This window comes from Medicago truncatula, chromosome 8 (assembly GCF_003473485.1).
Source record: "Medicago truncatula cultivar Jemalong A17 chromosome 8, MtrunA17r5.0-ANR, whole genome shotgun sequence".
Lineage (NCBI taxonomy): Eukaryota > Viridiplantae > Streptophyta > Magnoliopsida > Fabales > Fabaceae > Medicago > Medicago truncatula.
Genome location: NC_053049.1, coordinates 4,273,357 through 4,345,056, shown reverse-complemented (window position 1 = coordinate 4,345,056; position 71,700 = coordinate 4,273,357). Strand labels below are relative to the sequence as shown.

General features: G+C 32.3%; 6 protein-coding genes and 1 long non-coding RNA gene across 9 annotated transcripts; 2 read left to right on the top strand and 5 right to left on the bottom strand.

Annotated features, from left to right (window-relative positions):
* Nucleotides 1-5,752: 5,752 nt before the first annotated feature.
* On the bottom strand, nucleotides 5,753-8,964 carry LOC120577410 (F-box/FBD/LRR-repeat protein At4g26340). The gene is made up of 4 exons (XM_039828748.1): nucleotides 8,486-8,964; nucleotides 6,502-6,952; nucleotides 6,191-6,340; nucleotides 5,753-6,028 (listed from the first exon to the last, which is right to left on the bottom strand). The coding sequence occupies exons 1-4, from the start codon at nucleotides 8,962-8,964 to the stop codon at nucleotides 5,753-5,755; spliced, it is 1,356 nt and encodes a 451-aa protein (XP_039684682.1).
* An 11,411-nt stretch (nucleotides 8,965-20,375) lies between these two features.
* LOC120577357 (F-box/FBD/LRR-repeat protein At4g26340-like) lies at nucleotides 20,376-21,519 on the top strand. The gene is made up of 3 exons (XM_039828593.1): nucleotides 20,376-20,801; nucleotides 20,952-21,104; nucleotides 21,256-21,519. The coding sequence occupies exons 1-3, from the start codon at nucleotides 20,523-20,525 to the stop codon at nucleotides 21,517-21,519; spliced, it is 696 nt and encodes a 231-aa protein (XP_039684527.1). The 5' UTR covers nucleotides 20,376-20,522.
* A 4,649-nt stretch (nucleotides 21,520-26,168) lies between these two features.
* LOC112417112 (uncharacterized) lies at nucleotides 26,169-29,038 on the bottom strand. 2 transcript variants are annotated; one of them, XR_003007635.2, is made up of 5 exons: nucleotides 28,886-29,038; nucleotides 27,852-27,979; nucleotides 26,671-26,714; nucleotides 26,526-26,591; nucleotides 26,169-26,432 (listed from the first exon to the last, which is right to left on the bottom strand). It is a non-coding gene; the product is annotated as an uncharacterized lncRNA (long non-coding RNA). The 2 variants fall into 2 exon arrangements; XR_003007634.2 differs by having other exon boundaries at nucleotides 27,852-27,987; nucleotides 28,886-29,037.
* Nucleotides 29,039-30,654: 1,616 nt separating this feature from the next.
* On the bottom strand, nucleotides 30,655-32,908 carry LOC11429445 (70 kDa peptidyl-prolyl isomerase). The gene is made up of 6 exons (XM_039828747.1): nucleotides 32,779-32,908; nucleotides 32,287-32,409; nucleotides 31,144-31,287; nucleotides 30,993-31,030; nucleotides 30,852-30,904; nucleotides 30,655-30,704 (listed from the first exon to the last, which is right to left on the bottom strand). The coding sequence occupies exons 1-6, from the start codon at nucleotides 32,833-32,835 to the stop codon at nucleotides 30,655-30,657; spliced, it is 465 nt and encodes a 154-aa protein (XP_039684681.1). The 5' UTR covers nucleotides 32,836-32,908.
* A 5,265-nt stretch (nucleotides 32,909-38,173) lies between these two features.
* On the bottom strand, nucleotides 38,174-40,996 carry LOC11434033 (FBD-associated F-box protein At3g52670). Its single transcript, XM_003626970.2, has 3 exons — nucleotides 40,437-40,996; nucleotides 38,922-39,375; nucleotides 38,174-38,437 (listed from the first exon to the last, which is right to left on the bottom strand). The coding sequence occupies exons 1-3, from the start codon at nucleotides 40,994-40,996 to the stop codon at nucleotides 38,174-38,176; spliced, it is 1,278 nt and encodes a 425-aa protein (XP_003627018.2).
* A 5,609-nt stretch (nucleotides 40,997-46,605) lies between these two features.
* Nucleotides 46,606-52,681, bottom strand: LOC11421232 (WD repeat-containing protein PCN). Of its 2 annotated transcripts, none has more exons than XM_024773894.2 (10): nucleotides 52,230-52,681; nucleotides 51,328-51,619; nucleotides 51,149-51,212; nucleotides 50,931-51,023; nucleotides 50,682-50,844; nucleotides 49,516-49,654; nucleotides 48,564-49,147; nucleotides 48,271-48,452; nucleotides 47,866-48,126; nucleotides 46,606-47,123 (listed from the first exon to the last, which is right to left on the bottom strand). In XM_024773894.2, exons 1-10 carry the CDS (start codon nucleotides 52,551-52,553, stop codon nucleotides 46,886-46,888), a joined length of 2,340 nt encoding a protein of 779 aa, XP_024629662.1. In that variant the 5' UTR covers nucleotides 52,554-52,681; the 3' UTR covers nucleotides 46,606-46,885. The 2 variants fall into 2 exon arrangements, with proteins under 2 accessions (XP_024629662.1, XP_003627015.2); XM_003626967.4 differs by having other exon boundaries at nucleotides 46,886-47,123; nucleotides 48,564-49,144; nucleotides 52,230-52,680.
* A 5,001-nt stretch (nucleotides 52,682-57,682) lies between these two features.
* LOC25500348 (protein SAWADEE HOMEODOMAIN HOMOLOG 1) lies at nucleotides 57,683-63,376 on the top strand. The gene is made up of 9 exons (XM_013588732.3): nucleotides 57,683-57,831; nucleotides 57,930-58,015; nucleotides 58,656-58,701; nucleotides 58,797-58,935; nucleotides 61,028-61,091; nucleotides 61,403-61,454; nucleotides 62,263-62,406; nucleotides 62,736-62,855; nucleotides 62,990-63,376. The coding sequence occupies exons 1-9, from the start codon at nucleotides 57,778-57,780 to the stop codon at nucleotides 63,095-63,097; spliced, it is 813 nt and encodes a 270-aa protein (XP_013444186.1). The 5' UTR covers nucleotides 57,683-57,777; the 3' UTR covers nucleotides 63,098-63,376.
* Nucleotides 63,377-71,700: the final 8,324 nt, after the last annotated feature.

Genomic DNA, 71,700 nt, shown 5'->3' with positions numbered 1-71,700 from the left:
TGAAATGAACAACATATTTTCTTCGGAACAGTCAACTGAGGAACAAATATCAAATTGCAACTCAATTTTGGCACATAAAGCACATTCTCAATTTGCAATCTTGTGTCAAGGATCACTTGCCCTTATTTAGTGGCAAACACTTATTTTCCAACTGGGAGACCAATTGGGCATCATGTTATTTCCCTCACCTCGTGCAAGAGTTTTATGTTACTTGTCATGTGATTGGAAGTACCCGTGTCAATAATCCATCCATAATCTTTACCCGTCATCTTGTTATTTTTGTTGCCTTTATGACTATTCAGAAAATTCTGTAGGGCCTGCCATTGGTCATTGCTTTGTCCAGGCAATGTATTATTGTTATGAAGGTTCATTGTGGCACCAATTTCTCCATTGATGTGTGTTGCATTGGCTGAAACGTTCCCATTTCGTCCTTTGCCCAAAGTGCATCCTCCTTGTTGTAGTCCTCTCCCATGTCCACCAAATTTTTCTTCACCTCGTGGTTGTTCTCCCAACCATTTGGGATACCTTACCATTTCGATAGCAGTTTGAACATACCACATTTTTTCCTTCATCTCAGCGAGCCCCTTGAATCTTCCACTTACTTGTGCAGAGAACCCAACTAACTTAGGCTGTTGCTCCTTTCCTTTAAATATGGCCCTCACTCTTACTTCTTGCACAATAGTGGGATACAATATATGTAGTTTAGGCTAGGGATCAAAAACAAAAAGGTTAGAGCTCATTGTAACATTATGTATCAATGATCTCTTTTTGTCTCAAATTTCCCCCCCCCTATGTTTTCCTCCCTCTTAGTTCACCAAAGAAAAGTTAATGTTACAAGATATTATTACAAACTACTTATGTTTATACAAATAATATAATATTGGTTTTTTCTAAATTACCTTTGAAAAATGGTGGGTAATTTACCCACCAACCAATGAATATGAGCAATTTATAGGTGGGGTCAAGATAGTTCATGAATATGTGCTTATGTGGCTAATGTATATTGGTTGGGGTAAATTACCCACCATTCTTCCATGGGTACCCTAGTTGTCACCTATAATATTTGATAATTTTAGACCGAAAAAAATATTTAAAAATTCAAAGTAAGCGTGCCAAATCATCATAATAGCACAACCAAATGCCATGAAAAGTAACCAAGTGATTGGGCTCAAGTGTTTAATGCGCTCTTCGTAGGACGAATCGTTTGAGAGAATCAGAGTTGGATTTCTAATGGAAACAATTGTAGGCCATACTTTATTTACCTCCTGACCGAACTTTTGATTACTATGACATCTTTATACTAGAAATCAGAGGATTAACAAAAAAAAGATGCCATGAAAGGTTAAAATAGATGAATCTTGTATTACAAGGGTAACATTTGATTTTTTTTATTTATTTACGCAAGGTTATAACAAAAGCTCGCTCAAATGACATTTGCTACTTCAACAAAAGTACTTCATGCATTTATGGGGGAAATTTGTATCGAAAGAAGAAGAGTGAAATCATGTCATTTATGTCACCAAATTAATTTTTTGTTGTTATTATAGATAGATTTAACATAACCTTGCTTGTTCTACGAATGGCATTGGAATCCTAAACAGTGTTTGTTACGGTAGGGGAGCTGCGTTTTTGCGGCGCTTCTTGAGGCTGAGGCTGGGGTATGCGTTTGTCTGAGGTTTCTGCGTTGGTTGCTGTCAGCTCTGTATACTTCAGCATCAGTTTTTTCTTTCTGCTGTAGCTTCTGTTTGCGTTTTTTTTTCTTCTGCTAGCTGCGTCTACACATCTGCAGGTTCGGTTAATAGGGATCAGGTGGGATGTAGGCTTTTTATGGGGTTTTTTCCGGTATGTCGGTGACCTTTGTATTGCTGTTCTTTTCTGTCCACGAGTTTGTTGTGCTCCTTGTACACTCTCGACGTGAATAAATTTGTTGTTTCCAAAAAAAAAGGATTTAACATAAATAATCCTAGTGGTCAACTTGTTACAGGTCTTCTTTTGTAATCACACTACAAAAACATACCCATGGGAAAACTTACATTCTCGATATTGAACAATGTCATCAGCATCCAATCCAATTCTTGACATTTGGTTCTAAACAAAATAGACCATTCTTGAGTTAGAGTTAAAAAAAACAAAACTGATCATATTTAGATTCATAGATTTCTCAACCCAAAGAAAAGACTCACTTAAAATTAACTTCCAAAGAATTTCGAATAAAAAAGTATATTAAAAGATACCATAGCAAGGTTAGAACACCTAAACAAGGTATAAGAAGAGCACAATCATGCTCACTGCAAACAGCAGCCGAACAAAATAGCATAAAGCAGTATCATCAGCATCCAATCCAATTCTTAACATTTGGGTCTAAATAGATAGACCATTCTTGAGTTAGTTAAAAAAACAAAACTGATCCTATTTAGATTTTTAGATTGCTCAACAATAAAAAAGATTGATTGAAAGGTAGTTTTCGATGAATTTTAAATAAGATTCTTAGATTGCTCAACCTTGAAATTTCAGAATCATCACAGAGATCCGACTTCAATTACTGCAAAAAACAAATAAGTCCCAGAAAAAAGCCAACACCACAACAAAACAGCAGATGACTAGTCAGATATTGACATTGTTCCAAAGCCACACAACACACCTTCCTATCATAGAACAACCTTCCTTCGCTACGTCAACGAGTATGGAATTGCTTGGCTACAGATATTGAGCGGCGGGCACTACAAACATGTGATTGGATATAACCAATCTTTAACGGTAAAAGAGAAGAACTGTTAGGGAAAGAATTGTTTCACTTAGCCAACAAGCCCTATTGGCTGTATTTGAACCTTATGTTCCATGTCCTAATTATTTTCTTGAAAAAGTTTGATATTTTAATAGATATGAACTTGATAAAATACAATGTTGCTCCTGGTTAGGAGTTGCGTTTTTTTTTCAATTCATTAATGTTTCATTACTACAACTACTACACGAAAAAGAAATCAAAATTACGCAATCAAATTGTAAACCATACTACTATTAGCGCCTCAAAATCTTTGCACAAACTTAGTAACAACCACAACAATCTCAAAGAGCATAAGATTCCAACCATGTCCTGATATTAATTTAATTACATAGTAGTTGACAATTTTTTTTTAACCTAATGAAATGCATAATACGCATTATAAGTTGCTTCCATTGTCCTCTTTTTACTGAATCCCAAATCATCCGAGCAAAGATGGTTCTGAAATTCAAACAAATATGTAAACTACATTAATACTTATCTTTCTATGCAAAAGAAAATATTCTTCCAAAATATGCACTTGGAGTGTGCCACTTGTAAGACTTGGACAATGACCAAAACAACATAATATAATCTAATTTCCCTGACGAAATAGATAACAGAAATGATAAAACTATGGCTGAACCCACTAAATTATTGCATAATAATTTAGAGAGAAAGAAACTCATAATTGATCCATAAACACAACAAAAGCTTTACTTGAATGCAAATACCACAAGACTATTTTCTTCTTATTTTAGATTGTATGGAAGATCAAACTCATGAATACAAGATTTGTATTCAGCTTATAATAGAAAATAAAGTGCTTAACCAACAAAGGTGAATTAATGTCGCCCAAAAAAGCAAAGCTTTAGTTGCAATGACAACAATCAATAAATCACACAGTAGAAAATCACCAAATTAATTTGTAACATGTGACATGAAATCTTAATAGTTTTTCATTTCAATTCACAAATCAGATCAATTTCATTTTCTTCAATGACATAGTTACAAATCATGCACCCCTTGCGTAGCATGAAATAACATGTTCGAAGAAAATTTAGAAACTTTGAAGGTATGGTATTATGTAATTCCACCGCAATATAATTGAAATATAGTGACATGCGAGAAGCTTAAAACAAGATTCCACTGCTAATAGTACAGAAAAGATTTGATCCTTATAATATGAAAAGATTTTTTTTTTTCTTTCAATTAGTTTAATGGCTAGACCTCACACATTTTAATGTGGAGAAGTGGGTGTCCGGAGTTCGAATCTCGGCTCTGCATATAGTATGAAAAGATTTTAAAGGGACAAAAACGAAACATCTAGGACCAAAGCATTTGCAACGATTAAACTTCAACATATTAATTTTAGAGCCCATTTGTTATAGTTTTTTTAAGAAAAAATCAATTTTTTTTTTAAATAATCACTTTTAAAAGTTTTGCATCCATTTGTTACAACATTTTTTGTAAATCAGAATCTAAAAAAAAAATCTAAAAACAACTTCAAATGACAGTTTCAAATGAGAAGCTGTTATGGGCAGCTTCTAAAACAATAGCAATCTAATTTTTTTTTTAAAATTCGCTTTTATATTGTTGTATCCAAACAAACTAAATTATTTGTTTAAAAAAAATAATAAACAAACACAAAATAGATTTTGATTTTTCATAAAAATCTTTAAAATATAATCTATAAATTATTTTATGTCAAAATCACTTTTATTTTAATCCGTAACAAACGGACCCTTAATTCAATTATTTGTTAAGGCAAAAAAACTGTAAATAAAAAATTTAAAATTGGAAGAATTTGTTAAGGTAAAAAAAATTGGACAAAAAGGTATACAATTTTATATTTAGATACGTATAATAATTAAGATGAACAGTGTTGAACCTTTTATTTTTTTAAGAAAAAGGTGTTTGAGTATTTTTTATATGTAATTTCAATTTTTCATGACATTAAGTTATCTTTTTTTTTTTTTTTTTTGTGGTGACCGGGATTCAAACCTGAATCTTGCATATTTTCATGCATCGTACATACCAATTGACCAAAACTCACATGAATGACATCAAATTATCTGAAAAAACAAAAAAGACTAAAGGATGAAAATGTTAAGTTAAAAGATGAATGACGTAATTTTACCAAAATTATACTAATTTATATTTTTCAACGAGTATGATGGTGCTTGCTATAGATAATGAGAGTGGACACTACAAACATGATTTGAAAGTCAATCTTTAAAGGTTAAAATCGACATTTCAACGACTTTCTTGTGTTCTCCTCAAAATACAAATAGATAAATTCAAATCAATAGGAAAAGAACTATTTCACTTAGCCAACAAGCCATCTTGGCTGTAATATTGAACCTTGTGTACCAAGTACTGATTTTTTTCTTGAAAAAAGTTTGATTAAATACAAATACACATTCATATATTAAGTTTACATTTACAATGATGGTCATGGTTAGGATTAGTTGGAAGATTGCATTTGTTTTATTTTCTTTTTAATTCAATCGTGTTTTGTAACTACTACTACTATACTACTACACGAAAAAGAAACCACAATCATGTAATCAAAGTGTTCCACATACTCCAATTTGCACCTCAAAATCTTCGGCACACAAACTTAGTAGCAACCACAACAATCTCAAAGACCAAAAGATTCCAACCACGCATGAATACAAGGTTTGTAATCAGCTAATAATAGAAGAGAAAGTATTTCATTAACAAAGGTGATTAAGATCCATCAAAGTGAACACTAGTTAATGTCACAAAAAACAAAGCTTTAGTTGCAATGACAATAATATCACACATTAGAAAACACCAAAGGTTAATTAGCAACAAGTGGCTTGAATATAGTTTTTCTTTTCTGCAATGATATATCTTATCTATATATATATAGTTACAAATCTTGCACCTTTTGCTTAGCATGAAAATAACTTGTTCGAAGAAAATTTAGAAACTTTTGAGTGTATGGGGTATCATGTAATTCCATCAAATGCAGTCAAATGTAAGCTGACACATTCTTGAGGCCCTTGGCACATTCGATAATCTTTTGAGAATGTCATACTTCTTACTTTGGTCTAAGGAAATATCAGAAATAATCATTATTGTCTTTAAAACCAATCCTTCTTGCAAAACATGCTCAACAAATGACACCTCATCTGGTAATCCTAAAAATCCTTTAAATTGAATAAAGGTCAGATGGGATACGAGACATTTAGGAGCATTTGGTTGTGGAGCCCATCCCAAAATTGGTGGTGACTGTTCCTGTAGGCAACAAAAGACTTGAATAAGATGCAATGTTCATTGTAATGAATTAATCATGTTATATATTGGGTGGTCTACTTTTCAATAATATATTACTTCTGATTTATGTAATCTATTTAATAAAAATTGGTTAATTTCGTATTAAGCGTCAATTAAACAAACCTTGTTCTGAATTTTGAGAACTTGTAGCACAGGACATTTTTGAAGCAAGGAAAGCAGATAATTGGAGTTAAACCAGGGAAGAATGAGCTCTAAATGAAGCAAATAGCGAAATTCTTGAAAAAATAGATCACGAGGTTCACCAAGCAGCCACTGTTCGTCCACATTATCAAGTAGCAATTAGTACAAAACTATATATATATCTATAAAGAAATCATGATTAGTAGAGATATAACTTTTCGTTAGTTAGTTACTAACTTACTCTATATATATGATAAAGCAAACATCAAATAACTAACATAAGACTAATTTACCTTGGTTGTTGAACCACTCAACACTAAATGTTTTGTCCGGGAGAGAGTGTTGAGCAGCTTGAGTAATGGATCGACAAAATTATACGAGAAAGGAAAGAGATCAAGACTTGCTTCTACCACGTTGTGAAAGCTGTTCATGCTTAAAACATCGATGAATTTGTGTTGGTAAATGTTAAGGTACTCAAGATCTGGTGCATTTATTTCAAGCGAAGACCCAAAGTCATTATCAATTTGGATTTTCAGCCTTTTCAAGGAAGCTGGGAGGCAAACATTCTCCAAGCTATCAGATAAAAAGTGAAGGTCCAAAGCTTCGATGTTTGGGCAGCCATAGAGGAGTGCATTTACAAAAGCCACTTCCACGTTACCGAGGACATCAATTAGCAGCATCTTCAGCGATGGTAAACTTATTGGTGTAGTGCTTTGCACGTCTAGATGAATTCCACCACAAATACTGAGGAACAAACAAATAATGTTATATCACATTTCATAACTATTTAGGACTGATACTTAAGATTGAAGTCATATACACTTTGGTGTCGGACAACAACACGACACTAACATATTGGTTACATTCAATTGCTTACATATTTGCAAAGTATTATCAAGGTTGACAGGGCGTGTGTAAGTGTTTCATAGATTTAGGAGATTAATTGCTCCTTAAAAATATTCAGATATTTGCGATGGATATCAATGAAGAAGTATCCACTGAAGTCCTAACCTTTGCTACGACAGAACCTCTGCTCTCCACATATCTACAACTACAGTTTTTCTCTGCTTCGATGGTGTTGACTATACAAAGAAATCACGGAGTGATTTTTAGCAAGCTCTGATTTCATCTAACCAAGATTCTATGATTGATTTTCAGGTAGCCCTATGTCATATGCACCGTGTCAGCATTTGCTTAACTAGATTGGAAAATACATCACATATGTTTACAAAATTTTCTAAGCGCACACCAATTGAAATTTGAACATTTTGTCGAGCTATCTAAAACACATGAGACCTTAAGCTCTACAGTTAGCATATACAAAAAAGTCAAAGACACACCAATTAGGAAGAATGCGTCATAGATAGAGACAACATCCTCATCTAATCACTAGCTGATTGCACACCGCCAGTAGAACCACCTGACATCGTTTTTACAATACCGTCACTCAATTTGTCTATGTTAGTAGGTGCACTTATAACAGGCCTGAATTTGTTGAATTTAATTTGTCTAAAGAATTAGATAGGATGTTAATTATTCCTGGCACAATAGCATTGGCAACAAGAGAAGCAATAATCCTACAAAGTTCCAATAGGGTGGAGAAATGCATTGCTTTCCAATGTTCCTCAAATGATTCTCAAATGAAGGGACTTGCCTCCTAAGCATGGCAGTGTGGTACATAGAAGTTTTCTGCTAATATTGATGTGTTTGTGGTCGTTCATGTCACAGATCTTGCATGGGAGTTTACTAAGATCTACTCAAGAGCAATTCTTATCATCTTTAGGGACAAGGATGCTTAAAAGAGAGGGAATTTTAATAGGAATTAAGTAATAAAGTATTAGATTATTTTCTTATTTTAAATATTAAAATTTACTTTATTTTATTTTACCTTTTTAGCTTTGAGGGTTGTATTTAAATTTGACCGAGTGCCTCATTTGCAATCTAACATTTCAACAATTATCTGATTCTCTCTAAAACTATCACTCTCTGCAATTCTTTGTATAATTTATTATTTGTATCGGATTCAATTTCAAATCATTAGAATGCATGCTCTTAAGATTTGGATTTTATCGGTTTGTTCATAAAATTTATTTTTCCGTCTCATACTATCCCATACCATCGGTGTTGACATATTGGTACAAGTATCATGTGTTAGTAATAAAAAATCCAAAAAATAAAAGAAGGTTGGAGGGATTAGGAACTAAGGATACAACTTTTCCTTATTGGCATTTGTTATTTAAAAAATAAAAACAAGCAATAAAAAAAGGAAACACGTGCCTGAGTGAAACAAGGTTAGGGCAAGTGAAGAGGCTTAGAGGAAGCTTGAAGTCAGGTGCATTTTCGTCGTCGATATAGAGATCAAGGTCGAGTTCCTCAAGGTAAGGCCCAATGACAGGACAAACCCAAGTGTCAAGTGAATGATCATGAAAATTGTCGTCGTTGATAACGGAATGAGCACAGTGGAGACGCATCTTCCGAATGCCGCGAGGATTAGGAAGGAGGGTAAGCACCCCGGTCACCAGAAAAACAAACTTTTTGAGTTCGATGGGGTTATCAGAGTAGAGGGAGTCATCATAGAAATCTAGCACACGGAGATGTTGCCAAAGGTGTCGCCATCGGTGAGACAGACAGCCAGTGGTAACAGCGGTTTTGGTAAGGAGGCATGACAGGATGTGGTTGAGCACATCGTCTGGTAAATTACTGATCCTGTCTTCTTCTTCTAATGCTTTTCGTTGTTTGGAGTTCGACTCTGCCATTGTCGTTTGAACACTTGCCTTTCTAGTGATTACTTTTTTCTTTGATGCAACAACGTATTCAGATGATGGCAGAAAGGTGAAGAAGTTTGGATACTATACTCCTCCTTTGTTTTGGTAGGAGAGAAACGCTTTCTGTGTTTTGGTAGGAGAGAAACGCTTTCTTTGTTGATTCTATACTCCTCTATCAATATATACACACCACTATAAGATAATAATAATTCTTTCAAATCTTTCTCACAATTTTTTTCAAATCTATTTCCTCAATAGAACATTTCTTCAATAAAATTGTTCTATAATATATTTTTTTTAAAAACTATTTATCATTAAATTACTTGGATCCTCCGTTGGCTTATAAAAAGTTATAAATATAGATATTTGTTCCTTAAAAAAATATATATAGATATTTGTGACTTTCAAAAGTAACACTCAAGAAACCATATTTATATTTTTCAATGACAACAATAATATACCAAATATAACAATATTTTTTTTTAATAACACCTATAATATAAATATTAATATATGAAAATTTCTATAGGGTTCCAATTTGAGTGGGTTAGTTTAGCTTCTTACAAAAAAAAAAAAATTAGGGGTGTAATTGAAATAACAAAAAAGTCAATCCAAAATTTCCTCGAAACCCCCTATTATTTTTATTTATAGTATAGAATATATATATTTAACTTTCATGTTGTAACAAACTATAGTATATTTTTCAATGACACCAACAATATAGCAAATATAATTTTTTTTAGGGAGAAAATATTATCGTTTCAAAAAAGAATATAACAAATATAATATAAATTCTTATCTTTTTTAATGATACCAACAATATAACATTCTTATAGACAAATATAATATAAAAATTATCTTTTTTAATCATGTATTCCCATTATACATAACTTTGTGTCCGTTTGTCTGATGTTTTTATTACGCTAATGAGGGTAAAGTATTATAAATTTATTTTTATAAAACTAGTTAGATTTAATTAAAATTATACATGCTTATCTTTTGAAATTCCACCAACAATATAACATATATAATAATAATATAAAATATTATGACACCAACAATATAACATTATTATAAAAAAATTTGTTTAGGGTATAATTGGAATAATAAATAATCTAACCCAAAACCCCCTATTTTATTTATACATCTATACTATATAAAGAAAACAACATCTTTCAACTCTTTTGAGCTCTCCTTCAAAAAAAAAAAAAAGCACTTTTGGGCTGCTTTTTTCTCTTTTCAAAAATACTTTCAATTTTAAATACAAACAACACACATAATAAATAGATAAGAATAAATTTAAATATTAAAAAAATGTAACAAACATGATATGAATATATATATATATATATATATATATATATATATATATATATGTTTGATTTTTCTTTCTTTCTTTCTTTTATCTTTTAAAAAGTGTAACAAACTATATGAGTATATATTTATACTTACTTTTTCATTATCCCAATTATATCATTAAACAATTTTTTCTATAATAAAGATCGTTGTTATAATGATATTGTTCCTGTTATAGTGAGATTGTTCCTATTTTAATGAGATTTAACTATTTATTAATTAATAATTTAAGCATTTTCTTGGAGTTATGATTTAAGTAATTTTATTTTTTTGAGGGAATTTAAGCAATTATATAAAAAGGATAAAATTGTATATAAAATATTTAAGTGAAGGGTAAAATTGGAAAGGAAAAGAACAACTCAAATCCTTGTACTTTCTTTACATATACCAGTATAGAAGTATAGATATAGATAAAGGGATGTTTGGGTTGGCATTTTCATTATCCCAATTATATCCTTAAACAATTTTTCCTATTATTAATTTATTATTGGTATCATTAAAAAATATAAGAATTTATATTATATTTGCTATATTTATTGGCGTCATTAAAATAGATGGTTTATTAGGTTTGTTACAATTTAAAAATCACAAACATCTATATTTATACTTTAATTAAAATCATAATTTCATAAAAAAGATAAGAACTTAGCTTTGCGTCAAATTATTTCATCTTTAAGATTTAGCTTCACTTTGAATAGCTATTTCACTTCAATTTAAATCTTGAAGGTCCAATTCTGTGACATATGAGCATTTAAGATCAACATTCCTTTTGTATATCATGCAGTATATCATCATCATCATCTTATCTTGCTAATTTTACAACATCTTCACTTGTATCCTTCTTGTTTATTTGCATATCACTCATATGGATAGTTGCTATACTTTTAACAATTGTAACATTGATCACTGTTTCTGTCAAATTTCTTCTTTCCTCTTCTACCCTTGTTTGTTTGGTAACCACCATGTTTTTGATTTGAGGAATTGCTTTCTTGATAGTTTCTTTCTTGAGAGTTTCTATGGACACCTCTTCCTCTATTCCATGTCCACTTGACTTTTCCTTTCTAATCTTTATTTGATTGTGCATGTAGTGTAATTTCCACTTTGACTTTGTCTGCACCTCTTTCATTCTCTGTTCATGTGCATCCAATGATGCTTGCATTTCTTCTTTTTTCATTGATGCAAGATCCTTGAATTCTTCCATAACTATTACGACATTGTCGATTCTTGGTGATAAAGATCTCAAGATCTTAAAAAAAAAAAAATCTCTCACTATAATTCAATTTTCTTGTAGTGCAAGCTTTCATTCGATTAACCAATTTACTAATTTTTGAAAAGAATTCATTGATACTCATCTTCTTGATTTTTTGGAAGTTTGCGCTCTCACCTTCTTGATTTTTTCTGCACCACCACATGTTTTCTGCGGATGCTTCCTTTTGCTGGTTTCAGTAAATGGATAGTTTTTTGCTTATTTTATATTATTCTTTTACCTTATTTTATTTGTGGGATACTGATATGAAGCTAGTTAGTTGATATATTAAGGAGTGTCATTTTTCATATGCTGTTTTTGATGAAAGGAAATGGATTTGTGAGTACTCTCACCAGATTGGAAGTAGCTAGCAAGCAATTTGTTGTCTGTGTTGGGCTTTTGGCTTGCTGTATGTACGTTATTAAGCCTCACTGGTTAGTGTGATTGCGCACTTTTAATTAAGCTTCATATTAGATGAGTGTAAAGAGAATTAACGATAATGGGTGATAATCTTGATGTGTTATGCCTATATATCACTGGATGGTAATGTTGCTATAATATGTGGTATTAAATTGTTGGAAATGAATGTGTATTTAATTATTTATCTTGTTTGAAGTGTTGTACAATTAGAGAATTCAGGTGAATTGTAGAAATACTAACTCCTTGTGCTCAATTATGAATTTTGAAGAAACTAAATTAGCCCACCCAAATTGGGGCAGGAGAGAATCGAGTCTGAGACCTTGAGGAGGAGCACTCTCCCATGTCTCAAGCCAATACCAGCAGGTCAACCGAAGTGATCAATTATGAATTTTTCTTCACAGAAACTTAATTTGGTAGTGTTTGCCAAGTCTAAATTTGACTTGTCTTCTTGTTTTATCTTCTGTTTTTAAAGTATGCACGTTTTTAGGTTACCATGAATTGGAAGTGCTCTAGCGAATCGCTAAGTGTTTAGTCTTGTTTTCTGATTTTGATTAAAATATATTAGTTTTTTTTACTCCAACTGTGATGAAAATGACACATGAGTCTAAAGTTTATTATCTTCTTTCTTTTATGTGTTTTCCTCTTATGGAGCCAGGCACAACTAATCTGGTAAAATTTTCCATTGCTTTTTAAACTTTAATTATTATTGTTATTACAATTATAATTAAGGTTATTGATAAGTGCTCAAAAGTGATATATTTCTTGTGTTAATTTAGGCACTTTAGTGATTTGTTTTGCAAGTTATCTATGGAAAAGCTTCAATTTTATGCAAATATATGCCATTTATGCTTTATGTGCCTTACTCTACCCTTTTTGTGCATGAAAATACAAGCAAGGACCAAAAATCAACCAAAGTGCAAAAGCTGAGTTTTTGGCTTTAGGCGAAATTTGTCCAGAGCCAACTCGCTTTAAGCGAGTCAAGCAAGTTCAAGAGGATAAGGGACATGTGGAGCTCATCCATTGGAGCAGAGCAGATTTCGTGCAACTTGCTATAAACGAGTTTTTGGCTATAAGCGAGTTTGACAGATTCAACCACATTTAAATAGCTTTTTCTCTCACTTCTGGGGATGGATTAGTTCTTAATCAATCAATCATTTGAACCATAAGTTTAGAGCGATATCGATTGTTGAACGACTTGAATATCGCGCTAATCCTTGTGGAGACGATGCACAAAAATACTTACTTTTGATACTACATCAGTTATTGTACACACTCCTTCTTGTAATCACCATGTTTCTGATTTCTACATGTTATTTTGCATTTTGATTACTCTTTTAAATTGTTTTTGTTTGTTGGAAATTGGAATTGATGAGAACCAAACGCTTCAGTTCAGTTTGGATAAGAATTTTAATTTGTTTTTTGGTACAAAGATTAGGAGACATTATACGCTACAAAACCATATACTTTATCAAAACAGAGAGAAAGTCGAAATGTTGAAGAACATAAGAAGTTCCTTGAAGCCCTAAAGCTATGTGGCCGGCCTAGCAAACACATTAAATTTAAGGTTGGTTTAAAATTTCCATATATTAGGAGAGTATGTTGTTTGGATTGATTGCTGAAGGAAAATAAGTAACGAAGGAGTATGATTGTGTTTGGTCTAAGTTTTGAGATTGTTTATTTTCACCACAAAACATGTTGGCACAATTATCTGGAACAATTTGACATATTATGAGCAAGGACTTTGTTTTTAATTGAGTTCTAATGTTTTTACTTGTCATGCATTCTTCTGTTGATTTTTCATTACAGTAAGTTATTGAAGGACTTGGACGCTTCCACTATAGTAACTTATCATTTGGTTCCACCACAAAATTTTGTAATTCTAATTGATACCGATCTTTGATTTTTTTTTTGACAATTTTGCTAAATTGAATTGTAATTTATCAGATTTTTGTGTATTATACCATTCGTATACATGTTAATGCTCGTTTCTTTTTCAAGCAAAAGAAAGCTCATTTCTTACCATTTTTGCATGTGCGCCTAGCTCTTCACAGTATGCTATGATTTAAAAATAAATTGTCCCCAGTTTTTTATGATTTCAAAACAAAAACTGATCAGTCTCTTTCCGGCAAATAATTTGTAGCAGTCAAGGTTTAACGATAATATTCAATTCAATAGGCACAAGCTCTAGACCTTTGAATTATGACATTCTCTAGATATTAATAAATGTTTTCATGTGAAGGGATTCATCTATCATGCAATTATTGTTTGTGATTACAATTTGTTTGTTTTATACCTGGTGTTTAATACCTAGTATATGTAGTATATCGACCATTGTCATTACCATCGTTCGTATGAGGATTGTTTATTTCAAGAGGATTGCTATACCGCACGACTGTGTTAGCACACGAATTTGCACGACAAGACAAATTCATGTGGCTATCTTCTCTTTTAACGGTGCTAGCTTATAATATTTTATAATAAAAGAAGAATCTAGTTATTATATAAACATCAGAGAAGACAAGATATGGTATTTAGCCTTGTGTGGTGCAATACATGTTGGACCCTCTGACAGTTAATAGAGATCGGCAATACACTGCATTCAACAATGATATGGAGAAAAGTATATTAGATTTCTCATAAACAAATATCTACTAGACTAAATCCATCATTCGGAGTAAAATTCAAATTAAAAGAGAACTTAAATCATTAGAAATAACCAAGTCGTGCAATTTTGACGACAATTTTTGTCGTGTATTTTAGCTTTTCCCTTATTTCAATCTTAATATGGAGAAATATGCGCTTAGTATAAAATTATTTACCATGCCTTTGTAACTAGTTACAAAATTTGAAATTTGTATTTAGACCTAAACCCTAAATATGAGAACGACTAGTACACAGCTATGGAACTCGAAAACTGAATTAGAAACCAAAATTTGAAAACTAGGGTTGAGAAAGGAAAACCAAATAAAGGAAATGTGTAATCCTTGTTTCTTTCGTTTCAACACTACTGATTAAGTAATCATCCCACATATGTGTACCATTCTTCAACCAATAAAAACGATTGCAGTTCGTATAATGTCATCATATAATGTACTAGAGCATGGCTAATTCAAACTTAGCAACCCCCAATAATAGAAAGTAAGTCTCTTTATTTAGAGGAAATAAAAAAGTATAGTTAAATCAAGAATCCTCCAATAACTGAAAAAAACTAGGAAAAAGAAAAACTCAAAAAGAAAAGCATAGCATAATAGAACTCTTCCATCGTCAATGAGCCAGCTGAAGAAACACCACAACATCAACACCCCCAAATAAAAAAAGATTTAGTACCAATGATCCAATATTTATTATGACCTATAAATCAGTCAAATATAAGTGGGAAAATTCCATCCCTTCGCACTTTAGATAACTTATTGAGAATGTCGTACTTCTTGCTTAGGTCCACTGAAATATCATCAATAATCATTGTCTTCAAAACAAGTCCTTTTTGCAGAATATACTCAGCAAATAATAGCTCATCTGGAACTCCTTTAAATCCTTTAAACTGAATAAAAGTTAGGTGTGATACGATACAATTAGGAACACTTGGTTGTGTAGTCCATCCTGGTAAAGGCGACTCTTCCTGTCGACAGTGCAAAACACCACAACATACATAAGATGTAATGTAATGATACATATATGGTAAGAAATCATGTTATATGTCATAGTGATCATTTGGAGTATGCATAAAAGGAGGTAATCTATTTAATAAAAATATTGAATGGATAAATTTCAGATCATTAAGGGGTGTTACGCGAACATGAAGCCAATTAATCCATTAAACAAACAGGGCCGGCCCAAGGGCATAGGCCGCAATTGCGACGGCCTAGGGTCCTTGCCGGTGGGGGGCCCAAAAAACTTTTAAGATGGGGGGTGTATATAAAAATATTTGGATTTTGGGGGGTATATATAGCAAAGTTCATTGAAAAGGCCCAAACTTTGATATGATATAGGAATGGGCTGAAATCTGTTTATGTTTTTTTGCCCTTTTAGTGCAATTTGCTATATATATCCCATGCAGCACAAAATTTCTATATACACCCTCCTATAAAAAAATTTGGTTGTTCTTAAAAATATGCTCGGAAATTTATTATCGAAGAAATTGATGATAGTTTTTGGGCCGTTTGTTCCTAATAATGTACTTCACTAATATTAAAAATATTGACAATATTTATTATCCAAGAAATTGGGATAATTTTCATAACAAAGCAAATTTTATTTTAGTTGAAAATGAAGTGCTAAAATTTAAGTCTACTTCGCATGTGCTATTTTTCTCTACTTCTGTATAGGGCAACCAACGAGGAAGGCATTCATTGCAGGCATGTCTATAGCAGGGAGTTCTAACTTCTTTAGTGATGGTAAGCGAATCACCTCCTTAGCAAATAGCGATTCAAAATCTATAACACCATAGAGGCTGAGCTACATGTTAATTGTTAGCATGTCATCATCAAATCATGTCATGTCACATAAAGAGCGTTAATGTCTAACGAAATTTTAATAATAATTAAAAAACACAATACTACGATAAAAAAAATAAAATGAATAATATATGCTTGCCTGAGGGAAACGAGGTTAGTGCAAGCAGAGAGGGAGATAGGCAGCACATTACCAAAGAGTACGAGGTCGAGTTCCTTGAGGTCGGGCCCAATGATAGAGCGCAGCCATGTGTCGATTGAATATCTGCAGAATTCGTTGTCGACGAAAGATTTAGTACATGACAGACACAACTTCCTAATAGGGTTTTGCCTACGAAGAGTAAACACGTTGTTTACAAACCCGCAAAGATTAGAAATTTCTTGAATCTTTCGTCATTTATTTTGATAGAGTTGACATTGAATTTGAAGGAGTCGTCAGAGAAGTTGAGAACTTATAAATTCTTCCAAATATTGCGCCACCGGCTAGCCAAAACACTTGTTTGAACGGAGGTTTTAATTGGAAGGAAAGACAAGATGTGGCTCAGCGTACAGTCTGGGAGACCACTGATCCTATCTTCTTTATCTTCTTTTTCTGCTGCTTTTTGCCGTTTGGTGTTCGACTCTGTCATTGTTGATTGGGGCAAGATTGGTATCAGTTTGGAAAAAGAAGGAGGGTGTGAGAGAGATGACGGGTTGGAGTTCGACTGCCATTGTTGATTGGTTAAAGATTGCTATCTGTCTGGAATAAACTTCTTCATTGTTAATTATTTATGACGGACAATTTTTTCTAGGTTGTGTACTTTCTATTATTTAACAAAATTAAAGTTCTACTATTCCTATGATTCATAGCTTAGAATGTATCATAAATTTTATACTCTCTATGTTTTACGACTTATTATTATATATATATTATTTTTTTTGGTCAAACTTATTGTTATATTTATTATGACTTATTCTACATGAAAATAAGACCTCGTGCGTTAGCACGGGTAATGGTTCTAGTTTATATTTATATACATACTATAAGAGTAACGATGGGATCCAGAAGTCCTAGCTCAACTGGCAAAATGCCGAAATTGTTAGGCCGGATGTCATGACCGGGGTTCGAACCCCGGTACCTCCACTTGTGTGTGTGAGTTTATAATGGCTTTGCCATTTCGTCTATCTACCAAAAAAAAAAAAAAAAACGATGGCAAGTCTATAAAATAGATCATGGTTAAGGCATCGATAAACATGTAATATTGATAAACAAAGCTACTAAAACGATGGCACAGGTCTATATACATGTACAGGAACGTGACAATGGATCATGATAAATATTATTCATTGATGAAATTGTAATATGGATAAACAATAGATTTAATTGTAATCTATTCTATAATATATAAATAAAATAATCTCTCTTTCGATTCTTTTGAGTTGGTTTTTTCTCTTTTCAAAAACACCTTCATTTTTAATACAAATAACGCATGTAACAAATATATAACAATAAATTTAAATATTAAAAAATGTAACAAACACGATATAAATATATATATGTCTGTTTTTTTTTTTACTTTATCATTTAAAAAGTGTAACAAACTAAATGAATATATTTATAATTACTTTTTAATTATTTCAATTATATCTTTAAACAACTTTTTCTTAAACAACGATTGTTGTTGATGTCATTAAAAAAGGAATTTAGATTATATTTTTTTGTTATATTGTTGGTGTCATTAAAATATATAATCATGGTTAGTTTGATTTGTTATAACTTGAAAGCAACAAACATTTATATTTTTAGTTTTAATCTAAATCAAAATTTTATAAAAAACACCGTTCATAATTTTCAAACGTTAGCACAATAAAAAGAGCGAAAAGACGAGCACGTAAGAGTGACTGTCTTTTCGCTAGTATGGATAAAGATAACTCAGTTTCACGTAAAGCAGGATTGAAGGGGGAGCGGGCAGACAGAATAGAGAAGGAGTAGGGTTCGAAGAGAGGTTTTTACACATAAATAATAACAATGATTTTTACACGTTCACATAAGAGGTTTTGTAACGAGGATAATATTGAAATTTTAAAATAATATGAGGATAATTTTGACAAGGTAATAAAATTTTAAAGAGTTTTCACTACTTCCTCTCGAAAAAACTTCAATTTGGAGCGAGCAAAAAATAGGTCTTGGGGGGATTTTCCCCCCACCTCTCCCCTCCCCTCCTAAAAGTTTAACCATACACATAGGCTTTGTTGGAACTTTTGAGAGGAAGGAAAACTTTGGAGGGTTGAAAATATATGGGAAAATGGTAAAATCTTTCACATTTTTTGAAAGAGTAGTATTTTAGATATTGATAAATAATGCTTGTGATTAATATATTTTTAATTTGAAGAATATTTTTTTTTTGACAAAATAAATGATATTCATTCATTCAAATTGGCAGAGTATATATCGATACATTACAAATTCAAAGTCGCTAAATACAAAAAGGATGAATCTGCGAAGAAACTCATATCATCCATGTTAAAAACATAAAATTGCAGAGTATATATGCATACAAATATGACTATATTCAAGTATCTGAAATACTCATGTTTCAAGATCTGCAACCTTGACAATATCAAAGTCATCGATTGAATATGCACTTTCTCAAAGTTAATCTTTCAACCCAAATCAAATAAACACCACAGTAACACGAGAAATAAAAAATACATTGCACAAAGACGGAAAATCAAAACAAATGGTGCCGTGTAAAGACAACGAAATCTAAAAAGAAAATGAAAGAAGATTGAAAATATGTGAAAATCACCTATTTAACTAAAAAGAAAGAAAAATCAATTCAGAGGAGGGGTGATTTTGGGTCAAAATTGTCACTATATCACCCTCTTCGGTAGACAAGAAGAAGAAATGTGGCGGCGACTATGGTTTTAATTTTGAAAATATTATAACTCCATAAATTAAATTTAAAGAATTAATGTAAAATCTCGAAAACCCTCAAAAATCCTCCTCCAATACAATTTTTGAATGAGGAGGATTTTGTATTATGAAGAAAAAAGAAGCCCCAAAGTCTTTTCCTCTCAATGTCATCTATTTCTTTCACTTGCTCCTTCATTTTTTTTTAAACCCCTCTCATCCCTTCCCCCCAACTCGTAAACAAAGCCATAATGTTTAAAACTTTCCCGTCCCTCCCCTCCCTCTAAAAACCTCAAACCAAACGGACTCTTAGACACCCTAGGCACCAACTACTTGTACCTGCCCGGTAAAATGGCACCTTTACTAATTCAACACCTTTATTTTGAAATAGGCCGTATAATGTGTACTTTAACTTGCGATCTTTAACTGCATTTAGAACTTGACACTCCCTAATTGTCTTTTTAATATTTTTTCTATGCCTCAAAATAATTGTCACTTTAGAATATCAATGTAACAATTATTATTTTTCCACTATTATACTTTTATTTATTGAATTTCATCTAACTTAACTAATTCACTAACTACAATTAATAATTGTATTTTAGTAAATGATAATAATTTTATCATTAAAATCAACACAAATAATCATTTTCTTAAAAATATACATAAACCTTAAACGACTATTATTTTGAGATGAAAAAAGTATTTTGAAAAGGAAATTCGTATTCCGATCCTCAAAATTGAAGGTTTGAATAATTTAGTCCCTTAAATTTAGGAAATAGTAAATTGGTTCCATAAATTAAAGAACACTAATTAATTTAGTCATTTATTGAACCTAGTTGGGTTGGTTTAATGGTGTGTTACTCCCCAAAATAAAGTGTATTTTACGTTAAAAGTCATATGAAAAACAGTAAATGCACCTAAATATTTTTCCAAGTAGAATCTAGTATATTTGATTGTTTTTTGTTTTGTTTTCTGAATTGTGATATAATATTACTTGTTTGTTCCTCAGTCTCTATAGTGACATTGATTTACACGTTCAAAGCTCTACGCCGGTTACTTTAACATCACTGAAGAAGCTGGTAATTAACACTTATTATGTGGAAGTGCCTTCCTTGAATTTACTTCTATGTGGCTGCCCAAACATTGAAATTCTTTATCTTTGCACTTCCTTCCATACCATATGGATAAAGTTTGCGTCCCACCTTCTTTGAAAAGGTTGACAATCATCATTGATAATGAAGTTGGGGCTTACCTTGAAATGAAAGCACCGGATCTTGAGTACCTTTACATCAACGGAATCACATCCGGCGAAGTTTTTAGCATGTACAACTTGCACAATGTGGTGGAAGCACATCTTAATGTTTTTCTCCAGCCGTTTTCTTCCGTCATCCCTTTGAACAACCTCCTTGGAAATCTCTCTGGGACTAAACATCTAGTGTTGGGTCGTTCAACAACCAAGGTTTAAGTTTTATTTTATATTTGCATCAAATGTTATCTCACTTATATAGAGATTAAGTTCAAACTAGTTACAAACTATTGATTAACTACTATCTCTGATGTCATATATATTGTTTTGTACTAATTACTATTTGATGTCATGTTCAAATAGTGGCTGCTTGGAGAGCCCCATGATCTAAATTTTCAAGAACTTTGCTATTTGTTTCGCCTAGAACTCACTCTTTGTCGGTGCAACATCAATTCTGTACTGAACTTGCTTCAAAAGTGTCCTATGCTTCAAGTTCTCATAATTCATAACGACAAGGTTTGTTTTGTCGATCGAAGCTTAATTTGGTCTACATAACTATGATGTGAAAATTACCATTTTTTATGAAATAAATTACAAAAATTATAAATTGCATCTTATATATGGCCTGGTACACAACTTAACATAGAACATGTTTTGTTGCCTACAGGAACAGTCATCTTTCCTACGATGGACTTCAACACCATGTGTTCCTAATTGTCTCGTATCACACCTAACTTTTATTCAATTTAAAGGATTTCGTGGATTTTCAGATGAGGTGTCATTTGCTGAGTATGTTTTACAAAAAGGACTTGTTTTAAAGACATTGATTATTGCTGATATTTCCGTGGACTTAAAGGAGAAGTACGACATTCTCAAAACAATATCTGATGTGCCAAGGGCCTCAGGAATGTGTCAACTTAAATTTGACTGAACTGTATGCATAAGGTGTGAACTCTCATCCTTAATCCATATTTCTGTCTTTGTTCTGCATCAAATCAAAGATGACTAACGTCGGGTTTAGTCTGAAGTATTAGATGCATATTATAATCATCACATTTAATCTATATTGTGGAGGGATTAGATAATACCATACCCTGAAAGTTTCTAAATTTTCTTTGTTCTAGTTATTTTCATGCAATTAGCAAGAGGTGCTAGATTTTTAACTATAACAATAAAGAAAATGACAACATTTACCTGATTACTCAAATTGAAAAGAAAAACTACAAGATTTCATGATGGCAATTATTGTAAATTAACTTGGGGACATTAGTGTTGAAGTTATTACTGATTGATATTATAATCATTGAAACTAAAGATTTGATTGGGACATTAGTGTTTAAGTTGATGGATCAAAAATTAATCTTGTCCATGAATCATGGAGTTTGATCTTCTGGACAATCTAAAATGAGAAGAAAATAGTCTTGTGCTATTTTCATTCTCAATTTGCCTCTTTAGTTTGTGTTATTCAACAATAACTAGACATTGCGTGAGTTACTGCCAATGTAGCTAACTATGAATGCTGAATCAGAAAATGTGGACATTTGATTTCTGTAGTTCCGAATGGATGTCAATATAGAGTAGGTATGTGGTGTAATTCATATATTATTATGAATAGAAATACGATTAAGCTGACTCATATTTATATAATTGTATATTGTATTTTTATTCTTGGTTTCAAAGTTAGATAGGTTTTGGTTATATATTGACAAAAACATGTTATGCTATCATCTTATGCAGGAAATCTCTCTATCTACGAAAAATGTTGGGAGACATAGCTATGCTTGGTATTTGAACTTTGTATTCATTGCAAGGCCTGTTTAAGAGACGAATGCTTAGGAAGGATTTGAAGGCCAAAGTTATCAAAATTTGTAATTTTATAATTATCGAAACTTCATCAGTTTCAATTGCAACAAAACAAAGATCTCTACTGTTTACTATTACTTAAAGTCTGTTGATACTTACAACAAGTCTTATTCAATTAGGTATTCGCAGTTGTCGATTTTGTTTGTTTCGTACCATGTACCTTGAATGCAAAGGCAGACCACATCAATTGGAATGAATATCCAAAACTGGTCCCCAAAATTATAGGTGCTATTTAGTTAGTTAGTCGTCAAATTAGAGAAATTCAAAATAGTTTCTAAAACTGAAAATTGCCGACCATTTTCTCTGGAACCAATTTGATTGCAAGTATTCACCTACAGAGACTATTTTTAAACGTTTGCTAATAAAGAGTGATATCCAAATTTCCACTTTCAAGGACTCTTACTTGGATTTTCTGGTATTCCAAAGACTAATTTGACAAGACACTACAATTTTAGATACCATTTCGCGGGATTACAATTTTAAACTCAATAACGTGTGGAATGTTCTTCTTCCAAAAAAGTGATGCATAACCATGTGTTATATACTTATATATAATTGAAACCCTTATGATCCGATACCCTAGAATTCTAGCCTATTTTGCTTAAAATTGATTGATCTATTACTTTAAAGTGATGCATAACCATGTGGAAGGTTTTTGTGGGCGGGAGAAAAGCTGTGAAAGAAAGTATCCCAATTTTTTTCTTCTGATACATTAATATTTAGTCTTTGAAATCTTAGTCTTTTAAATTTGCTACTTTGTTTCTTGCTCTTACACTCTGTTCTTCACTCCTTCTAAAACTGTGAGAAAGGTTTTTTGAACTTCATATTCTACTACTACATGATTTGTCCTCCCTTCTTCTTCCTTTACTACCCTCTTCAGTGGTGGAGCTAGAAAAAAAATTAGGTGTGACTATATCCACATTATGCCTTATGGAGGATCCGCTTCTGGGTTCATCAACCCAGTGAATTGTATGACTTGATAGACGATTAGTAGGAGTTTCTATTTCTGTGTCAAATGTGGATGTAGTGTCACTTGTACTCTTATTCATTATCACTATTCAATATAATTTGGCATTAAAGAAAAATATTCACATACTCGTTTTTCTAAAAAGAAAAACTCAAGGAATATGGTGCTATTATCAATGAATGTAAATCCGTATTTAGTCAGTATTATAAAAACTCTAGTGTTGAGTTTGTACGGAGACAAGCAAATGAGGTTGCCCATAAGTTAGCAAAGGTGGCCCTATTGTCAGCTAGTTTCCAGCTCCTAGTGGAGCCACTTGATTGTATTGAACACATTTTGACTAGTGAAATGATATAAGAACTCTTCTTTCAAAAAAAAAAAAAAAAACTCAAGGAATTTTCAGTTTAATTTTTAATCTATATTGTTGTGAATTCGATGAAAATCACACCAATAACAACTTGGTGTGTGGAGCAAGGGATAATCAAGCAACCAAAAACAAAGTGTATGGAACAATTAAATACAAGCCAAAAGTAGAAAACAACGGCGAGAAGAACACAAAGAAGAGAAGAACACAAAAGAATTTGTTGACCCAGTTCGGTCCAAATTGACCTAGTCTGGGGGAGAGAGCAGCCCTCTGATCCACTATATGATGAGTAATGTTACAAAAGATAAATCAATGGGTTACAAGAATAAGTCTCCCGCCTAATTCTATCCAAAGCTCCAATCTCTTCCCGTAACCAAGAGACTCAATCCTAATAGTGTTTCCCACGGTGAATCAACCCACAAACCCTAGTGTTTGTTTCGAAGCGACAAACTCTATACAAACCCTAGTTTTGTTGTTGCCTTTCTAAATCCTTGTTTCAGCCCCCTCTATCTCAAAGTTTGCTCTGATACAAGGTCTGTATTTATAGTAAAAGTATCGCTTAAAATTTGGAACAAATCTGCACTCAAAAATATGTTTCTATTTTTCGCTGCCAGCGCACCATCGTGCCACGATTTTTCCAGTGCCTTGCCTTAAAACTGAAACCTCCAATTGTGCCACGTTGCCCAGCAATTGTGCCACGATTCCTGCAGATCTTGATTTTAAGTTAACTCTCACATATATCGATGTAAAAACGGAGGTACTGGCCATGGATGGTAAGCAGTCTTGTGCTAAACTTAGGAGAATAATATTAGCTTGAGTTTGATCATGAACATTGAACAGTGTAGATTTTGAAGTTTCCTGGTGGTGGTTTGGAAAAGAGGGAGAAGAGTTGTAAAGAGTTGGTGGTTAGATCTAGTGTTGACAGAGTATGATAAGATTGTGTTCTTCATTTGACCAAATCGTTAAATTACATTGTCTCATGGTGGAAAACTTTTTTCCTTTCCCAGCTAAATGCGACTTGTTTTCAATAGACTAAAAGTCACTCTATGTATGATTATGATTTTTTTTTTCTTATTGTTACATGTCACTAAAACCATTTTCATGTGTAATGTGTTTTCTGGTGTCTGTCCCTAGAACTATTTTACATTTTCTTGCAAAATGTTGTTGTTGCGGCAAAAACTGTCGTCTTTTGTTCATTGTTGTCTCTATTTTCACATTTAAAATGTGTTGTATTTTGGCTAAAGTGCAATTTTTACTCCTTAAGCTTCAAAAATTTGCGATTTTGGCTCTCTATGAAAAAAATGACAGAAGTGACCCCCCATGTTTATGGAAATATGTTCTTTTAACCTCCATAACATAAGGGAAATATGATCTTTTGACCCCTTATCTTTTCAAAAAATTGCGATTATGACCCTTTTTTTTAACATGTGGCATCTTCTCAGCAATTTTGGGACGAAGGGGACCAAAATTGTTTTTTTTTTTTAATAGGGGGTCAAAATCGCAACTTTTTGAAACTTAGGGGTGGGGGAAGTGCACTGTAGCCTTGTATTTTCTGATTTGTCATGCCGAATTGAACTATTCTCTATTATTTTACTCGGTACTCATACCAAGTAAGATTGTTTTGTCAATCGTATATTGCTGCCGCATTAGTAATAGTTTTTGGGAGGGAGTTTTCTTTAATCAACTTTGTTCAAAACTTGTTTGTAGTAGTGTGTGTATTTGGTTTCTTTTTTCAATTAAGATAAGCATAGAGAAAAATGTAAGTGAAGAGGACCAAACATGACCATGACGGCATTTCAATAGCCATGTCTATGATACATTGAACTTAAGATGACTAATGCAAATGAAAGAAAACCCCAATTTTTGTATAGTAATTTCATGCATATTTGTGGTTGGACATAAAAAAACAAACCGTGTAAACGTTCAAGAGAGGTTAAGTGTATATTTGATGATAACTTAGGGGGGTTAAGTGTATATTTTTAAACAAGAGGGGATGTCTGTATCACACTACACCATTTATCCTTATAACAACATTTGAAAAATGTTGCCAGAACTATGAAAAGCGTCGCCTAAAAGTATAGGGGATGTTTTTAAGGCGTCTCCTATGCGAACGTCGCCTATAGTCTATGGAGACGTTTTTTCATGATCTTTGAGCACGCTTTTTCAAAATGTCGCCTAAACCCTAGGAATAGGGGACGATTTTCTCAAGGTATATGTGGCGACGATTTTCAAATGTTGCCATATCTGGCAACAATTACAAACGTCCCTAAAAGCAAAAACAATAAATACATTTGAAAATCGTAGCCATAGTTGATATGCAAAATCAGGACGTCCTTTTCAATAGCTGTACCAAATGAGAATTAAAAATGTAAATGTAATTAATACACAATTAATTTGTAAATATAATTTATAAAGTTGCGTTTAAACATCAATTTAAGTACACTAGTAAATAAAATGCCTAACAATACCTAATACTATATTTAATACTTTGAAGTATAAGCTTAACAAAAGAAAAAAAAAATACAGTGGTTTACAATTACAAGCTTAAAGGAAAAACATCATCCACTCATTTCATTGTCTTCATGGAATTATCATCATCTGCATCATTATCTTTGCCTCCTCTTTGAATTACTTTTGCAGTTTTGAATTTAGCCTAAAAATATAAATTAAAAATATAAGATTTTGTCTTCATTGCTACAAGTTTCTCACATTACAAGTTCCATTATCATGAATTTAGATGTCTTACTAATTTTAAAAAGGGTTCATTGCAGCATGCAGCATCTTAATTTGTGTTAGTCCTCTAAACCCTAACCTACATAAAACAATCCACATAAGCACCTTACTTCAGCACCAGTTCATGCAGCATTACATGTAAATTATGAGAGTGTTACCTTGAATTGCATGAACTTGAATCCTAATCAAACTTCCAAGTACACTGATTCACAAATAAAGAGCGGAATCTTAATTGCAATAATTCAAAAAGAATCGATCATATATGATTTAAGAAGTTTTGCTTTACTGATAAGTCAAAAACTGTACACAACGTTAAGCCATTAAATGCATGAAATATTCTTCAAATCAATCTGACTGCCACAAGTACATCAAAATGAAACCAAAATAAGCTGAAGCAAAACCAAAACAGAAGTAGGCAATCACATTTTTCTAGAAAGCTGAAACAAAATAAAAAAATAAAAATGAAAAACTATAATAAACATTAATGAAAGCCAACTGCACAAGGACAACTCCAAATGATAAACGAGAAAAATAAAACATAAACCATGGAATTCCAAAACCAAAACTCCCATGGTATACTTCACCTCTCCTTTCTCTTTTACCTTGCACTTCTCTATGAAAAGGTAGTAAAACAAAGAACAAAATAACATAAAGAATGAACACATCACTGCCGAAAAAGTCAAAAAACACATAACATGTATAAGGATGTGTTATAGTGAAATAAGTCCAAATCATAACTTAGAAACTAGAAGATCATATCAAACAAGTTAAGAATATCATATCAAACAAGTTAAAGAACATGTTTTGTAAAATATCTATATTAGAAAGTAACAAGAAAGCATTAATGAGCTATATTGGAAAGAATCACAGAAGCAACATGGGCAAGAGGTCAACCTTACTGCAAAGCTTTACTTCTTTAAGCTTAACAATCACTTTTTCAAGCTAATGAGTCTAATTTTAAAGATCATACTTCATGTCTACTGTAAGAGAACTAACATTTTTCCCTTTTTATATCATTGACACCATTTGTGTCTCAAAATGGACTCTTGAATTAGATATTTTTGTTAACCTACATATAAGCATAATTTTTATTAGCCTTTTTTTAACAATTAAAAGTCTCAGAGTTAAGACAAAAGTAACCATGCGCAAATTATTAACGTGCGGAGTAGAAGATAAAGTAAGCAAGTGTTTCTTTAGTCAATTAAGAACATATAACAAAGTCCCTAGAGATTTAAAACCCAAACAGTTAGGGAAATAGAAATTGGGATCAAAAGCTTGTATTTTGAATCCTTGGATTTACTATTATGATACCCCATGATCAATGGAGAAAATGACATACCAAGAGTTCTTCAGCTTCAGCCAAATGAAGATGAGATTCTAGTGCGGTTCCAAACAGTTCTTTGCTTTAACGCTCGTCTTAGCTCCATCTACGATTCCTTGGCAGTCCTTCATGTTCAGCAAAACACGCTGCAAAACTGAGGTTTTTAAAACCATACGTTCAAATTAAAAGTTTTTCGTATCGAAATTAATTCAAAGTATACACACATCATTAACCATACTCATCCAATTCCTTCAATTGTATTCATTACGAATACATGTAACTAAATAATGTTTTCCCTGCATATATATCAGATAAAATAGAATAAGGTTTGGTTAATTGACCAAGTCTTCTACAACTTGTTATTATTCTGCTTTGGCTGGTTAGGATTAGTCACGTGTATCACATACAACACACTCATTGTATTACTTTATTAATTGTTGGTTAATAACAGAACACTTTCCTCTTTGTTTCTAACAACATATCTAAGAGACTGAGAAGCTCCAACTAGATTATAAAAATGCTTAAATTGAAAATCAAATTCTAACAACAATGAAAATTTACTTCAAAAGATTCACCATCAGAGAACTGGTAACAAGATGTGTATAAATTTAAAAAATAACATTTCATACATGACCTGTTAGAACAAATGAACATATTTGAACATGCAACACTCATATTCTTAAATCTATCATGTATGTTTCATGAACCTTATTTCAGCAATTAGTTTCGAAGTCCCATAACCCCAAAATTAACATAGTTTGTGCATGAGGAGGGATGAGGGAATAAGGCAACCCAACAAAATCTGGAAACTTCAAGATATTAAACATTGAGAAGAACGAAGAAAATAGATGTCAACGAGGAGAAGGAAAGGACTCATCTTTATGGGAAGATTCATCAAACAACAACAATCACAACAATATGAATAAAAATAAACTAAATGGAAAATTGGTTCCAGAATACAGAAATTAATTGAAAATGAAGTGAAATCAATTTGAATTCATTGATTTTCAATTAGGTAAAATAAAATTCGAAAAATTGATGAAGATTCGAACCTGAGAAAAAACGAGTCTGAAACTAAAGCGGCGAAGTGAGTTGACGGTGCTAACGGCGGTGATTGTACGACGAAGAGAGTTCGAGAAGAAAGGGATCTAATACATCGTTTTAGTTCTGAAAGGGGGATCTTTTTGGGGGTTTTTTTTTTGTATAGTGTTTTTGGGGCTTTCCAACTTAAAAATATTGCCCCTATAAACAAAATATAAAAAGAAACTTAATTAGGATAAATTTTTTTTTTTTTTTTACGGAAGGATATATAATTATTTTATGATTCTTTTATGTATGTTTTTTTTTCTTTCTTAGAGGTTTCTTTTATGTTTTAGTGACTTTTTTTTATACGTATATCTTGGTGACTCTTCTTTTTGTGGTGATCGATTTTATTTAACTATCGTTTTGGTATTTTAAGGGTACGTGTTACTTTTTAAGTGTCATTTAACTGCAGATTTAACGTTTCTATTTAACTGTCATTTTATATCTTTAGAGTATAATTTGTCAGTCATATCCTTTGTCAATTACTCTTATTTTTTTTCAATAAAACTAATTAATGATATTTGAAAAACATAAGTTTATTTTTTTAAACGAAGATTGTTTCTTATTATCTTCAAATTTAAACTAAACTTTGTTACCTATAATAATGGTTTTAAGAATAATTAAAATTATATAAAAAAATTAAGGTGTAAAGTAAAAAAACAGAACTGAGAGATAGAAAAAAAAAAACCTCCATGGTTGTTCAAATGAAAGACAGAGTGAATAAAATGAAAAGTTGACATATTTATAGGGATCAAAAACATATTTAATCCTAGAAAAAAACTAACTTTAGTTTTCCAAATATATAGCATTAATTAGTTTTATTAAAAAGATGAGGGTAATTGACAAAGAGTATAATTGACAAATCATACCCTCAAAATACCAAAACGACAGTTAAATATGAACGTTAAATCCGCACTCAAACAACACTTAAATATGAACGGAGGGAGTAACAATAAAATATAATCTAAATTTTTCTTTTTTAATGACATCAACAACAATCTTTATTATAGAAAAAATCGTTTAAGGGTATATTTGGGTTAATGAAAAGTAAGTATATATATACTCGTCTAGTTTGTTACACTTTTTAAAGGATAAAGGAAAAATATTTGACATATATATATATATATATATATATATATATATATATATATATATATATATTCATATGTTGTTTGTTATACTTTTATTTTAATAGTTTATTAATTTGTCATATGTGTTATTTGTATTAAAAGTTGAGGGTAATTTTGGAAAGAGAAAAATCTAGCTCGAAAGAGAAAAAAATATGTTATTTTCTTTGTATATAGTGTAGATAATTTCCCGTTAAAAAAAAATAATATTACTACTACTATATTTTTTGATAGACTACTATAGTTACTATTATAATATTATTTAGATGGTAAAATATTATGTATGTTATTATTCAAAATAATGTGACGTTTGAGAATTGTACCCAAAGATAGTTGAGGGTACACTTACTGATTGTTGCCTAGTTACGCTTAAAAACGTCCCCTATTGAATTTTAGGGGACACTTTTATGATGTTGCGAAATTTTTAAAGGCAAAGGTCAGAAAGCGTCCCCTAAACTACTTTTAGGCAACGCTTTTCACATGTTGCTTAAAAAACTGTTGCCAAAGACAATAAATGATGTAGTGTCATTTAATGACCTCCTTGATTTCTATAAATGCTACTAACTCACAAGTTCAGGTTACTCTATAAATATCAACACACAATTTAGCATCTATAGATGCCTTGATGACAATATGGGTTGAGCATCTTCGGCCCAAATTTCTGCAAATTAAATAAATGTAGAAGATTTTACATAGACAAACAAAATAAATCATATTTGACTTCAACTTCGACATCATATGCACCGTCTAGAACCACTGGCAGTGTATTGTCCAGAAGTAAAAATATACTACATAATCCAAAGCATACCTGCTCCTGTGTCAATAATGCCCCCGTAGTACTCTTGCGGCCGCTGCACATGCCTGTTTATAAATCAAGATCAAATTCATTGTACAACAAAATTCCCAACACATCCAAAGTTCAAATAATTGAACCACTCAATAAGTGTACCTGTCCCAAACTTTTGTGCCCTCCTTAAGCTCCGGCATCTGCTTGTTCATAAAAAACTCGGTCATTAATTATTAGTAAGCAAGAGATATGATTTTCTATCCCTTCATAAAAAAATAATGATTTTCTATAATATGGGAGACAACAGACATACCTTATTAAACCAACTAGCTGACTGTTCAAAACCTTCCCATACCGTCTTGCACTTCTTAAAGTCCGTATTGATATCCAACCTCAAGATCGTAACAATTTTGTACTCCTCATGACTAAAGGAACCAGAAGTTACGAATTCCCGAGCCTGTATTACAGTTTCAGTTTCAGAAAAGATACATGATAGAACACACAAAATCAACATGGTAATTTTGTATATCAACAAAACGATAAAGATGAGCGCAGAGGCTCTACAACGCTGGAATAACAAAATGAAAGAGATAAACCAGGGTCCAAGACTCCTAAACAGAGCACTCTACTCCTAACCAGAGAGAAACTCTCCCAGCCAATTCTAACAATATCTCGGAATGCCTTCTCCACTACCATATCTTTTATAACCGTACTCATATGAGATTGGTGCACAAGTCACTAACTAATTTATTCTCTTCCCAGGCCCCACCTTCCTTCTCCTCATGCACTCTTTCCAGAAAGTGGGTCTATGCAGACAAGTCCAGAAAGTGAACCTGATAAGCGTAAGCCACCCATCATCAAGGTTTACACCCAAAGGCAGCGAGTGAACCACCAGCAACAGGGCACTCAACACCCAAGGGGTGCAGGTCACCCAACAGTCACAACCCACCCCAAGAGGTGCAGGGTTAAGAGATGCGACTTAAAGAGGCGTGACCCTTGGTGTAGAGACACATCCAGTGGGGCCAAGAGGGGCAACCCAGGAAGGTACAGCTGGTGGAGAAAGGACGCAACCCTTAAAGCCAAACAATATCAGTTCTGTCAGCGGTTACCAATAGGAATAGTCACAACCATTATGATTAATTGTATCTATTAAGAAGGGGTGTTAATTGTAGTATAAAAAGAAGTAAACCAAAATAGAAAAAGTTTGGAATTAGGAAGAATCTGAATTGTGGAGAGACAGTCTCTCGAAAACCTGTGGTGTATTATATCCCAAATTATCTATATTATCTATATAAATAATATATATACATTTTGTTCCTTTATTTTTAATTCCTTTTGTTATGATCGTTATCAGGACCTATGCAGATTTGTCCTAATGCTTGGAGGACCATAGGCTCAAGTGTCCTATCACATTGTAGTGGATGAGGGTGAAATATATCAATGTAACCTCAGTTACCTTCATAAATCTTTTAGAAGCCCTTGCATCTTCCCCAGCAGCAAGCAATGCATTCCCTTCTCTTTTCTTCTCAGGAGCAGCTTCTATTTTCTCTTGATTGTTCATGTCCTGAAAATCCTTTTCCTAAAGCAAAAATTGAACCAACGTATAAATGCAAAGAGAAAGTATTTTGATAGACGGAAGTCAGAAAACAGAAAGAGGATAAAATAAACATCGAAAAAATTTGAAAAAAGGTTCATTGGAAAGTGTAACCTTTAATTATGCTAACCAATTGAAAGAAAGAAAAAAAGGAAGAAAAAAAAAAACTTAAACTACAAGAGCCCTCAAAACACGGTCAAGTATTTAGCTCTTTACTGTGCCAAGAAAAATAGCTTTGTAAATTAACCAAACTAGGAGGATGGCAAAAACAACAATCTTATTTACGTCTAAGAATTTCAATTTAGGTTAGACAATCTTTTTAATAATCAACATTGAATCAAATTATTTATTTACCTTCACAAATGATACTAGCTTGACCCTATACATCAAGGGCGAATTAGGAGGAACCATTGCCAGTTCCTGCTGAGACTCTCATGAACCAAAAGCACGAATCAGAACCCATGCACTAAATTCATTAAAGAAACAATGGAAGTTGTGGCGTGGCTTGTTTGGTGCTTTTGTGAGTCTTCTCACGTTGTAGTATCTATACTGTATATAAAAAAATTACCTCTTTCAACATTTTTGAATTGGATTTTTCTTTTCAAAAATATATTCAATTTTCAATACAAACAACATATGTAATAAATAGATAAAAATAAATTTAAATATTAAAACAAATATAACAAACACGATATGAATATTTTTTTTTTTACCTTTATCATTTAAAAAGTGTAACAACCTAGATGAATATATTTATACTTACTTTTTCATCATTCCAATTATACCCTTAAACAAATTTTTCTATAATAAAATTGTTGTTGTGTCATTAAAAAAAAAAAATTAGATTACATTTTTCTTGTTATATTGTATTATTGTTGGTATCGTTGAAATAAATAATCATGATTAGTTTGATTTTCTATAGCTTGAAAGCAACAAATATTTATATTTTTTTAGTTTTAATCAAAATCAAAATTTCATAAAGAAAACATCGTTCATAATTTTCAAACGTTAATTAAATGATCGAGTGTCCGTCTTTTCGCCAGTTATAATATAATTTTTATAAAACATACAAATATTTATCAATGATATATCAAAAACACATGACTCATCGTTAACATTAATGAAAACTTTATTATTTGTAATACTTTGACATATTTTTAATCTATCATTTTATAATATTTAAATAACAACCAATTCAATATTTTCATCATTAACATCATCTTTATTATTAGTTTTTTTCTTATTTCTCAATGAAAATAAAATTTTAAATACGCTTTAATGGATATCATGCGCTTCAACGCTTAACCCGAGCAGAGTACGGGGCATGTGTTTAGCACGGGCTTGCCAGTATTCTAAAAAAACCAAAAGTAAAAAATATAGGGAATTATTTTTAGGCTAAAAAATATGGGTCATTAGTTTTAGACTTGGAAGTGATAAATTAAAAAAAAAAAGTTCTTTTTCATTTTTTACATATTGTTTTTTTATTAAATCAATTTGGTTTTGTGATAAATATCAAATTGGTTTTTCTATGTGCAAACAAATTGGTAACAAACTCAAACGCTTTTATGTACTTTTAGGGAATTTGTTGTAGGATTGAAAGTGATAAACCAAAAAAAAATTTGAAACACTTCCCAAAAACTTCCCAAAACTTTTTGTATATTTCAAAAACTGAAAACAAAAACTATTTCAAACAGAAGTTTGTCGTTTCCATCCAAACTTTTTCAATCTTAATAGGTTAATGCGTCAAAGAGATAGCAAACTCTATAATGGCAGAGTCGAACTCCAAACGAGAAAAAACATCTGAAGAAGAAGAAGACAGGATCAGTAATTTACCCGACGATGTGCTTAACCACATCCTGTCATGCCTCCCTACCAAAACCGTTGTTGCCACGGGCCGCCTATCTCGCAGGTGGCGCCATCTCTGGAAGCATCAATCAATCTGTTCTTAACTTCGTTGACATCTCCCACGAGGATGTCCACCAACATTCCAAACTATTCAAAAGCTTCGCTCTCTTAGTTTACGGTGTGCTCATGGCTTTTCCCGGTGCTCCGCACACCATTAAGAAGTTCCATCTCGAGTGCGCTCATTCCTGTTTCGAAGACAAGTTCCGTGCCTATTCAGTTGAGATGTGGGTTCGTGCCGCCATTGATCTCCAGCCCAAGGAACTTGACCTCAATCTTTATTAATTCCTACGGAGAGGATCTCTCATTTAAGCTCCCTCTATCGCTCTTCATTCCCACTAACCTCGTTTCACTCAGGGTAAATAAATCACTTCTACAGTGTGTATTTATTTATTGCTTTATATATCATTTTAATTTACCGCAAATATACTACATTTTGGTTTTTGGTTTGTAGATAAACCAGTGGGAGCAACAACAATTCCCTAAAATATATTGTTATAATTTAACACGGTAAAAAAATTTAATCAATAATATTAGTTATAAGATTCTCAATAGACAGTAATCAAAAACAAAAATTAGTCGATTCTTGATCGGATAACGAGTTTTCAAAAACAAAAATTAATTTTTTTTTTATAAAAAAAATATTTTTTTTTTTTGTAAAATAAAAAATCGCAGAGCCAATGACAAGGTGACGCGTGTCCACACTCAACGTTTTTTATTAAAACTAACGAAAACCTAACATAAGGGACCAAAACGAGATTAAAAAAAAAACTTAAAATCCTCTAACAATCTTTTTTTTAGTTAAGAGACCAAATCGATACCAATTAAATAGTTAAGGGACCGAAAGAGCATTTAAGCCTAAAAGTAAAGTACAAAAGCAGAAAGAACAAAATAGAGGTGTATTTCCAGTGCTTTTTTTAGGGTTCTTAAGTTAACTAATTACCTTTGATTTTTTAAATTCAAATTTTTATAACCACAATAAATTGTATTTGAAGTTGAGAATCTTATATAAAACACTAAATGCAACTAAAAAAAATTTCCAAGTAGAAACTAGTGTAACTGATTTTTTATTTTTTTTTGTTTCTTGAATTGTGATATTACATTACTTGTTTGTTCCTCAGTCTCATTAGTACAATTGATTTACACATCCAAGGCTCTACGCCGGTTACTTTAACATCACTGAAGAAGCTGGTAATTAACACTTATTATGTGGAAGTGCCTTCCTTGAATTTACTTCTATGTGGCTGTCCAAACATTGAAATTCTTAATTGACGCAGTGTTTTATATTTGCGCATCTTAATTGACACAACGTTAGTTAATTAGCGCATAGTTTTACACTTGCGTGAGTTAATTAGCGCAAAGGTAAATTTGGAACGGCTGCAGGGCGCGAGCAAAATGTGCTGGGTAAAGAGCAGAATTCAAAATATTAAAAGAAGATTTTACAAAAAGTAAGGATCTTGCAAAAAAAGTATTGCACTTCAAATGAACGTTGAGCCCATCTTTTCAACAAAATTTCATATGTTGTTTCAAAAAAAAAAAACAATACAAAATAAAAAACAAAGTCAAATTAATTAAAATAAAATGAATAAATCTCCCAATTTGGTCATGAAAATATAGCACTTTATCAACTAAATCCTTCGTATTATCAGTATTCCATAAATGATGTTAGAATCATAAAAATGTTAATCAAGTTCGTCCTATATATTATCCGATTTATTATTCTGTGGATATCAAACATTGATTAAAAAATCAAAGATAGATAGTGCATGTATATCAAAATAAATTATGAGTTTTTTGAAATAGCAATCTTGATTTTCTCGCTTGATAGTTTACTCACATTAATTCAAAGTTAAATAAGCTTATAGGTGAGTGAATCTGTAAAAGAGGAAAAAGCTTCCACCAGGTCAATGTTGTACAGAAACCACGAGGTTCTCTGATCTAATGTAGGCTTAAGAATTAATACCTCACATGATATAAGCAAGAATAGTCCCAAAAGAAGTAGCATAAAAAAAAAACATAATCCCAAATTTGTAGAGTTGGTAATAACATCATCATTTCTTGCAGTGTAGCGACTAGGATAGCCATATTCTTTTTATTGCTGAGAAATTCTTCCACTGCAAAAATAGATAATAGGTGCCCAAGAAGTTGAACTTGATGAAATAGAAAACACATTGTCCTCATTTTGGTGAAGCTCCAACCATACGACAAATATGAATCTGTCCACTTCACAAATAACACTATTACAAATGCGAAGTGCCAAGCATATAGAAAAAAGTTTACCAACAATGGACCATAGCCCTGAAATCATTAAAATTACATTTCACTTCAATCATGATCACTTCTAAAACTACAAATGTAGATGGTTGAGATTCGTTGACGGTGCAAAACTCTTTACATTGACAATGTATCACAATTAAAATCTGAAAAACAATCTAATACTATTAAAAAACTAAATCAAGTTGAGAAAAACAACGGCATAAGATGAATTATAAACTGAAAATACCAACAAAATAACAATTACCCTATTGGAGTAGGCTTCCTTTGAAAACACAAGTTTTTTCTTGTTTCCTCAAAATTTAAACCATTATTTACATTTTTTAGGGCACATTCAAGAGGAAAACATAATTGAAGGACTTTAATGAAACACCAAATCTACTTGTGTGAACTTTGTACAGAATTTGTAAGAGTTGTTTAACATCAAAATTGGTCTCTTCAAAAAAAACATCAAATTGGTTGACTACTTTTGCTATAAAGCACAATCAACTGCATGAGATATAGATAACAGTCACTTTCTAAGCAACTTGCTACACTGGACGTTTGTGTGCATTCTAAGCTTTACTTCGAAAATTCAAGAGAGGGGAAATTTCTCAAAAATTTCAAAAAATGTAAATTATAGTATTACTTCTCTTTTTATGCAAAAGTAAATATGTTTCAATAATATGTTGTATGTATCTTTTTATAAGAAGACTTAAGCAATGACAAAACATAAAAATATATTTAATTTCCCATCAGAAATTCATGGTGGCTAACTAATCCTTAGAACATTAAAAAAAATTAATTAATTACTTTGCAAAATGTGGTAGTTTTGCTGCATATATCAAATCAAATGCAAATACCAAAAAGAGAAAACTTATTTCTTATTTTTTCCTCCTCTGTCGCTATATATAAGCACTCTTTTATTAGAGACAAAGGGTGCTTATATATAGGGACGGAGGGAGTATTAACAACTCTTCAAAAAATAATTGTAAGAAAAATAATGGAATATGTTAGTTTAGATTGTGTGGAAAATCAACCTATAAGATTGTGGAATTATACTTGTGTTAAATGCCACAAAGGAGATGTCGATATCCATCAAGATGAACACCATGCCCCAAATAAAGAAAGATTTAGTTGCAATGATAACAAGATCACCCAATAAAATTCACCAAGTTATATACTAAATATGTGGCATAAAATTCATTAGTTTTCCTTCAATGTAATAGCTATAAATCTAATAAGATTTGAATCTTCTGGCTAAGCCTGAAATTCTAAATTAAAACAACCATGTTTATAGAGGAAAAACTTAAATAATTAAGTTTAGTAGAGAGGGCCAATAGTCCTAATTATTATGACTTATGGAAAAAATTACAAGACCAAAGAAAATCAGAAACTTTGGGGTATTGAATTGAAACTTCCTCAAATATAGGTTAACATGAAATCACATGCATGGCATGTGAACACAAGTGAAAGCTAATTAAGAAACAGTTAATTATGTAGATTTAAACTTGTCTCAATCGTCTTTGAAAAGATTAAGATACAGAGAAGAGAGGAGTTATTAGTGAGAGATCACACCTTAAGGAGACACAACTTAGTCAAATATAAGTTGGCAATTTCCAGAGGCCCTTGGCACATTAGATAATCTTTTGAAAATGGCATTCTTCTTGGTTATGTCCACCGAAATATCAGAAATAACCATTGTCTTCAAAGCAAATCCATTTCGCAAAATATACTCAACAAATAACAACTCATCTGGAAGTCCTTGATAGCCTTTAAATTGAATAAAAGCCAATTGTGATACAAGACAACTAGGAACACTTGGTTGTGTATTCCTTCTTTTTAAGGGTGGTTTTTCCTGTCGGCAACAAATAACACCATGACATGAGTTACATAAGATGTAATGCATAAAATTAAATTAACCAAAGTTTCATTTAAACAAACTTAAGAACTCAACACACTTTGTCATTCTGAATTATGAGAACTTGAAGCATATGGCACGCCTGAAGCAAGCTCATCAGGTAATTCAAGTTGAACAAGGGAATAATGAGCTCGAGATGAATTAAATTGCTGAATTTCGATCAAAGTTGATCAACGTTGTCACCCACTAACATCCACTTCAAAACAAAAACAAATGGAAATGATGTAATATTAGTTATAAGTAGAAAACTAAATAGTAATTAAGATAAAGATTAGATTGTTATTCGAAAGCTAATTAGTATGGTGTAGAATGACTGGTTTCTATGACTTGTATATGTGTATGCATTTGATCATTGAAATGCATCAATCATTTACAACTTGGTACTATATCTATATATAAGACCATCATAGTAAAACCTTACCTTTGTTGTTGAACAACTCAGTGCTAGATGTTTTATTCCAGAGAGAGCAGTGAGGAGGTTGAGTAAAGAAGTGAAATCCAAATCATCAGAGTAATCCAAGGAACGAAAAATATCAAGAGACGCTTTCGCCACATATTGCAAGTTGCCAACATCATTCAATGTGGTTTTGGTGCTATTAATATAGTAAAAAACAAGCTCGTTTAACATGAAGGAAGCCACACCGTCGTCAATGTCAACGATAATTTTCAATGTCTTCAATGTAGGTGGCAAGCAAATTTTGTCATAGTCCTTAACCCAAAAGTGATTCTCCAGAGTTTCTAGGATAGGGCAGCCAGAGAGAAGGACATTTATGGAAAGCATTCCCATATAACCAATGTTGAGTTTCAACTTCTTTAGTGATGGTAAATAAATGTCCTTACACCATTGCAAGTCAAAATATATTGCACCAACAAGACTGAGCTACATGTCAATTGTTATTATGTTATCATCGTGAAACATTAGAGGAAGTGTGCCAATATACTCTACAACATAGGAAACCCAAATATGTACTACATCTACAAGTTTGATATCCTTTCAAAAAAAAATTTGATACAATCCAGATTCCAGATAAACAGATAGTGAATTTTTTTTTTGAAATTCAAAATACCAGATGACCTATATTATGTAAAAAAGTTATACAAGTAGAGTATTTGGAAAGAGACGTTGATAATTCTTTATTACTAATATATAATTGTAAAGATAATGATCTCGAAGAAAGTAAAAATAGTGTTGTGTATTTTATGTGAAAGAGCTTGCTTTCAAAATTTTCACAAGATGCTATCTAATATTGCGGTCTTACAAAAATAACTAGCTTGAAACTTATTAACAGTTAATTAAATGTAACTAATCTCCTTGATCTCTAATAAAACATATTAGTGCATCCACAAAAGTGCGCTTCATATAGGAACTTGTTTGGTGAGAATAAAAGAGTCGTTGTGAATTAAAACTTATATTAGTTGAAGGGTATTTTAGGAAGATATCTTTTAATTTAGAGTGAAGACTCAATTCGTCACACAATTTTCTCACGACTCAATTCTGAACCTTATATAAAAAAATGAGTATTCCCAAACATTTTTTATACAAAGGATTGAGTGACTAATTCGTTCTCAATTTAATAATCTTGGGAATCATTTTGATATAATTTTTTGTTGAATACAAAATTGGGTTGCGAAAATACTTCCTCCGTCTCAAATTGTATGACGTTTTGGACATTTCACACGTATTAAGAAATGTCATTAATATTATGAGTTGTTTTTATAAAATTGTCCTTGATAAATGAATAACTTGAAAGGAGAGAGAGTAATAAATAGTTATCATAGAAAAAGTAACATTAATGTTGTATTGGTATTGTAACGCAACATATAATTTGGGACAAATTTTTTTTCCAAAGCAACGTATAATTTGGGACGGAGGGAGTATTGTCAAAATTATAAATAAAATAATAAAATCAAAAAGTGAATGGAATATTGTACTTACCTGAGGGATACAAGATTAGGACAAGAAGAGAGGGAAATGGGGAACTTGAATTGGTATACGTCCATGGAAAACAATGTGAGATCCAGTTCCAAGAGGTGGGGCCCAATGCCATAGCTAACCCACCTGTTGATTGAATCCGTGCAAATTTCTTCTTGAATGAGAGATTTTGTACAAGAGAGACGCATCTTTCGAATTATGGATGACATGCGATTATAGAACACATTGTTTACAAAAGCTGCAAAGGTTTGGAAGTGTTCTAAGAGTTCAGATCGTTCTTCTGTGAGTTCGAATGAGTCGTCAGAGAAGTCGAGGACTGAGAGATGCTTCTTCCAAATATAACGCCATCTACGAGACAGAAGGCTGGTGGCAATGGAGTTTTTGATCGGAAGAAAAGATAGAATGTGACTCAACACACAATCAGGTAGACTACTGATCATGTCTTCTTTTGTTTCTGCCATTGATCCGTCTTCTTCTTCTTCTGTCTCCGTGACTTTTTTCTTTTGACAGAACATCCAAAGGATGGTGGCAAGGTGAAGAAGTTTGGAGGTTGGTTGTGTCATTGTCGTTTCAGAGCAGCTTTCCAAATGATCTAAGAATTGTGGAATTGATAGGGAAGGGTGGGAGAGAGGGAGGGAGGGAGGGAGGGAGGGAGGGAGGGAGGGAGGGAGAGAGAGAGAGAGAGAGAGAGAGAGAGAGAGAGATTATTGATTTATTTATTTATTTATTTATTTACTAGTCCAGGTGCTCATTATGTTTTTTTCTTTTGGTTAGTTTGACTGCTAATTTTTTATTTTGATGAAATAAATTTATATATTATAGATTTATTTATTTATTAGTCTTGGTTCTCATTATATTTTTGTTAGTTTGACTGCTAATTTTTTATTTTAATGAAATAAAATTATATGTTTGTTGACTATTGATTTTTTTTAGGGAGACTATTGATTTATTTTTAATGTTATTTTATAAATTATAATTTTGTGTAAAAAAAAAAAGCATATGTTTGTTGACTCATTGATTTATTTTTAATGTCATTTTCTAAAATAATTTAGTCTATCAATTTATTTAGATTAACTATATTAAAAAATAAAGAAACTTATATTTATAAGTCCTAATTCAACTAACAAATGAAAATAATTGTTAGGTCGCATATTTCCAGTGTCTCGAGTTCAGATCTCGAGCCTTCTATTTGTATATGTGAGTTTCATGTAGTTTTTTTTTTTTTTTTTTTTTTGTCAAGAGTTTTATGGTCGCATATTTACCACCATGTATACATAAGAAAAAAAATTACCATAAAAAACAAAAAAAAAAAACTTATTATAATATACTTTAAACTTTAGGGTTTTTCTAGAAGACAATATTGTTTTTACTTTTTATTTCTTAAAAAAAATGTTTATTAACTCTTGACGTCATACATGGTCTAATATAATTATGTTACATGTATGACGTCAAGAGCTAAGAAATAATTTTTTAAACTGACGTTAAAGACTAATTAAAAACAACAACTTTTTGAATTTGTAGACTGTGAACCCAAAAAAAATTGCAGGACTGAAACTTAAGGTTATAATTGTAGGGACTAAAATATATTTAAACCTATATTTTTCTATTTTCTTTTTGAGAAAATATATATTCTATAAAAAAAAAAAAAAACCTTATCTTTCTCGAATCTTTCTCACACTTTGAAATACTCTTGCAATCCTAAGGATTAAATGTTGGTGATTAAAGAAATGAATACTTGATCCATAAACTATTCCATGTTATGCTTACTTTGTCTCATTGATGGTGAAATTAATAAAGAATCATTTACATAAACATTAAATGGCTTAAATATGTATTTCATCCTTGTAATTAGGGGTTGTTTAAAAATTGGTCCATGTATTTGTTAATCCTTGCAATTTACCCTTGCAATGTTTAATCATTTAAAATTTCGTCCCTCTTCCCACTTAATCACTGTCACGTCACTAATTTGAAGACGTGGCAATCACTGTCACATGAAATTCAAATTTTACCCCTGAGTTTCCAATTCTTTCTTCAATATTTTGTCCTCTTCTTAAGGGCAAAATTGGAATTTCATGTGTGGCAGTGATTGTCATGTCATCAAATTAGTGACGTGACAGTGATTAAGTTGGTCAAATGACGAAATTTAAAATAATTAATGATTGCAAGGATTAACGACCCCTAATTGCAAGAATGAAATACATATTTAAGCTAAACATATTTGATGGTGCCCTGCGCATGAATTGTATGAGAGAACGAGGTTCGAATGTGAATTTGAGGCACTAGAACTTTAGCATCAGAAATTCTGAAAATCATACTCACAATAAACCACAAACTTCCATTCACTTATCCTACTTCTTGACATATGAATCAGTGTCATTGCTACAAAATGCCGCCACAAAAAAAAGATATTGATTTGACTGCAATACTTTCCTAGTCCAAAAATCTCTCGCAAAGTTGCCACGTGCAAACTACGACCTGGAAAACCCTTCGCAAAAAACCTTTTTCAAAAGATTGCATATGCCAATGGAAACCTTACTTTTAAATTCGAAATTCCAAAAATTTGGTAGTAATAAAGAGAGGGCTTACCACTGTCTTCTGTTATACTCATGAGAGATGTTTCCAGAAAAAGATGATTGTTCTTTCTTTTGTGCATAATGTTTCTCAGGGGTATGGCCATGACATATCGTCAGAAAAGCATGAGGCCATGCAGTGGTGGAGCCAGAAAATTTATGAAGCTCGGGCGAAAAATTTATCCCAAATTATAGCAACAGTCATAAATCAATTTTTTTATTTATTTTAATAATTAAAAAAATTGAAATAAAAGAGGTTTATCATTTTGTCAATAAAAGTACAATTTAAAATAAGATTATTAATTAAAATTAACCATGTAATATATGTGAAGTCTGAAAATTGGCCCTGTAATTAAATAACATGTATTTTGACCATATAATTCGAAATTTTTATTATTTATAACCTTGTAATATACGCGAAGTCCAAAAAGGAATTCGAGAGATTGAATTTTTTCATGATTTGTTAGAGGCGAGTTAAGAACGTTAAAATACGGCTTTGCACAAAAAAATTATAAATTTTCGACAAACGACAAATTAATTATGAATTTTTAAAGTGTCAAAAGCTCAAAAAACAAAACAATGGAAATCTCGACCTATAAATCGAATTTTGAGCTCATTATTTGCAAAGACATCTATAAAAATACATAAAAAGGATATGTAAGGTTTCATAGCATTTCGAAGTCGTTTAAATTTATTATGATTTTTCAACCAAGACGTGCAAAATTGAAATTTTGTTCCGCGTAAGCGTATACTCACAAGTCAAATTTAGTTCCCTAATTTTGTAGGCATGACTAGAACATGATAAGAACCTTTACAGTGAAATTTTGTAGTCTTTAAACGAGATACAAATTAATTATAAATTGTTTAAGAAATTCATAATTATGAGGGAATGAAAATTCATAATTAATTTATCTGTGGTCGAAGAAATTTAATTTTTTATGTAAAGCTATATTTTAACGTGCTAATCATGTACGAAAAAAATAATGAAAAAATTCAACATGTAGGTCACATTTTTAGACTACACGTATATTACAGGGTGGTCAAAAATAAGAAGAAATTCAAGTCACAATGCTAGAATATATGTTTTGTATTTTTAAGGGTCATTTTTCAGACATAAGGTATATTACAGAGTCAATTTGAACAATTAACCCGTTAAAATAAGAGAGATGAACCCATCAATTGTGTGCTAAATAAAATTCCGAGACCTATTTGCGTGTGAGAATTTTTAGATTGCCCAAATTTTTCTTTTTGTAAGTATGTTAATTGGCTTTTGGGTTGAGTCTAATGTGCAAAAATTATCGATCGAGCCCGGGCGACCGCCTGGGGTCGCCGGCCAGTGAAACCGTCCATGAGGCCATGTCAAGTGTCCCATGGGGTTTATCGTTCCCATGGCCTCGCAAGGGGTACACCTCTGTCATAAAGGTCTTTATAGTCAAAAACATGTCCACAATCTCATTTACACCCAAAATCTCATTCACTCTTTCCCTCACGCTTTTTGTCTTCCCCAGCAAACCAATCATGTTTTTCTTTTCTTTTCATAGAGGTGTAGGATTGATTTTGATATGTTTGGATGATTAGAATTAATTTTAACATAATTTCTCCGGTTAGAATTGATTTTACTTCTAAACTTGATTTTTTTTTTTTTTTTGGTCAAGAAACTTGATTTTAATTTGAAGTTAAAATTTGTAGCTTTAGGAGGGTGTATTGAATTATGATTTTAAAGGATAATTTGTGCTTAAAAAAGTCTCAGATTTTAAAAGATTTTAATGACTTTCATGATTTTAAAAGACTATCAGAATTTTCAATTTCGATTTTAATGGATTTACATCATACGATTTTAAAGGATTTATAAGATTTCAAAAGATTTTATGAATTTGAAGGACTCTCATTGAAAACAAATGATTACAGTATATTCTCTATCGTAATATACTCAATACAATTTTTGATTTTTTTATGAGAGATAAAGAGAGACGAAGAGAGAGAGAGGGAGAGAGAGAGAGAGAGAGTAACTTTTAAAAGAAAAACAATCCCAAGAAATCTCATATTTTCATGAAAGACTTTTTCTTGTTAAAATTACACTAAAAAATCCCACAAAATCCATCAAAACCCAATTTATTAAACAATCCTTCGAAATTTGAATGATTTTGAATACCACGAGATTTTTTTTAAGTGATGAAAAATCTTAATTGAATACTTCAAGATTTTTTTAAAATGAAAATGAGTCTTGATTGAATACCACAAGACTTTTTTTAAGTTGCAAAAAGTTTTGATTGAATACCAAAAGACTTTTTCACAATTAAAAAGTCTTTTAAAATCTCATATAATCATAATCCAATACATCCCCCTTAAACTCCAAATGACTTTTATATTCGATTTTATTGTAAACTTGCTTTTACATGGATGTATCAAAACATAAATCACTTTAACTCAACTCACTTTTAAGTAAAATCAATTCTTTAAAAATCATTTTAATTTTTTTACCGCAAAATCAAACATACACCAAAACAATCATTTGCGTAAATTTGATGTAAAAGACTACATTGATTAACAGAAGTAAGGTTATAAGACCAAAACATGACAAATAGTTATGAAATAGTTATGAAATCAAATTAAAACCACAAAATAAGTTAAGGAATCAAATATGTAATTTTGCCCTCATTTTTTATTTTTGACGCATATGTATTTTTTGGCTAAATTTTATAGTATAACCAAAACAATATTTGCTTAGGACTGCACTTTCTCTTTTAATCGTGATGAATTAGATATATTTTTTGCCTAAACTTTATTTACCACTTAACCAGACTACGAATCATGAGATGTCTTTTTCTATGAGAACGAGAAGGTTGAGACCAAAAATCAATAGAAGGTTAATTGTTAATACATATCTCAAATGAGCATAGGTGCATCTCATGAAAGCGCATTAAACATGGACCTGGAATAAAAACTCAAAATTACGGATCTCGATGCAAAATTTTAAACGCTAAGATTTTACATTTGAAATAGGGTGGATTCTAGGGTGAGGGTTCTATTAAGTCCCTCACCGGTGAACCACTTTGAACAACAAACAAGAGCCATTAGATTAATCGAGCCTAAAGATTCTAGTATGCACCGTACACACCAGATCACATCTCTCTTCTTTTTCCTACTACCTGTTTTGTTCTCAAACTCCATGCTGCCCACTGTCATAAATCCCTTCAACAAGTTATTCTTGTCTCAACATCTCCGATCAATTTCACTGCCACCATTTGGGATGTATTTTATGGCTATGAGAATTATTTCAAGCAAGACTATAGAAATTTCTTCAAATTCGAAAATATGTTTCTTTCATTAAGATGTGAATATGATAACCGTAGGAAGTGAAGGAACAAGGTTTAATATGTTAGTTTTAAAAAATCTTTTTCAAAAAATTTATTTTCTCTTTTGAGATGTAAGAGCAACCGAATCATTTTAAATTGAAAGCAAGGTTTTATATTATGCAAAATCTATGTTTCATGAAATGCTTAGATATGAAATTAAGGATTTTGAGTGCCAAAATGAAGAGTCTTAATGTTTCTTGGTTATTGTAGATTAGACAATGGGGGCGGTGGGTGGATGAATATCTGTCAAAAGGCAGCAGTTGAACGAAATGCAAACCTTTTAAATTAATCTGACGGTATCTGAAAGTGGTTCACCGATGAACCACTTATTTGATGGTTCACCTTAGACGCCACCTAGAAATATTAAACAAAATATCTTACATTTGAAATATTAAATAAACTAAACTCTTGACCAATATTCCCCCCTTCTCCACAATTAGGGGTGTGAGTTTAACCAGTGTGCTATTTGACCAATAATAAAATTCTTGATCACGATGCATCCCCCTCACATAAGAACAATCTTTACTTATGACCCAAAAACATGCCTGTGGATCGGTGAGGCTTCTAAACTCTTGACCACTTCCAACCAAGGTTTGTCTACCATAAAGAAGGAATTTTTTGACATGTAAGCTAAAAATAAAACAGGGTTATCTAAAGGTAAAACATTAAAATTCTGTAAATTCTGGACAGTTGGATCTTGAATATCTAGCACATCATTATCGTCTTGTTCAAGGGACAATCCAAAGTCAATCAAGCACATTGCCCTGAGGATAGAACAATTGTTAAATATGAGAAATAAATTACTTCAAACAAAAATAAAAGTTAACATCGCATTCTACTTAAAATGATTAACAGGCAGTTTATCACAATTCTGAAACCATCTGACATAAATGGTTCGGTGGGCTAGTTTGGCTTGTTCAAAAAACAAAAACTAACATAAATGGGTTATGTGTGTCACATTCACAAAACCAACAACTATGTATCAAATGTTACAAGATCACAAATAGATATTATTCTGGTTGTGAATATGGGTATATTTTCTAGTGAGACTACGAAACTATAGTTAGATGCAACTCTAAAGTTTTTTTGAGTCTCTGTTTGCCACTAAAAAAACATTAACAGAAAAGTGCATGACGTGTACAAAACATAAACTACTGTCTACTAGCTTTTCTGGTAGGAAACCACCATAATTAGGGCATTTAGCACCCCAATGGCACCACAGATTATCCCTATAAACATTGGTCCTTTGGACCAATAATGGAACTAATCTCCGCTCGGGTGCGTAGGTCACAACTTAAAGCTTTCCACCCCTCCCCAAGAATATGTGTTATGCAGGGATCAAATTTTGGTCTACCCACAAGTTCAGCGCGGCTTAGTTAACTGAGCCACCCGCCCACGTCCATGGGGTCATAAACCACTAGTTTGAAATTAATAAACAATGATTATAAGTCAAAAAAATTATGTTGCATATAACATGTAATTCCTTGATATATGAAAAGAACATACCTGGAGCTATAAACAACAAACAACGATGAAGTTGACGAGGGAGGGAATGAAAGCCCAATAACTTCACCAGGAAATTCCCGGAATGTCATAGGAAGAACATGTGTGTTCCGATTTGACCATTTTCCCAACTTTTCGGCCTCAATGTCAAATGCATACACTTTATTTGAGGAAGTAGTAACTATCAGTACATTGTTGTTCTGGGGCGGAAATCCACCAGCTGTAACAGAAGCACCATCCAATCTTGAAATGAACCAGTGTTGCCTGTTACACAAAAAGGAGGTTGAGTCTCCCAAAAGTTTCTGTTTTATCTATAAAGATTAATGGATATTCTAGCTTCATGCAAGCAACTAGAGTAACATGTGTATTGAAAAAAATTGAAAAGGTTAAGCAAATTAGAGGCAACACCTTAGTATCACCAAGTTAAATATGTATATGTCGCCAAAGCAGTTCACAGCTGCCAACCACTTCCTGTCAGAACTGCTATATAGTTTTGTTATGGGTGGCTCAGTAAGAGATGATTCCTCATCATGCAACTCACGACGGGGTGTAAAAGTATGCACTAGTTTTGAGCTGCCCACATCCACAACCTATAGCATTCGAAAGTGAAGAGTGTCAATAAAGCAAACTAGACAGTTCTATATTCCAAAGATTATGATATTTTAATCCAAAAATGAAGATGAAGTATATAACTAGCTCACATATATTCTTCTATCATGCCCAGCTAATATTAACCAAGCGGAGTCATGAGTAAACATCATAGAATGGGTAAATGGTAATCTTTGAGGAAGTTTTTTTGTACTTAATGTGATTTTCCCAACTTCCCACTTCAATTCAACGAGACTAGGCTTTTCATGATCAGAGTACGCAACAAGCACCCCCGAATTGGAAATGGTGCTGCAAATTATCTGTCGAGAAGCCCGACTCTGGACTCGGGCTGACGCATATATTTTGAAGTTCTGCATTTTAGGATTCGCATGGCGTCCAGATGTATGAACATTTCTGAGTTGTAGCAAATGAATATCTAACCAATGTGAAGACTGAACTAAAAGCATTGATGATTGATTGAAGGCAGTATTAAGGACGAGTTGAATAGGTGTTCCTTGAGGTGCAGGACATATATCACGAATAGCGAATTCTTTCACAGGGTATGCCAAGAGTTTTGTGTCATCTCCTGCTGAGATAAGCATGGGACCCTTCATATGAGCCCACTTATGGTAGCTGAAATCCTTGGGTTTTTTTTCACGTCGCATTCTTTTAATTCTCTCAACCGGCAAAAATTCTGCTAAAAACAGAAGTCTGTGGTTAAGTTATGAAAATATCAACTGCATTCATAACTAAAGATCTCATTTACAAGCATCTCAGCAGATATGGTGCCCAATTCGACAAGTTTGTTATAGAAAATAAACACCTTTTCTGCGTATAAAATAGTTTTGGTTAAGCTAAAAAGTTGATCTTCTGAAAGTAGCAAGAAAAATAGTTTTCAGCTTCTATTATTATAAAAAAAAAAAATGAAATTTCAAGTTTTCCAAAACTGCTTTGCTTAATCCCAAAGTACCTTACGATTTTGCATAATAAGCTCATCCAAACTTGCTAATACAATTTTCACAGAATAAATAACAAAAATTAATAACAAGGAACTTTCAAGCAGACCTTCTTCCACTATTGGTACTGCAACAGTCAAGGCCCTGACATCATGAGTGTGAGCTCTTACACTTTTAACATGGATCCATTTCATAGTTGTTGGAGAATTCACATTGTTAGATGATTTTGACATCGTATAAAGAATGACCTTGATACAAATTAAATAAACCAACATTATTAAAATGCACTTGGTTATCACTTAACAGACTAAGCATACGGAACCTTGCGCAAAAGTAGAGCGATAGTAAATTATTTGATGAATAATAAATAATAACATATGACAACTTTGACTTGTAGACATAACAACACACTTATTGGGAATATATAAAAGCAGAAGAGTTCAAATATAAAAGCAGAAGAGTTCAAAAAATGTAATGCAATGATATGTGAGATACATACGATTGACAATGGACCTCCACCTAGAGCAATTCCAGATACCGAAACATTCACATTCCAAGCAAGGGGATGGTACACCATATATAATATAACCATAGTTATTTAAGTTAATAAAACAAAAAAAGGCACAGAAAACAAACCAGAATGAAAAGAAAAAAAAAAACTATATATACTGCCAGTGCCAGCAAGCAACTTATTACTTTTGAGTTACACAGCTAATAGCCTACGATACATAGAAATTTTGTCTCAAAGGTACTAAACCATAGTAAATTGCTATAAATAGAAATACATCACAATGTTAAATGGAATCAATTATCTTTTACTATGTTTTGTACTAGTCGCACTATCTAAACACTAACGTAATTACATAAAAGTTTGAGAGAAAATGAAGACTACGGTTGGAGATGGCAGTTCACACATTTTTCACAATTCAAAGTGATAAAGGTTGGAAGAAGGGGGAATTAAGGAATATATGATCAAGGTCGGAAGAAACGAGAATTAAGGAATACATGATCAAATCATTAAAAGCTTTTCGGATTTGATAATAGCATAGAATCTACTCAAACATGTTACCACATCCCTTCTATTACCCACATAGCACAATCTCCAAGAATAAATACAGTGAATTAAGTTTGAAAAACGTCCACAAGTGTTGCAATCTTGCTTTACTCAAAACAAAACCCCCCAATCCACAAGGAATCATAGCAACATATAACCATCAATGTAAAGATCAATTACTTTGGTTTCATAAGGATTCAACAAATTATGCAACTCCATACCTGGCCATCAGAACCAGCAGAGAACACCATATCATGACTGGGGGCTGCTGCAAGAGCAATTGCATCTCCCTTGTGTAATGAATGTGTTTGCAACAGTGATAGATTTTTGCTATCCAGAAACTGGACACTACCGCTGCTGTCAGCACTAACAAGTGTCCCTGACCTAAAATAACTAACAATCAGTAACTAAGGTTGTGAAGATTAGGTGCACAAATTTCTATATAAACAAAATGATGCCTCTACTGTCACCTTAAAAACAACAATGACCATATACAGAGTTCCTGTCCAACTTTAGTCCAATCGACTTCATGACCTGACATAGCATCCCAGATTTGTATTAACCTGTGAGGAGATAAAGACAAGAAACATAAGCATATCTAACTATGTAGATGTAATGATAAAAAATAATGCTGGAATAATACAAAACAAGGCATTAATCACTCAGTGATCGCAACATTAATATGTACCCGTCACTACTGCCTGAATATATGTAGTTAGCATCTTCACTCCAAGTCACACTTAAAACTCGTCCTGAAAACAATACCACAAAACATTCTCTTAGTATAAATCAAGTAGAAGTTACAACAGAGAAAAATGGCACCAAGCAAACAAGGCAATTCAAAACACAAAAAATAAGCCTTCTGACCTTTGACTCGAAGCAAGGATTTCAAATGCATAAATTCATCCGCGTCAGAGATGGCATAAATTCCCACACGCCCATCATCATAACCAATTGCTACACGTGGAAACCCAAGAATAGATTGCATGACGGTAGCAGGTGAGTCAGAATCTTCATCGCTTTCGCTGTTCTCAGACCCGCAGGAATCAACATGTCTATTCCACAAACGATCACCCTTTGTCTCAGCATTTACAACACCGATCTTAGGCAGTGTAACAGCCATTTTCCAGATTGCGATGCCATCTGACTCTAGCACTGTCTATAAACACATAATAAATATAGTTAAGTCCTGAAAAAACTAAATGGCAGCAACAATAACTAAACAAAAAATGAAGGGGACCTGCAATATGGCCCTGTTCCAATGATGGACCTCATGCACTGACTGGTATAATGGTGCACCCATTATACCAGCTCTCATTTACACTGTTTGTTACCAGCAATAATATTAACTTTTTCTTCATAGCAACAAAAAACTGAACTAACATACTATACCAAATTTACCTCAAGAGTAACTCTTTTCTAAATAGTCCATATCATTAAATGCACTCTTTCAACATCATCATCATAAATAATAAATTAAAACAATAGTTTAACTTGTGTTTTTGTCATAAATCTCTGGTTTCCAAGGGTAAAGGGTTGGTTCTAGTAATCCAGAGTTCAACGGAATGTAGGTAAAATCTGGCTTCAAACTCTCTACTCCCAATCGATTCGATCTTCAACGAAGTTTCATTAACCCCTAGTGTCTATTTGGTTGGCTAAAATTAAATTTAAATGAATTAATTATGACTAAAATTAGTTGAACAATATATTCAACTGTAAAAATCAATTCTATAATCCAAAGCTCAAAATCAAATACAAAATCTCCATACCGTTTGTTTGAGATGAAAAAAATCCCACTTAGAAACAGAGCCATCCAAATTAGAAGAAAACAAACGACCAAAATCGGAACCATTACACCAAACAAGCGAAGAAACTCTTTTATTAGGATCACCACGAATGGTTAACTGACAATGCCAACGGTCAGAGCCGGGAGAGACGAGCCAGAGCTCGAGGGAACCGTCTTCGCGAGCAGCGGCAACACGTAAGCCGTCGACGCTGGTGGCTAGTGCAATGACAGGTGATGGTTTCCAATCAATTTGTAAACCGTCGACCTTCGTGAATGAAGCTTTTTGATTATGGTGTAGTTGAACCATGTTTGTGGGTAGGTATTAGAGTTTGATTCTAGCTTCGCGGCGGTGTGTGGCTTGAATCGCCGGAGGAGATCGGTGCTTGCTTTGAGAGAAATCAAAATATTACGTACACATTTAAAATGGGCGACATATTTTTCTTTTATGATTTAGGGTTTAGTAAAACCTTAACCAAATCACGTGTTTAAGAACGATCACAGTTAATAAAGATCACGGCAGTGTAATTAATGTCTCAAATTAGTACTACCTCCATCCATCATCCCAAATTGTATGTCGCTTTAGTGAAAAAATTTGTCCCAAATTATATGTCGCTTTACAATACCAATGCAACTTTAATGTTACTTTTCCTATTATATCATAACTATATATTACTCTCTCTTATTTCAATTCTTTCATTTATTTTTCCCATATTATTTATTAAGGACAATTTTGTAAAACAACTCATAATATCTCTTTTCCACACAATATTAATTGCATTTCTTTATATGTGTCAAATGTTCAAAACGTCATACAATTTGGGACGGAAGGAGTATTAATTAAGGGTACGTTTAGGGAGAAAAAAAAATGTATTTAGTAATTTGAGAGAGAATTTACATTTAGGGACAAAAATAAAGTAAAATGGGGATATATGGAAGGAGGGCGTAAAACCTACTAGCCCATTTTGATCGACTTATTTTTGAAAATTGTTGTTGACGCATTTGGTTTGGCTGAGAAACACATGTAAAAGACAAAAATGTCTCTCGGCAGTTAACAACCGAATTATAGAACCGGCTGCAGTTAAAACTTCTGCATTTAACTGCAGAGGAAACTTCAAACTTTTTTTTTTTTTAACAAAACCCATAAATTATCAATATTAATATTTATTAATTTTGAATATTTCAATCATTATTTTGATACGTTTCAAACAATTGCAATATTATATTTATGCATATATATATCTTAATAAGAATATCACATGTCGTGAATACTTTTCTAAAATGAACAGAGGGATTGCTCATTTCTACTATATATGATTTGATAATCGATGTCTACTTTAATGATTTCTTAAAAACCTCACTCACTCTAAACTATTTTTTCGCGTTCGAATAGATAAATATGAACAAATTGATATTTTTCTCGATTGGGATAGATAAATATATTTTTTTTCAAAGGGAAAAACATAATTTAACCATTTCTTAATTTCTTTTTCCAGCTTGAGTTGTTTGTTGGAAATTACCATTTGAGAAGAAAAGTTTAGTTCTGGAAAATTTGGAAAGCTTTGATGTATTGAAAAATTATCAAGGAACCAATTGAGAGGATGTAGGAGTAGGACGATGTCTTATGAAATGGTCGAGTGTAGTTTTCTGATTTCACAAACGGTAAAAAATTAATAAAATAAAAATAATAAGGTTGAAATTGGAAGAAAATTTGAAAATCTATAAATTATAAGTATAAAAATACTATTTAAAGGAAGAACAATGTTACATGGACAATAAAAAAATCGACGACCTTCTGAAGAAAGAAAAAAAAAACTTTTGTTAAAGTAGCTCTTCATGAATGAATTATAGTATGACACACATTCCAACATCATTAACAGTACCGTGTTAACATTATCAAGAAGCACACTCCCCGATTTGTCAAAGTATTCCCTCCGTTCTAAATTATATGACATTTTGGTCATTTCACACATATTAAGAAATGTAATTAATATTGTGTGGGGAAAAGAAATTATGAGTTGTTTTACAAAATTATCCTTAATAAATAGTATGAGAAAGATAAATGAAATAATCGAAAGAAGAGAGAGGAATTAATAGTTAAGGATATAATAAGAAAAGTAATATTAATATTTCATTGGTATTGTAAAGCGACATATAATTTGAGACAAATTTTTTTTGAAAACGACATACAATTTAGGACGTAGGGATTATTTTGTTTTGATTTAAGACACCGGGGATCTTCTCAACTTCATTTAGAATATATTTATCACTCACACACTTTGTGAAAGAAATAGTTTTGTGGACTTGGTAAAGATTGAAGTTTCTTCCTCATTAGATCTTATGATTTACACCTCTCCTCTCTCAGACTTATCGAACCTCATAGCAACATACTTCATGGGAACTTGATTTTGTAGAATATAGTTCTCTTTTGTTTTTCTTTCTTAACCACGTAAAAAAAGATTGAAATCAAATACAATAAATTTATAGGAAAATGCTAACAAATATTCTTAAAACTTTGATTAAACAGTAAAAAAAGTAATTTCGTAAAAACATTGTGTAAGGATCATACTAACAAGTGTCCTTAAAATAAAGATACTTGTTAAAAATTTAAAATAAAGTGCCCTACTTTTTCAGTTTTTCTGGTACCTTGCAACCCCCACTTGCGGGGTACCTTTAAAATTTTTTTAAAAAATTTTAACTACCCCGCAAGTAAAATTGGCGTTTTTTGATTTTTTTTTTTTTTTTTTAATTTTATTACCTTGCAACCCCCACTTGCGGGGTATTATTTAATTTTTTTTAATACCTGCAAGTCAAATGACTTGTTTTTCTTTTTGGTTTTTTGTTTTTTTAATATAGTTCTCTTTTGTTTTTCTTTCTTAACCACGTAAAAAAAGATTGAAATCAAATACAATAAATTTATAGGAAAATGCTAACAAATATTCTTAAAACTTTGATTAAACAGTAAAAAAAAGTAATTTCGTAAAAACATTGTGTAAGGATCATACTAACAAGTGTCCTTAAAATAAAGATACTTGTTAAAAATTTAAAATAAAGTGCCCTACTTTTTCAGTTTTTTTGGTACCTTGCAACCCCCACTTGCGGGGTACCTTTAAAAATTTTTTTAAAAATTTTAACTACCCCGCAAGTAAAATTGGCGTGGTATTTTTTGATTTTTTTTTTTTAATTTTATTACCTTGCAACCCCCACTTGCGGGGTATTATTTAATTTTTTTTAATACCTGCAAGTCAAATGACTTGTTTTTTTTTTTTGGTTTTTTGTTTTTTTAATATAGTTCTCTTTTGTTTTTCTTTCTTAACCACGTAAAAAAGATTGAAATCAAATACAATAAATTTATAGGAAAATGCTAACAAATATTCTTAAAACTTTGATTAAACAGTAAAAAAAAGTAATTTCGTAAAAACATTGTGTAAGGATCATACTAACAAGTGTCCTTAAATTAAAGATACTTGTTAAAAATTTAAAATAAAGTGTGCTACTTTTTCAGTTTTTCTGGTACCTTGCAACCCCCACTTGCGGGGTACCTTTAAAATTTTTTTAAAAAATTTTAACTACCCCGCAAGTCAAATTGGCGTGGTATTTTTTGAATTTTTTTTTTTTTTAAATTTTATTACCTTGCAACCCCCACTTGCGGTGTATTATTTAATTTTTTTTAATACCCGCAAGTCAAATGACTTGTTTTTTTTTTTGGTTTTTTGTTTTTTTAATTTTTAAAATACAAAAAAAATAATAAACAAAAAAGAAGGACAAAAAAATTAATAAATAAATTAAATATCATAATATCTATAATTATTATAAATGCCCGGCTGTCCCACACCCTCGTTTTCGACGTTTTCTTCCGCGATTTACTTGAGGGTCATGTTGGTCTTCGTCATTGTTATCTGTAGCTGATTGTATTTGACTACCATAACCCAATGACAACGACACATCGTGTTCCCTTGTTTGCCATCCAATATCCAGAAATTGTTCATTGTCGTTGAACGAAGCCGGAGAGAAGTGAGATAATAGGTTTGTTGGTGTTGGTGGATGGTTGTAGTTTTGGTTGGTGTACATTGGGTATTGTTGGCTGTTGTAGGGGGGTAATTGATGTTGGATGGTCCAGCTTGGTTTGAGTCATTATAGGAGAAGTAGTTGTTGTTGGATGTGGTAGCTTGATTTGGGTCATTGTAACCATAATTTGGCATTGAATTTTGTTGGTAAGTTGACTGATATTGGGGCTCATATGCATTTCTCGGGGAGGTATATGGTGGTGGTTGGATGATATTTTGTTGGGGGGTGTCGAGAAATTCATACATTACAGAACCATGAATGTGTTTGTGTTGTATGTGGTTGGGATTGATGATCTTGTAGTTGAGAAAAAATGTCTTGATCCCAAAAATCATCATGAATTGGTGTTTGGTTGTTGTGAATTTCAGGTTCATGTTCCGGCTCTTCTTGTTCGTCTGGATCTGAATCTGATGGTTTTGTCTCAACTGAAATCCTTAGACGTGGGTTGCATGTGGTTGTCAACCACTCAATATATGCATGACTTGGGGTGAGTGATCTTGGCTGCATGCGAGGTAAAGTATAACTCCGTCGGTTGTCCCAATGTTGACTCTCTATCGGAAAGCGAAAACCATTTGATTGGTACCACGTCTTGAACCGTTTGTCCACCGTATGGAATTGTCGCATGTCTCTTGGGGCCCTGAGTATTTCTTGTGGCAAACCAAATTGAAGCTTGACCCTATCAGTTGGATGCCATTCAACTTTGTCAAAACATATAAGGTAAGTTGTTGCTGTCCATTCCCAATAGTCTTCAGGCTGGTTGTATGGAACCTTCTTGTAAGGTCTCCATTTAAACTGGCACAAGAGAGAAGTTGTAGTGTAAGGCTAACAATTTTGATATATATATATATATGAACTCATGATTAAAAAATCAATTAAAATATTACATCATGTGGTAGTATGTCATCAAACTTTTTTCTGTAAGATATAGTGTCATGGCTTGGATTCTCGTAGTATCTTGAACCTACACCTGTCAATCTAACAAATGATATAAAGAAATTAGTAGCTAATTTATCAAGGATAAATTAGTAGCTAATTTATCTTTAATTTATTTATTATTTTTTTTGTATTTTAAAAATTAAAAAAACAAAAAACCAAAAAAAAAAACAAGTCATTTGACCTGCGGGTATTAAAAAAAATTTTAAAAAAATTAAATAATACCCCGCAAGTGGGGGTTGCGAGGTAATAAAATTTAAAAAAAAAATCAAAAAATACCACGTCAATTTGACTTGCGGGGTAGTTAAAATTTTAAATTTTTTTTTTAAAGGTACCCCGCAAGTGGGGGTTGCAAGGTACCAAAAAATTCTGAAAAGTAGGGCATTTATGCAATTTTTTGCAAAAGTGAGGCATTTTTATATTTTTGGACACAAACAAGAGCAGAAAAAAAAAAAAAATCGAACCAAGACTAGTTGAAGTGGCACTGAACTGAACTGAACTGCTCGGAAATCAGCGGCGATTAAGTTGAAGCAGCGATGAAAGAGTTAACTTCCAACGAATCTCCATTCCCTAAGCTCTCTTTAGACGAGGTCATTTCTGTTCACATCAATTTCATTTCACTGTTTCTTTACATTTTCATTTTCATGCAATATCTAACAATTTCCCTTTGTTTCACCCTCATTTGTAGATATTGGAATTGGAAAGAATTTACAATGACGTCGGAGAAAAATCACTTGATCCCAATTTCTGCAAGGATATTGCTGCAAATTTTAGGTGAATTCAGTATTTTCTTATTAACCATAGTGTCAGCCTGTTTGACTTATTTTAGCTTATCTACTGGAATAAGTACTTATGACAGTGTCTAGGAGAATTTATGAAAACAACTTATGGCATGTTCATAAGTTGTTTTCCCCTTATTTCATTAAGCTCTTCTGGAGAGCTTATGAAAATAGCTTATAGATTATGCAAAAACAGTTTGACTGTGTTTTGTCTTCTGTGATTGAAATAACTTATCCGTAAGCGCTTATATGATAAATAAAGTCAAAGTCTTTTCGTATAATTTATAAGCTATTTTGATGAGCTTATGGAAATAAGCTGAAAATAAAGAGGACTATTGCCTGTCCTGTTTGGATTGACATAAGTACCTGTGAGATTGTTTGGGAGAACTTATTCGTAAGTTGTTTTCAGATTATTTCATTAGCTCTCCAGAATTATGAAACAAACTTGTAGATTATACAAAACCGGTTTGAATTTATTTTGTTGTGTGTTATAGAAATAGCTTATTCATATGTGCTCATATGATAAGCACTTCTGCTATAAGCTGCAAAATAAGTTATTTATCCAAACAGGGCCTTTGTGTTACGTTCATTATTTATGATATGTCATATGTGACCTATTTGTTTTGATTTTGCAGCTCTTCATCTAACAGTGATGGTAAAACTTCTTTAACATGGGAACAGGTTGTTAAGGCTTCTTTATAGTTTTTGACAAATTTTGGAGTGTATGGATAATAGTAGCATGCTATAATGACGAACTGGTTGTTTTGGGTTTTCAGGTGCAGCAGTGGTTGCAAAATAAACATACAGAGACAAAGGGTCACTTTGCTTCATCACCTGAGGGGCTGAACCTAGTTGTTGATCTTTCCGGCAAATCTTCTTCGATAAAGGGAAATAAAAGCTCTCCGAAACCAAAAGGTTTTCCTTTTTTGCTCTTAGATTTTAATGTTGCTATGAATTTGAAAAGGAAGGAAGAACGAACTACATTACTGGAACACATGATCATTTTAGTTATCTGCGACTGTGACCTTTAATTTGTTGTCATTGCTAGGCATTCACTTGCTTTGGGGTAAATGGTGTTGATTTGTTAGTTTAGACAAAGATGGTATGCAGGAAGAAAATGGTAAAACTTGAAAATAAGCTTAGAAAATGAGAGAGAATGATAGGAGACTAAAAATGTTCTGAATGAAATGCTTTTCCATGCACATGACACACTTTATCTTTATAGGCACCACGGATACAAGGCCAATAAGTTTTAAATTATAAGATGATTATTTATACTTGCTCTATTCCATACTAGCTGCTGCATGTATATCATATGCATCAAATTTGATACATTTGGAAGATATCCTTAGACCTCTGCGAGATGGTAATGCCAGTCCTTGACTGACCAACTTCAATTTCAAGAAAATATTTTAAATGTTCCAAATCTTTGGTATAGAAATGTCTGAACCGATGCTTCTTAAGAAATTGAATACCGCAATGGTCATTCTTGTGATTACAATATCATCTATGTAAACAACAAATTTTTTCGCCGATATATAAACAAGATAAATACACCTTGTTAAAAAAAAAAAAAAAAGATAAATACACTAATTTGTGCAAAATGTTTAAAAACCATTGAATGATCAGCTTTGTCGCAAATTGTGGCAAATTGTTCAAGAACTTTACTAAACCGTTAAATCTAAAGTGAGACAATTTGTTATTTTAGAAGAAAAGTTGTCACAGTAGCGAACAATGAAAATGCAAAATGAAACCCATACGTATTGAACCCGGTCCTTTCAATTTCATGAGGTAGGCTAACCACTGCGACAGACAATATTTCTTTTATACACGGCTAATATATATATATATATATATATATATATATATATATAGCCGTATGATTGATTGGTTGATTGATACTACAATATGAATATATATAAATCCATTAAAAAGAAAAAAATTTGGAGGCGGGGTGGAGTGGTTCTCCTTGTCCCAACAAGCCTCCACCCTTGATTGAAGATGATATTGTTTTTACCTCAAATCAACGTAAATATTGTACATGTTTTGACGACTTACTCTTATGCTTTTCGGTGTTTTTCCTGCCAAACAGTGATTCTTAATTTCTGATGATGGAAATATAATCAATGAGCATCTGCACTTGTTATACTTAATCATATGTTCTCTCGTTTAGCTGTGCAAATTGTAGGTCATAGGTTCATAGACTTCATGAGCCATGTCCAGGTTGTTGAGACAAAATGAGGCACCTGAAGAAAATAATAATAATATGATACCAAAAAAGAAATACCAATAATAATTATCACAGTTGTATAAACTACATATTTTTAGCCTATTTTAGGAAACCAATCGAATGGAATTACAAGCAATCCAGAATTAAAAATGATAATCAGCACCAGTGTTATTGAAAATCGGTTGGCGGATTTTGGCCTCATCGATATATGGTAAATGGCGGCCAATATTGTGGGGTTTTCTGCCATACCTGCCATAATGTTGCACCAAAACACTGCCTAAATTGCAGAAATTTGGGGTCTCTGCCACTTACCGTCATCCGCCATAGACAACACTTATCAGCACAGTCGGTGCTGATCTGTGGATAGATTATAATTAAAAATTCCACAATATAATTAAAATATCTCATCATAATGTTAGGATCTCAACTGCGGGCTCCTACTTCCTAGCCCATAGTGTGCAAATTTATGTTAGGAAAATGCTGATTTGGCAGAGTTTGGTAAGGGCTGCTATTTGTGTAAGAGAATTAGGTTACATAGAGATTGAGTAGAGAGAGAAGGGGTATCTTTTGAAAATCATTTTCTTTGTTAGTCATGGGCAGAGAACGAACGTTGTTCTCTGTCGGAGCTTTGACTCTGGGCATAGTGAGATTTACACTTTTGCAGTTATCCTTTTCTTATTCAATTATACAAGCAGTTTCATATTTCCAGTGATTCGACCCTTCTTTTTTCTGCTATTTACTCTTCTTCGATTTCTGGCTCTTAACACATAATGCCAGGTATTCAAGCTGCAGATCTGTCAGAATTAGCATTTGAAGCGGTATCTATAAAAGACAATGCATGGTGAGGAATTAACTTCTGATTAAGCTGCAGCTCTATTTTGAGTTTATGCATACTGTGCATTGTGACATTTTCAAACATTTTGGATTACGTGAGAACTATAAGACATGGTCTGGTTTTTGTTTGTGGCATTGCACTCATAACAAGATTAAAGATGATATGTTCCACCCCACCACTCTTCACTTCAAAAGGATTTTGTTTTTTTAAAACACCGCCACCAAACCCATCTCCTCTTCACAATCGTTAACCTTTTTTTTTGTTAGTTTGTTAGTTACTGACTTGCCTTTTGATGCTTTTTTATTTTCCAATTACAGGCATGATGTTTCAATGTTTCTGAACTATAGAGTACTATGCACAGGGGAACTTGTAAGATTCTTTTATATGTTTGGCTGTAAAGAAATTGAGTTGCTGCTTTGAATTTCTAATTAATATAAGAGCAATAGTTCTTTTCATACCTTCCTTATTTTACTTCAAATACCTATCTTTGGTTTTAATTCTTTTTGTTTGTGCTTAAAATATGGTGGCTGACTATTAAGCTTGTTTTTTTCTTTCATTTGAATTGCATGTTAAGCGGCAATAGTGTATATAAACTATTTTTTCTCTTTCAACATAGTGGGTTAAAATGCAGAAAATCTCTTAACTTTTTTAAGCAATAGAAAATAAGCAGTGAAAAGTGATTGTCAAACTTTGGACAACAGAGATAACGTAGCAAGGAAGAACGTGGAAAAACCCTTGATAGGAAAAATATCTGTTAGAGGAGAAGCAAACTTGTTATGATAGAAAATTGGTACATGTGAGAACATATACAAAAAAAATGCATTCTAAAATGCAAATGGTAATATGTAAAAATGGAATCATTACTTCTAACTGCTCAAGTTCAAAATCATGCATGACCACAGGAGAAAAGGGCATTCTAAAATGCAAGACCCCCTAAATAGTACTATGTATAAGAGTACTTGTAAATAATTGCTAGCTATTGTTTATGATATTTCCATTCATTGAAAAATAATGGCAAAGACAAATGGAATTACTCTGCAGCCTATATTTGTATACTTCTGAACAGCATAAGTTATCCTGCTGTATAATGATTGTTGTTCTTAGAGGATGCTCTTTTGGCATATTATAGGCAAACAATTAAAGTTAATGTATCTTTTGATGTGACACGTGATTTAAGGAAGTTCGTGTACGATATCATGGATTCGGTAAGGATGAAGATGAATGGATTAATGTGAAATATGGGGTGCGACAGAGATCCATCCCATTGGAAGCTTCAGAGTGTCACAAGGTGAAGGAAGGACATCTTGTACTATGTTTCCATGTAAGGAATTCTAGCCTTTTTGTTTTACTTACATAAACATAATGTGTATCCAGTGGCCATGATTGTTGCTGTGTTTGTGTACACTTCATTTCTTTTCACACACATTGCAAGACATGAACTATGAGAGTGAACTGTCCTGTGTTCATTTAGCACACGTTTGATGGGGGTTTCGACCCATATACAAACACATATCCAAATGTTTGCAAAGTCAACCAACTTGTTACCAACATATCAACCCAAACGTAATTTTTTTTTCTTTCTGTTTTTAACTAATACATAAATTCCCTAACCGTTGATACTTCTTTTGACCCTTTATTAATTTTACACAGGTAAAATCTGATTATGCCCTCTATTGTGATGCTATTGTATTGAAAATCCAGAGGAGGGAACATGATAGCGAAGAGTGTAGCTGCATCTTCACTGTCCGGTTTTACCATGACAAGTCTGAGGTGATCTTTGATACCTTTGCTTCTTTTTAACAAAAACTATTCCATATCATCAGCATTCATGCTATCATCTTTGGTAGTTGTTAGGTAAATCCTCGGATGTTACCTTTACCTGATGTTTCATGTGTCTTTGGCAGGAAGAAGTTCGTTGGGACAGTTTGTGCTGTAGGCCAACACAAGAAGAATCTGAGGTCCCCTTTGAATTAGAACCTACCATGAACCCCATAGCGAACTTGTGGGGATGAAAAAGAACCAATTTTTATTTTGTACTTTCCTTTTTTTCTTTTAGGGAACTGTATTTCTTGTTTGTTACCATGTGAATAAGAAGATTTTGAACGAAGTCACGTGTATCCGTTGTATAAGGATATTTTTCAAACTACTAAGAAGATCTTTACTCAATAGACTGGTGACATCATGCTCTATGATGATAAACATAAGTATAGTCGTGATTGTAGGACAACTTTTATTTTCTTACAAGATACTGGAGAATAAAATCCTACCAGCTGTTATCCAGTTTTGCGATTTGAGGTTGTTGTTATAACTTATTCTTTGTTGTTTCACTGGTTAAGCGTTTCAATGAAACTTTTTGATTCTAAAATGTTTTGGGGGACCAAGTTGTCCAAAAATAAATTTGTAGGAACCTAAATCTCTCATTTTTGTATAAAATACACATAGACTATTGCACAAACAAAAAAAGAAAAACTTGAGAAAAATTGGCTGAACCTTGGTTTATTTTTGTAAGTGATAAAAATAACTTTTTTCTTCTTCTTCATGAACTAATAGTTAGACATGGCAACAAAACTTGTACTTGGGTACCCATCCAAACTTCGAACCCACCTCAATTGACGAATTTTTCCGTTTTGACTGGGTTTGGATGAGTTTCGATTTTCTTCGATATCAAAATACGAGTATGTGACGGATAACGAGGATATAGGTGTCTTGTTCTGTATGTAGAAAATTATTTATATGCAACACGTAAGTCTCTAATTGTCATCCCTACTTTTTGCAAATGAAACGGTGATTAAAAGTTAAAAATCAGAACATTTAAGTGCATACCCCAAAATTGTTCCGTATGTAAAAAATTATTTATATGTAACATGTAAGTCTAACGGTGATTAAAGTTGACCACAATATTGTTATGGAATCAATAAATAAAAATTAATTAAGTCAAATGATATAGGTAAACTGGTTAACAAATGGAAAATTGAGGTGATGACTTTTGGGCAATTGATGAAGTATTTCGTTTTACAGTTGATATATGGATAATGTTCTTTAGTCCTAAAAATAAGGGTTTTGTTAAGGAATGCTTTCGGACACTCTTTAAGCACCCTAAATTTAGTAATTATTCTTTTAAAAAATCAACTATTACAATTTCCAATGCATTCAATACACAACTTTCATTAAAAATTTATCATTTAAAGTGCTTAAAGAGTGTCCCGAGAACACTCGTTAACGTTTCCCTAAAAATAAATAAATGGATAGGGTTTGGGGCAGAGGTCAGCTATTAATCTCATGATCAAGCAGCTCTATTATGGTTTACAGCTGCAGGCAGTCCTTAACCTCAAACACTTTGTCCTCTAAAGGGACCTTGGATGAGCCACATACAAAGGATATTAGCCAGCACACGGAAAAAAAAATGAGCACAAACTGAATACAGGAATTTAAATTTCACTTCAATTGAAGTAACTTTAGTACATGTTCTAGTATGTAATCAATTAATTATGTCATTCACATGTAATTCAATGACTATAACAACTGAACTGAATACTGTTATTATTTTCTTTGGATTGTTCAATAAGTAACCTTACGGATCATAGCCATGTCCTCTAACTTTCATGGCTGTAATAGACGATTGCATATGCCGAGACCTGGCAATAATAAACGGTCGCATATGTCGAGACCAATTTTGATTCTAAAGTGTTATTTGGCACGACACATTTTATCGCCAAAAACACACCATTCAGAGATTGACCATTAAATACTTTGAAAAAAAAATAAAAATAAAGCTAAGAACTTGGCGGAAATCACTGAGAAGTGGTGGTAAAACAACATATGAGATATGTTCATCGGTTGATCAAAAACCAATGCCACCATAACCATTCAATGCCAACTGAATTTATAGATAAACATACAAAACATTGTATCTGAGAGTCCTGTAAACAGGACATCTAAACATGAATAAAGGAAAGAAAACATGTTCTACTATTTTGGGGGTTCATAGTGTAAAGTCATTGCCCTGATATTCTTGGTATCAGCCTCAAACTATTCCTTCTTCTACTGTGAAGACTTTGGAGCTTCAGCCTCCAACAAAAACATGCAGAAATTATAGTCTTTCTACACCATAGAGTCAAGCTCATACACAATACAATTCGCTAGCCAATAACAAGATTGAAAGAACATAACGTAACCCTCTAACACCAATGATTCCAATCTAAAAGTACTTTTTTCATTCTCTTTGTTTTTTTCTTGATCCATTTCGTCTTCCAATTCACCTTTCCATTACCGGTGTAGTTTTCCTCAAGCATTTGAGCCTTTTTACAGGCAGCCTTGATAGCAAGCCTTGCCTTTTTCTTGTCATCCTGTTGGTTTAGAGATTGATGTATTAAAGAATTCAAATATGCACATAGAAACTGAATTTGTGAAACTTGTATCAAAAGCGCGGCTAAAGGCTGCCCTAAACTTCGTTGAGACGTCAAGAAAAACTTGCCTGACACCTTATGCCGTCAATGGGAAACGGGTAGTGCATTTTAAGTTTGCTGAATACCTTTTGCAACTCGGCAAATGCTATTCTTTTTTTGTTTGAACGGCGCTTCTTAATAAGTTCTGTTTATTTATTGTGTTGATCAGATAAAATAAAAAAACGAAGGGTAAGTTCAACATTCAAATGCATACATGGAACTAAAAATAAGACAAGAGAAAACAACAAAGAATAAAATAGGCTTGATTTTCCAAGTTTGGCAACAATACCAAGTTACAAGTTACATGCATAAAACATGAAAGCAAAAAAGAATTGTATATATCTTCGCATGGTAATTCTAAAGTGAAAATCATTTGAAATAATAACAAATGAACAAAGTGCATGTTAACCCAAATTAATTCGACTGCATAAAACATATTAATGCAAGATTACATCATTGATCAGCAAACTTATTTTCAATTTCCGTTTCCTAATCATAAACAAAGACAATAAAGAATAAAAAAAATACATAGAATTGTTGATAAAATGAAAAGGATTAATGTTATTTAGGTTACCCATATGCGCTTGTGAGATTCGGCTGCTGCCGGTTGGCGCTGTTCCCTTAAATTCCATTTGAGTGTGTAACACCTCGTTTTCCCAACTTGAAAAATTTTACATAATAATTAGAGTAATCAAAACAGGATGTTACACTACTTTAAAAGATAAATAGAGTAGAATTACTATTTATTTAAACATCTTTCATCAATAATTCAAATTACATCATTAACAATGCTTCACATAAACAACGTAAACAACAACAATAAATAATATTAATTAATACTTCACATAGTTTCTCATTAACAACTCATTAATAATTGACAACTTGACAACAACGACAATGCAACAACATCGACATCAACTCGACAATGCAACGACAACAACATCAACTTGACTTGACAATGTAATATGCATGTGGTACCAATCAGGGCATCAAACCCCCAACGTATAGAGCAGATACGCTTACAGGGCATCAAGCCCCCAACTTAATAGAGCATATAGGCTCACAGGGCATCAAGCCCTCAACTTAATAGAGCAAATAGGCTCACAAGGCATCAAGCCCTTAACTTTAAATGAGTATGGATGGACTCAGCAACCAACAACTTTAACAACTTAGAAATTTTCAACGTCTTAGACAACTTATACGACTTCAACAACTTAAAACAACAACTTACAACTTAGCGATTTTGACAATAACTTGCAACTTAACGACATTGACGACAACTTATAACTTTAACGACATTGACGACAACAGCGGCAACGACAACAACAACGACTTCACATTATAATATCATAATTCATCAATTATGAACAACATCATGTAAAATCATATTCATCAACATATACATTCATATAATAATTCATCAATCAAAGATATTCACGTCAAACCAAGTTAGATTCATCACAACATAGGTTAAATACTCTTAAACACCTTAATTGAACTCATAGTACACAAGCTTTGAAGTTTGGAGAGAATTCATAAGTTTTGGGTTGACTTAGAAATAGTTATGCAGAATTTTCATAAAATTTCACTAAGACCTCCTTGAAGTATTTTTATCGTAACTCAAAAACCAAAAATCATTTTCAAGTCAAACTAAAGCCACTAGAAAGCTAACACAATTATCTACAACTTTCATGTTTACACCAAAGGCCAATTCAAAACAGAAACGTGTGAAAAAGACGCAAGAACATGAAACAGGACGTGCTGTCATAGAGCAACTCGGGAAAAACCCATTTTTCACCCCAAAATCTCAATTTTAACTTCCCTATGCCCAAATTTGATCCCAAAGTTTGTCTAAACATTTATATACATCAAAAAGACTCAAAACCATATAAAACTTGACCCAAAACATTATTTTAGAAAATCGTCAAAAAACAACATAATACTTCACGAATTTTGAGCAAAAACACAAGTATACATATATACATAACTTGAGCATATAAATTCATCATCAACAACTTAATTAACATCAAATTCACATACTCAAACATTGCATCAAAACATAAGCACAAATTTCACCAATTAAATTCACAATAATCACTTTATACAAATAGGCTTAGAAGTAGAAAAAGAGATTATACAAAAGATTATGAATGAAATCTAACCCTAATTTCTATAACATCAAAACTAACAACAACTACAAGGTTAAACCCTTTTTCAGAATTATACAACTTAGAATTAGAGAAAGTTAGTCCCACCCTTACCTTAGGTTAGATGATCGCAAGGTTCTACGGCTTTCTCTTCTCCGACTCTTCTCTTCTCTTGGTTTCTCTCTTTTCTCCCAAAAACTGTTTTCACCTATTCTGTTTCTCTATTACTAACCTCTCTTTTTATAAACCTAACATATTCTCCCTTATTCCAAATATGCCCCTCAAATCTCAATATTCTATTTTAATATATATAAAATATTTCTATAATAAATAACAAATATATTTCTATCCCAAATAACAAATATATCTCTATAACAAATATATTTCTACACCAGATAATATATATATTTCTACACCAAATAACAAATATATTTCTACACCAGATAACATATATATTTCTACACCAAATAACAAATATATTTCTACACCACATAACATATATATTTCTACACCAAATAACATAATATTTCTACACCAAATAATGTAATATTTTTACACCAAAAAACATATATATTTCTACACCAAATAACAAATATATTTCTACACCAGATAACGTATATATTTCTACTAAATACCAACATATAACATAACAAAATATCACTCATCAAAATAAATCGACTAAATTATAAAAAAACATCTAAACTCTAATAGGGCGTTACAGAAAGCACAACTAACATGAAAGAATAAAAATTTTAAAAACGGCAAAAAACCTATAGAAAGAGAAATTTAATTTAATGTAATGATAATAATATTCAGCATGCTCAAGGATTAAATTTCATCAAAATGCACTAATTTATTCAAAAACCGTAAAAAGCCCTTCAAGGTTTTACACAGGAAATAAAGAATATTCAACCGCAAGAGACAAAGGAAACAGAAGAACGTAAACAAAGAAGAAGAAAACGAACCAGCAAGAAGAAAACGAACTAGGAAGAAGCAACGTGATGAGTGAGAGATTAACGGCAACCCTAGCTTGAACCAAAAGTCTTGCGAGTATAAAAGTAACTAATTCGAGCTACGAGGGTTTGGTTCCAGAATTAGGAGTGGAGGGGAGGGAATATTTTAATCAAAAACATGTTTGGTTCGCAAGGGGAGGGGAATGGATTTTAAAATTATTTTACCGACTCAAAAATCGATTAATTCTATGATCAATTTCACCGTCTACTAGCGAAGGTCCGATTAAAATCGGGACAAAGAAATTGCTATCATGAAGATTCAAGTCTAAGATATTGAGTTGAATATATTATTTATTATTATTTTTCAAAAGATAAGCGGTTTGATCCATGTAACTATTGCCTACAATGTTTTTATTTCATTTTAATTTTGCTATCTTTAATATAAAAAAAAAAATTTGGTTGAAAAATTTATCAAAAATATATTTGACTTAAAACTAATATGGGAGCAGGGTATGATATGGGGACAGGGAAGGTATAAAATTTGTCCCCAGTTCCCACCCCTCCCCATTCATGCCTAGATTATCCACATCATCAAAACCTCACTATACATACTAAATGATAGCAATTGAGTGAAGATTGATGTTATTTGTTCTATTGACTGTGATGAAAATGCATAAAAAGTCACTCAAAAATCACAAGGTTTAGAAACATGTTCAAGTTGAGTGCAAAGTAGCAAGTAATTGATGTTTAAAAATCACTCAAAAATCGCAAGTTGAGTGCTTAAAATAGGAAGTTGAGTGCATATTCAAGTTGGTGCAAAAATGAAAATTTTAAAATGAACATCCGGTAGTTATCTATCAGAGGTATAAAATGTTTTTATTTTATTTTTAATGATGGTAGTTATCTACCGGTGTCCACAAGCAAGGGCTCGATTAAAGTCAGGGTAAAGAAATTGGTACCATGATGATTCGAGTCTAAGATATTGAGATAAATTCATTCTTTTTTTTTGGTCAAAAGATAAGCACGCTCTCAAGTCTCCACCAACTTGCCAACCTTGAGAGTTTGATCCATGTAACTATTGTCTGTAATGTGTTTATTTCATTTTAATTTATTTTTTATAAAATATTAATAAAGTTGTCTTTAATAAAAAAAAATGGTTGAATAATTCATTAAAAACATATTTGACTTAAAACTGGTAATTTTTTATATTTCCTCTTCAAAATTGAATTGGGACCAAAGTTCACCACTTTTCTGGCTAAAATTCACCATGTTTATGGTTAAAAATGTGTATTACGACTAAAATTGCAATAATATGTGAAACTAGAACAACTCGAATGTTAAAATATGAAGACTAAAGTCACATTTTACATCTCTACAACACAACTCATTCTTATTTTCATGTATTCGTCGAATTCGTCTTCTCTCTTGAGCGCCTCTTTTCATATATCTTCTTCTCGCTCCTTTATGAAGATTAAAGTCACATTTTATTTTTATTTGCTCTCAAGTCTCCACCATCTTTGTTTTTTTTCTCTAAAACGTTTTCGGAATATGTGTTTAAGATGGCTTGAACAAAAGTCCTCTAGTAGTTCACAAGAGTATATGGTTATTGAGTTGACCTGTTTGACTCAATTCTAAATTCTGAGTCAATTGTATTACGAAACATCAATTCATTTATATCGCTTAAGGCTTAAACATATTTTTTGCCCCCTAAGTTTATAAAGGTTGTAATTTTGGCCCCTTATTAAAAAAATGGCAAAAGTGACCTCCCATGTCTACCCCTTTTGCAAAACGTCAATTTCGACTCGATCAACTGTATGTGGCACGCCACCTGTGTATTTATTTTTATTTTGTATTTTTTTAATTCCAAGCGTATAGCCTCAGATTCTTGAATTTAACGCTCATAGTCTCTGATTCCACCACCACAGAGATGGAGAGTAATCTCGCTCATAGTGTTATGACTGTTCTGAAGAAAGAATTTGGGGATTTCTCAGTTTCAAAGGAGATCATCTGGATTTCTTAACATGGTAACATTGTCGCTAGGGTTGGGAATAGGCTAGGCCGGCCTACAGGGGCCTACGGCCTGGCCTGTTTAAGCCTGGCCTGGCCTATTTATTAAAAAGGTCAGGTTAAGGCTTTTTAAAAAGCCTATTTGATAAAATAGACCAGGCTTAGGCTTTTAAAAAAGCTTGTTAAGCCTGATAGGCCGGCCTATTTATACCCATAAGTTAAGCCTAATAGGCCTAATTATTATTATATTAATATATCAACAAAAAATCATTCCCAATTCCCATTGTCTACTAAAAAAAATCAATCCCAATATAAATAGAAATAATTTTTTATTGAGATTTAAAATTGTATTTTCAGCCTACAAAGAAAGAGAGCCTCAATATGATCATGCCCCTTCATTTGAAGAATGGGACAAAGTTGAGAAAGTGTGTAAATTGCTAGAAGTGTTCAATTCTGCTACTCGTCATCATATGATTTTCTATTTTTTGGTGAATTGTACTCAAATGGTTGATAAACATTGATGAGTACTAAAGAAAGATTATTATTATTAGCTCTAAATTCATTGTGATTTGTTGTTTTGTTGTTATAGGTTTTTAAACAGCCTGTCATGTTGTTAAAATTTGTTTTTAGTAAAATAGGCTTTTAAGTAGGCTTTAAGGCCTGTTTAGCATATTTAGTATGTAAAATGAACTATTTGATGACCATAATGTTAAATAGGCTTCAAAGTAGGCTTTCAGGTCAGGCCAGACTTTTTAATAGGCCAGGTCAGGCCAAGAAAAACAGCCTATGATAGGCCATAGGCCAGACTTAGGCTTGTATAATTTTTCGTAGGCTAGGCTTCACAACCCTAATTGTCGTTGTAGAAGTCGACGACGTGGCCTTCGACGACGCAGAAATCAGCGCCGGTGGGAATGAAAGGCCGCGGAGGAGAGAGAGGCTCGTTTTAGGATGCAAAATCGAGTTTCAGAATCACTTTTGAGGAACAACGTGTTTCAGAATCCTTCTACATCACTTCTAATGGTGCTAGGTTTGAACAAGAGAAACAAATGGAAGTTGTTGTTTG

Coding starts and splice junctions, on each gene's coding strand:
- LOC11429445 (XM_039828747.1), bottom strand. CDS start 32,835: ATGGTTCCTCCTAATTCGCCCTTGATGTATAGGGTCAAGCTAGTATCA. Junction 32,410..32,778: donor AGCTAGTATCATTTGTGAAG/GTAAATAAATAA, acceptor TTTTTGCTTTAG/GAAAAGGATTTTCAGGACAT. Junction 31,031..31,143: donor CAGCTAGTTGGTTTAATAAG/GTATGTCTGTTG, acceptor ATGAACAAGCAG/ATGCCGGAGCTTAAGGAGGG.
- LOC11434033 (XM_003626970.2), bottom strand. CDS start 40,996: ATGACACAACCAACCTCCAAACTTCTTCACCTTGCCACCATCCTTTGG. Junction 39,376..40,436: donor CCTAATCTTGTATCCCTCAG/GTAAGTACAATA, acceptor CATGTAGCTCAG/TCTTGTTGGTGCAATATATT. Junction 38,438..38,921: donor TGAGTTGTTCAACAACAAAG/GTAAGGTTTTAC, acceptor TGTTGCCGACAG/GAAAAACCACCCTTAAAAAG.
- LOC11421232 (XM_024773894.2), bottom strand. CDS start 52,553: ATGGTTCAACTACACCATAATCAAAAAGCTTCATTCACGAAGGTCGAC. Junction 50,845..50,930: donor TGGTCATTGTTGTTTTTAAG/GTGACAGTAGAG, acceptor TAGTTATTTTAG/GTCAGGGACACTTGTTAGTG. Junction 48,453..48,563: donor GGCATGATAGAAGAATATAT/GTGAGCTAGTTA, acceptor CGAATGCTATAG/GTTGTGGATGTGGGCAGCTC.
- LOC120577357 (XM_039828593.1), top strand. CDS start 20,523: ATGGATAAAGTTTGCGTCCCACCTTCTTTGAAAAGGTTGACAATCATC. Junction 20,802..20,951: donor TGGGTCGTTCAACAACCAAG/GTTTAAGTTTTA, acceptor ATGTTCAAATAG/TGGCTGCTTGGAGAGCCCCA. Junction 21,105..21,255: donor TCATAATTCATAACGACAAG/GTTTGTTTTGTC, acceptor TGTTGCCTACAG/GAACAGTCATCTTTCCTACG.
- LOC25500348 (XM_013588732.3), top strand. CDS start 57,778: ATGAAAGAGTTAACTTCCAACGAATCTCCATTCCCTAAGCTCTCTTTA. Junction 58,702..58,796: donor CTTCTTTAACATGGGAACAG/GTTGTTAAGGCT, acceptor TTGGGTTTTCAG/GTGCAGCAGTGGTTGCAAAA. Junction 62,407..62,735: donor ATCTTGTACTATGTTTCCAT/GTAAGGAATTCT, acceptor AATTTTACACAG/GTAAAATCTGATTATGCCCT.
- LOC120577410 (XM_039828748.1), bottom strand. CDS start 8,964: ATGGCAGAGTCGAACTCCAAACAACGAAAAGCATTAGAAGAAGAAGAC. Junction 6,953..8,485: donor CCTAACCTTGTTTCACTCAG/GCACGTGTTTCC, acceptor TTTGTTCCTCAG/TATTTGTGGTGGAATTCATC. Junction 6,341..6,501: donor TGAGTGGTTCAACAACCAAG/GTAAATTAGTCT, acceptor GTGGACGAACAG/TGGCTGCTTGGTGAACCTCG.